This window comes from Lactuca saligna, chromosome 7, assembly GCF_052625555.1.
Source record: "Lactuca saligna cultivar CGN05327 chromosome 7, ASM5262555v1, whole genome shotgun sequence".
NCBI lineage: Eukaryota > Viridiplantae > Streptophyta > Magnoliopsida > Asterales > Asteraceae > Lactuca > Lactuca saligna.
Window position 1 is genome coordinate 141,067,968 of NC_136423.1, and position 72,089 is coordinate 141,140,056.

Consider the following 72,089-nt stretch of genomic DNA (forward strand, 5'->3'; position numbering starts at 1 on the left):
TATCGCCTTACCCTTATCTCGAGTATCCATAACATAAGCGACATCACCTGCGCAACCCTGCTAAAGGTAACACCTAGCTATTGCTGTTGAATACAAGTTCGGTCCATACTGCAGCCTCTCACCCTGAGTCACTAACCCTCCCCCACTAGGAGTCCAAACTCTCACTAGATGCTGCTTGTAGTAGATCACTGCCCCATTGGGGATTATCCAGTCCATATCAACTATAACCTTATTCCCTCGCAGGGGAATAGGGACTAGATCCACATAAAACTACTCACCAATCAACTGCAGTTTACATCCTAGGTAAACCCTCGCAACTCGAACAGTCATATCATCTACTATCTCTACATCAAGTGGGCAATCCAGCTCCCATGGAGCCCTTATGAATCAATTCTTAAGCACGAGCGACACAAAAGATCAGGTGTCCCCTGAATCAAAAAATACCCGAGCAGATATATAGTTTACAAGGAACGATCCTATAATGAAACACATAAACATAAGCAATAATCAATATAAGTAAAGAGATAAAGAGACGATAGATACCCATCACGACGTCGGGAGTTACACATGCCTCCTCTGCTATAAAATGAAAGGCCCTAATGTTCACCACAGGCGCCTCTACCCAGCCCTAACGGCCATCTGTAATCCTCAACGTAGCAGGAGTGGGTGCTGCCACCTATCCTGCTGCTGCTAAACTCGGTCACTAGGACCGCTTGTGTCCCCTTTGGTTGTAATGAAAGCAAATCAAATATGATATTGTTGTGGTGGTAATGGTAGTTGTACAGTCTCTGCTCAGATGACCAGTTCGGCAGCACTTACAGAAGCCTGAACTCCCTACCTTGCACGTCCCCTTGTGCAACTTGCCGCATTTGCCACAACGGCTACGACCCTGATAGGTCCTAGATCTGTGAGTTGATACCTTGGGCTTCTTGTCTACACTTCCTGACTTAACTCCCTTTGGTTTCCTATTTCTCTCTCTCTCTCTCTCTCTCTCTCTCTCTCTCTCTCCCCCCCTTAGCAATCATATCTTCTAGCGTCTTGCAGCTGGATCGCCTCACAAACTAGCAGATGTCACTTTGCAGTAACTCATGGTATCGGGCCTTTTTCATCTCATTTTCTGCCACATACTGCAGAATAAGAAGGGCCCTCTCCCTGAATATAGCGGTGATCTCAGTCACCGTCTCAATCGTCTACTGGAGATCTTGGAACTCCCTAGAAAGTTGTTGCACCTAAATCACAGGTGCAAACTCGACCCTGAGCCTGGCTGAAAAATCACTACAAGTCATCACTTCTAGAGATGAATCATCTCCAATGGCATGTCTGACCTCCTCCCACCACTCACATGCTCTGTCCTTCAGAAGAGAGGAAGCAAGTCGGACCTTGTACCCCTTGGTACATTGGCTCATAGGGAAGGCATTGGCTACATCAGCCAACCATCTCCTGTTAGAAATAGTATCCCGAGCCCCATAATAGTCTTGAGCTCCACAAGCTCGGAACTCCCTAAAGGTCATCGTACGCACCCAAGCATGGCTGCCATCTCAGTGGAGAAAACACTCAACCACTTGTCAAGAATCTCCAAGATACCCTCCTTAACCGTGCTAAAGATCACAGGAGTCTGGTCCTAAATACTACGCGTGATCTCAAATGAGATGAACTCCCTCATCTGGTCATCTAGGTGCCCAGCTCCAGAACCCGAGCTTGATCCCCCACCGGTGCCTGAACTGACGACCGGTCTAGTGTGTAGTGTCACCATACTGAAAAACACACCATAACAAACATCAGTATACTCATCATACTCGAGGGATCTCACATACTACAAGATTCCTGGATTTATCTCATCCGTCCTTGATCCGAGTACGAATCCTCTGCTTTCAGTAGTACGTGCCCATACTACCTTCCACATCTATCCGTACTTTCCTCAAGAACTGCCTTGACTTTACCATGTCCCTTCTACTGCTACAACTGTTCTCATGCTAATTTCATCCTAGGCTTTCCTTAGGGTAATCACCAACCCATTCTTCGCCATCAGTTGCACTAAAATACCTTTCTATCTCCCCCTAACTAGCTTGCGAATACCATTACATATCACTAAGACTAGATAATTCTTCGAATGAAAGGTCCTACCCTACAACGGTTGGACTCAAACAAGAGCTGCGAAATAGAGTTAAACCTAACATTTTGAAAATATTTAGTCGTCACAATATATATATAACTTAACATATTTGTTTCTATTTAGTTAGAGATAACTAGAAATCCTAAAATACAAAGTAAGTAGCATTCGAGCATTAAGTAAACATAATCAACCATATCCTAATCGGACCATCATATCACTGTCTAATCAGTACTAGCATGAAGTTCATAAGCTCATACATATATAACAAGCACATAAGGCATCCTTCCTAGATCCTTATCCCTAATATAGCATGCAGTTCTCATAAGTATATCATAACATAAACTTGAATGGGTAATTTGGGAGTACTTACTTGAGCTCGGCTGATTGCATGCACCACACCCTTTTTCACTTTTCAAAATCCTTTTTTATAAAAATGGTTTTCTTTTTGAAAAGAGTTTTCTTTTTGAAAAGATTAATCCAAGTCCTCAGTTTGAGTCCATACACACCGTAGAATGTACCCGAATCCCTTAAACCATGGCTATGATACCAACTTGAAACATCTCAAAATTACAGTTTAAAATTTTCATTTTAAATTTATTAATAAAACCATAGTAAACCAAATCATCTCACAAAAACACAAGTGATAGTATTTCAAAATGTCGTATCAAAACACTGTATAAAAATCACATGTCCAACATCAGATCAAATTATCCCATGCTAAACACTGTGGTGTGTGCAATACAATCATCCCGAGCTCTTCCCCTTACTAGCGAAAGTACCTAAACCAAAACTGAAAATTGTAAGCATGAAGCTTAGTGAGTCTCCCCAAACTACCACATACCATACACATTATCACATAAACACATAACACATAACTTAGGCCTAGCCAACTACATTGGGCCCTGCCCGACATCGAACCTAAATTGGATATCAGGCCCCCTCCCGACATCGGACTGAAATCCGGCATCGGACCCCACCCGACATCAAGTAAAGCTCGGTATACATAATCATATCAACAAATACATATAAACATAAACACATAACATAAACATATAAACATTCCACGGGCCCCAACCAACATCGGACCGAAATCCGGAAGCATATAAACATTCCTCAGGCTTGCCCCGACATTGGACTAAAGTCCGGAAATATACTAACATACACATGCAAGAATCATGAAGGCATTAAGCATACAAACATTCCTTGAGATTGCTTCAGCATCGGGACAAACTTCAGAAACATATAGACCTACACCGGGCACAATCCAACATCGGACCTTAGTACGGCATATACTAACATACATAAATGGGCCGATATTGGTGCCTTTGACCCATTCCTACTACAGTAACACTCACCCCACAAAGCTGGCTACTGAATCTCTCGTTAAGGAATCTCCATCGGCTGTTCCCATGACTCCCCAGCTATCATTATCACAATGACACTTAGTCAAAATCAAATAATCCTTCTTAGGGTAAAATGACGATTTTACCCCTGGTCTAAATTAAACCATAACCTAGGCCCAATTCCATCTGATCATTCCAACCTCACTAATGGCCCACCAAAGGCCAACTTTTCTAAATTGGGCCCAACTCCTCAAACGGGCCTTCCCTTATGCCCAAACATGTCCTTGGTCCATTATCTGACTTCGGATGGCCCATTAAGGTCCAATAACTGTTAAGTACAAAGAACGACCCAAATCGAGGCCCAAACGTCACAAAGCCCAAAACATGAGAGTACGTTAGGCGTACTCCTTTATAAGCTAAGCGTACTGCTGCATGTCTTGTACAATTCGCGTACTGGCTTGTACACCCAACATACTACCCTATTAAGCCATAAAATTCAAAATTTCTTATTCTATTAAGACCTTAAGCTCGTATTACATACCTGAGTCCCTTACCATGTCTTAACTCATAAAGTCGATTACTTGGTGGCTTGCAACCCACCAAATGGACCCAAACATGGAATATAGAAACTAACTTCCATGGAAATGGCTAGGTCTCATGCATGTTCACAAAAGGACCTTAAAGATTGAAACCTTACTGATATTCAGACACATTTAGCACTAAGGGTCGCAACCCTAAGCCAAGAAACAAAGTTGAACCATAAAAATCCATTCTTAGGACCTAAAGAGCTCTAAAACTCCATAATAAAGATCTAAGTATTCATGAGACAAGATGGAAGCTTTTTATCTAAAATGAGTGCCAAAAGGTTGTATGATCTCGGATCCTTGAGCTCAAGATTCTTATGTTCTTCTTCTCTAACTCCATCTTTCTCCTTCCAATCTTCTAAACACCACCAAGGACTTCACAAAGCCAAAAACACACAAGGATGAAGAGTCAGAGGCTATCCCGGGTTTCTGAGGTTAACAGGCTGGTAAGGAGGCTACTCATAATGTTGTATTTATATGGCTTAAACCCTAAAATTTAGGGTTTGGAGTCTGATCACGTACGTTGTGCGTACTCCTTGATATGTTGTGCGTACGTACATGCGCCCTCAGAATTCAATGCTCCTCTACGCCTAGCGTATGTCTTCTGGGCAGCCTAACTACATGGCCCACTTACTAATTGTCCGCTCAATAGTCCATCTATTAAATTCTTAGCCCAAAAATATTAAAAGATTATTACCTCAATTGACGGATGTTACGAAGCCCAAGACCTCTGATACACACAGCAGACGCTAGTAGGGCCGGGGCCGATATGCCAAGTATGGAAAGCCACATAGTGGAGCCTATCGATCTACAGGATCTAGATGTTTGAGTTGTTTCCAAGCGGGTCACGTGAGAAGTGATTGCCACAAAAGGGCTCTGATTTGTCTCCACTGCGACCAGAACGGCCATAAAAAGGCTGATTGTTTGAGATTAATGTGGGGATCAGTGGTGGTGTCTACACCCGCCACCTTGAGGATTACCGACAGCCGCCTGGGCAAGGCAGAGGCCCCTGCGGTGAATAGCAGAGCTTTTCAGTTGACCATCGATAAGGCCCGTGTAGTGTCGGATGTAGTTATTGGATTGTAACTTAACTCTATCTTTTATTGCTTCTTATTATGCTTATTTTTTCTATGATATTATATAGGGACCTTTTTGGTCAATGTGTTGTTTTCTCATGTTTTGTTCGATTAGGATTTACCCGATCCTTTGTATCTCTTGCACTCATCAAAAGGTTTCGGACGCTCTGTGGAATTTAGACTCCCCTTTGGAGGTGGAGATCGCGGATGATCATATTGTGAGTGTTAAGAGTGTTTCTAAGGGTATGTTCTGAACATTTTCAATGACAGGTTTCCTATTGATTTGGTACCAATTCCTTTGAGGGGATCCAGGTGATCATTGGGATGGACTAGTTGGGGCCGAAATACGATCGTGATTGATTGTGAGAGGCAATTGGTGAGAGTTTGAACCCAAATTGGGGATGAACTGGTCACTTTTGGTGAGACCAACTTGTTGGATCAAATTTCTAAGCCCATAACTATTATTGGTATGTATTCGACCCGAGAGTAGCATGGTCCATTTGGGTTGCTTGGCATTGGAAACAATTAGATAGACAAATGAGAAAAGGTTATTTATGATTTATAATAATATGTCATAAGTTCTAATATACTAATATGAAATCGCATATAGGTTTCCTATTGATTTGGTACCAATTCCTTTGAGGGATTCAGGTGATCATTGGGATGGACTGGTTGGGGCCGAAATACGGTCGTGATTGATTGTGAGAGGCAATTGGTGAGAGTTTGAACCCAAATTGGGGATGCACTGGTCACTTTTGGTGAGACCAACTTGTTGGATCAAATGTCTAAGCCCATAACTATTATTGCTATGTATTCGACCCGAGAGTAGCATGGTCCATTTGGGTTGCATGGCATTGGAAACAATTAGATAGACAAATGAGAAAAGGTTATTTATGATTTATAATAATATATCATAAGTTCTAATATACTAATATGAAATCGCATTATTTAATTAGTATTGATCAAGAATTAATTTGGAATTAATTTTGTGATCAAAAGAGACTAATTAAATATATAGGTACTGATTATGTAAATCATTCATTCTTATATATGTGGGATTTTGATCCATTGTCCTTCATGTTGGGCTTAACCCATGAATACTCCATGGAGGTTAAAACCCATGGATCATGAAGTAAATGGAAAATCATGGGTTTACATGGTGTAACCCTACTAAGTCACACTATACAAAGGACCCCATAGTTCATGAAATGGTGACTAGGTTATACACAAAAGAGGGCAGCCGAATTTCATAAAGGGTGAAACAAATAACCTTCTCTTAAGTTATTCCAATTGTTGGTGGTGTTGTGTGAACCATTTGAGGTGCAACACTTGGGGCACTAAGCTCTTAAAGGTTCAATATTTCAAGCTACATCAAAAGGTATGTCATCTAACTAGACTTTTGTATAGTTGCTTCATAATATGCTAGTTAGGATAATGCTTTGTAATTTGAATGTATACATGTATAATAGAGAAAACATAGATCCAAAGCACACAGGGTTGCATGTACACCATAGGAGTGTTAGAATGCTCAAAACCCAACACAACTCTCTGTTGAGCTACAAGGGCTAGGAGGTTTCTGCAACAAGGTTGTGCTGGGTTTTTTGCTTATATTTGAGATGCACGGGTTGAGGCCATGTCAGAGTTGAGCAGGGTACCCATTGTGCATGATTTTCTTGATGTTTTTCCCGAGGACTTATCGGGAGTGCCTCCCGAGAGGCAGGTTGAGTTTCGGATTAATTTGATTTCTGGTTCGGCTCCTATAGGAAAGGCTCCATATCGCCTAGCACTACCTGAGATGCAAGAGTTGTCTATGAAGCTACAGGTGCTGCTAGACAAGTGTTTTATCCATTGGAAAAGTTCCCCATGGGGAGTACCGATCAGGTTTGTGAAAAAGAATGACAGGTCGTACAGATTCTGTATCGATTATTTGGAACTGAACAAGCTAACCGTTAAGAACCGTTACCCACTACCAAGGATCGATGATCTATCTGATCAACTTTAGGATGCATCTTGGCTTTCCAATATTGATCTTCGGTTAGGATACCATCAGATGAGGATTTACAGAAGACAACCTTTTGAAATCATTATAGTCATTACGAGTTTGTGGTGATGCCTTTCAGGCTCACCAATGACCCAACAGTATTCATGGACCTCATGAATTGAGTCTGCAGGTCGATGTCGAATTGATTGGTGATTGCTTTTATTGATGATATCTTGGTCAGTTGGTCTACTCTAAGAATAAGGAGCAGCATGAGAAACATTCTTTAGAGGTGTTGGAGACCTTAAGAAGGGAGAGGTTGTATGCCAAATTCTCCAAATGTGAGTTTTGGTTATGTGAGGTGTAGTTTTCGGGGCACATCATTAACCAGGATGAAATCTTGGTGGACCCAGCCAAGATTGAGGTTATGATGCATTGGGAGGTTCCGAAAAATTCATCCAAGATTTGAAGTTTCTTGGGTCTTGCGGGGTATTATCGAAGATTTATTCATGACTTCTCCAAGATTAGAGTGCGTCTGACCCATCTGACCATGAAGAATGTAACCTTTTAGTAGGGTCCAGATCAGTAGTTGGCCTTCGAGACTCTGAGGCAGAGGTTGTGCGACGCCCTGATTCTCACATTGCCTGAGCTATTGGATGATTTCGTGGTTTACCGTGACGCTTCTATTTTCGGATTGGGGACTGTTCTTATGTATAGAGGGTATGTGGTTCCTTGCACATCGAGGCTGTTAAAGGATCATGAGGCGAATTACCACACGTATGATTTGGAATTGGAGGCGGTGGTGTTTGCCCTCAAGATCTGGAGGCACCATTTATATGGAGTCCGGTGTACTATCTACATCGATCATAAAAGCTTGAAATATTTAATGGCTTAGCTAAATTTGGATATACGGCAGTAGAGGTGGTTGGATGTGGTAAAATTATGACTGCGAGATTTTGTACCACCCCAGGAAGACTAATGTGGTGGCCGATGCTTTGATTTGTAAGGCGGTATCTCATCGATTCTAGATATTTCTTTAAGGATGATTGTCACTTCACCTTTGATGGATTCGATCAAGGAGGCTTAGCTGGAAGGATTGAAAAAGGAAAATTGGAAGACTGAGCGGATTAGTGGACATATTCCTTTGTTTGTTAGAGACAGTTGGGGGTTGTTGACACACTGTGGTAGGGTTTGGGTTCCATCATCAGGTGGGGCGAGACAGACGATTTTGGAGGAGGTGTATAAATCTAAATTTTCTATCCACCCTGGGGCCACAAAGATGTACCAATATTTGAGGTTGAGTAATTGGCGGACCTGTATGAAGAGGGAAGTCGTGTGGTTCGTTGAGCAGTGTTTGACTTGTAGAAAGGTCAAAGCAGAACATCAAAGAACATAAGGCAGAATGCATCCATTTCCCATCCCTATGTGGAATAGGAGGAGATCACTATGTATTTCATCACAAAATTATGTCGGACGACACGAGGTATTGATTCTACTTAGGTCATTCTGGACAGCTTAACCAAGAGTGCACATTTCATCTCGATTACCGAGAGTATATCCGCAGAGAAGCTTGCTAATATTTATGTTCGAGAGGTGGTAATTAGGCATGGGGTGCCTGTGTCAATGGTCTAGGATAGAGATGTTCATTTCACCTCCCGATTTTGGAGGAAGTTCCATGAGGAGTTGGGAACTCAACTACATTTCAGTACAATTTACCACCCCAAACCGACAGACAGAGTGAGCGGACGATCCAGACGGTTGATAATATGCTTCAGGCTTGCGTGCTGGTATTAAAGGGAGTTTGGATACTTACCTACCACGGGCAGAGTTCTCCTAAAACAACAATAATCATGCTAATATTGATTGATCACCATTCGAGATGTTGTATGGAAGGAGGTGTAGGACCCCGATTTGTTGGGGGGGGGGGTCGGACATTGGGTTATGGGAAGCACTTAGTTGGTGCTTAAGACCATTGAGTTAATTTAAAAGGTGTGTGTCAGGCTGTGGGTCACATAGAGTCATCAAAAGAGTTATGCTCACTAACGCCGTTCAGACCTTGAGTTTCAAGTGGGAGATTTGGTTCTATTGAAGGTGTCACCTTGGAAGGGTATCATTAGTCCCTTCAGGATTACTGCCCATGTAGCGTACTAACTGGACCTTCCTGGGGGGCTCAATCGGATACATAACATCTTCCATGTGACTCAGTTATGGAAGTGTGTATCCGATGAGTCAGCCGTGATATTGTTGGATGATATTCAGGTGGATGAGCACCTTAATTATTTGGAGAAGCCCATTGAAATTATCGACAGAAAGACTAAATTCTACATAACAAGATGGTGAATCCGGTAAAGGTGCAATGACAGCACCCAAAAGGACTCTGAATCGACATGGGAGCCGAACGACGAGATATGGGAGCACTACTCGTATTTTTTTACAGCAACAAACTTCGAGGTCGAAATCTGATTTATTTGGGGGAGAGTTGTAACACTCGGTTCCAGGTATGAAATTATTTTGATTGTATGTGATGTTCTTTAAGGGCCACCACGTGGTGAATCTCTACCACCATGTGGTGAAGAGTTTTGGGGCTGTGCTGGTTTAATTAACCACCACGATGTTGTGATTTTGCCATGACACGGTGGTGGCTATTAGGGAAAAACCTACATTTAATGGTTGAGCCCTATTTAAAGATCCTTAACCCCTCCTAGCCTCCCTCCCATCAGCCTCCATCTCTCCAAATCGTCCCTTGCACACCCTAGATCGCTTGTGTGAGTTTTAGCCTTAAATAGTGTGTTTTTGGTGCTTATGAAGGAAGAATGATGTGGAAGATCACTTGGTGAGTTCAAAGGAAAGAAGATCCAGGAGTTTTCCTTCCTCTAGCATCTCAAGGAGGTATAAAGTCTTCACCTTGTTGAGCTAATGGATAGATCTATGGATTTTGCCCACTTTTTTTATGTTTTGTTTCCATGGATGGTTGAACTTCATAAAGTGTGCAACTTTATGAATCTCCTTGTCACTTGGAGCATTTGACTCTTGGGATCTAGCTTAAAATCGAGTTTTGATTCCATGCATGGAATCTTGGTATTTTTGGCCTATTTTGACCTAATAAGAGTTTAAGACATGCATTGGACATGCAGAACTAAAAAAGCACCAATTTTTATGGTGTGTTTAATGTTAGAGTCTCGTTTGGAGCTTTTGGTTAAGTAACATCTTGGATTGGATGATTATTTCTTAAGTCATGAAGTGTTTGGGATCTTAAAGTTGAGATCTAAATGTTTTGGAGGGTACTATTGGATAAAGTTGGAAACTTTATCCATCTAGACCCCATTTTGGACCAGATCCGAGTTGGAGACCCTTTGGAATCAAAGAAAGTGGTTGAATGCATTAAGTTTCTGCAAATCACGTTACCACGACGTGGCAAGGTCACTACGACGTGTCGGTAGGGAGGATCGCGACTGCTTTGTTGTATTCAGAACCATGACGTGCTACATGGGTACCACGACTTGGCGGTCAGCTGAGTTGACTTTTCTTGTCCTTTTGACCACCTGACTTAGTTTGACCCATAAGAGGTATTTTGGGTATTCTGGATTATATTTGAGAATTTATCTTTGATGTTTAGGAGTTGGTTAGAGTTGAGTTTCGGAGTCGGGACCTCATCAGCTATTATTCAGATTGGTAGGTGAGCTTCTCACTATATCAATGGTTCAGAGTCACCAAAGCTTGCCCATCCTTGTGTTACAGTATGTAAATTATTTATGTGAAATGTGTATGAAAGACCAGGATGTGGCCTCTAGCAATTGTATGGAAGACTAGGATTTGGCCCTTGACAATTGTATGAAAGACCAGGATCGGCCCCTGGCACTGTATGTAAGACCGGGATTCGAACCTCGACAATAATTGTAAGACTACGATTTGGACCATAACGTTAATTGTTTATTGGTATGTTGTAATTTGGGAAAACTTAGTAAGTGTCACACCCCCGAACCAAGACGACGGAATTGTCCGGTGGCGAATGACTTCCTTTTGTAATATCATAGCAATTAATTATGAGTGAAACATAGCAACCAGACATCATACATTAAAGATACCAACATACATTGTTTACAATTTGCATTTTTCCATGAAATTACGCCCCGGAATAACATAATGTATGATATTTCAAAACTACAACAAATATCCAAGATCTATAGCCGAATACTTTTTCATTGTGTCCGTGAGAATACAAGTTGTTTTGAAAAACATCAACTTAGAATGTTGGTGAGTTCATAAACCTATTTGAAAGAAAACTTTGTAATATCTTTTTTTGGTAATAATCTGTAAAACTCCAGAAAATCCAATCTTTTCTATAAAAAGTAGTTTGTGAGTCACGTTCCGAATCGTGTATAATTGCATGCATGTGCTTTATTTTCCTTGTTTTTTAATGTAAAGAGAGTGTCTCCAGAAAATCCTATACTTTATGTTATACGAATAGTTGTAGTCTTAAAACCCTAAGACTGGAGTGGTGAAGTTAGTGTACAAAATAGATGCAGCATAGTTGGTATTTTTATGAAAACTAGTAGAATGTATATTCTTTGTAAATTAAAAATAAGGTTGTTTTCCCTATGTGAGTCGTTACAACCATACTTGATGTGACTGAATGTCTGTCATGACATTCTTCAGGCGTTAGTTTCGATAAGATATTTGTCACCCTAGATTGGACCGTTTAGCTGTAGTAAACAACTCGGGTGTGGGAGTGTCAACCTCGTATAGATCTATACACAATTACCCCACTCTCCCTCCTGGAGACTCTTGTTATAACTACAGGACTTACGGTGTATGCTAGGTAGGTACGGTGAAGGGGAGTCTCACAAGAGACTTACCATAAATTACGCGAATTTATCAAATAATGCACATGATGTTTCTAGTGTAAATTTATGATTGCAGTTTTATGACATGCGTTTTACAGCTTGATGACATAGAGCTTAACACTTGTATTTTTAAATGCTTTATGATGGGTAGATTATGACACGCAATATGTGTTGTAAAAAATAACATAATACTTTAGGTTTTAAACCCTTAAAATGGTAACAACATATTACGATTATTTTACTAATAAAAATTATTTTTAGTAAAATATTCAAGATTTATGGTGGGTATTTAACACACCAAAATTTGTTTGAGTGTTTAGTAACACAAAAATATTCTATTTTTGTTGTGACTAGAACATATCACAATTTCCACAAGATTACATAAAATCCTTGAAATTTATAATATTTCAACATTTGCACAAGAATTAGTGGTTAAAATATATATGTCCAAAAATTAACCATTTGGAGTAGGACGCTCATATTTGCACCATCTCTCAAGTGTTTACAACCAAATACATTATAACATGTTATTTTATATTATTTTCTTTCTTTGTAAATAGACACTAAAACCCATTTTTCACCTAGTAACTTATTTCGTCTTCAACATATAACCATGATATATGAAGTTATACAAAACAACTTTATTCTAATCGTATGAGATTTGTAAAATCTCGAGTTTCATGGGGTGTTAGCATGAAGTAATCAACATTTCAACACACATAGACATATAAACATACACGTGGATGCATTTATCCAAAGATTTAAACACAACTTGACTTGTATCCCCCCCCACCCCCGCGTGCGTGCGCGCTCTAAAAATGATGAAAACTCGAAAATAGTGCGGTATGAAGCTCACATTGTGGATTTTCAAGATGTCGAAGAAGAAGAAGCAGAAGAAACTTCAAGCCTAGCCTGGGTTCTTGGTCAGATTCTCGAAATGTGGATGTTCTAAGGGCTATATACATGAAAATGGGGGTGTAAGAGGAATGATCTTAGTAGAAATATGAAACAAAACACTTGAGTTTAACCTAGAACTTAACAAGTTTATGAACCTTGAAGGAGACTTCTTAACACACACACCCATTAATTTTTAGAGGAAAGGAATAAGAGACTATGAGTTTTTGAGAGTTAAGTGATTGAAATTGAAATGTGAAGTGTATGTGTGTATACTTGGACAATTAAAAGAGAGAGAGGGAAAGAGATGGGTCTTGAAACATGTTGGACAATTGCTCATCACTTAGTTAATTGTGGGTTGATCATATTGTTATTTGATGTGTAATTATGAGGTGTCATGCTTATTATCCAAGCTTATTTCTTTTTTCTTTTTTTATAAACTAACAGAGCTAAGTGGCTTCGCGGGCCAAGGGTGGCCCAAAATAGTAGGATTTTATTTGGCTTGGCCCAATAAAATGTTCGGCCTAATAGGAGTTTTCGGTCCAAAGTTAGCCCAAGAAAATGACTTTTCGGCCTAACATGTCCCAATAAGATTTCAAGCAAAAGTTTTTGGCCCACTATGGCCCAAGTAGAGGTTTTCGGCCCAATGGAAAGTCCAATAGAAGTTTTTTGGCCAATTAGGGCCCAAAGAGTGGTTTTTGGACCAATGAGACCAAGTGAAGAAGTTTTCGGCCCAATGAAGGAGTCTTAGTCCAGTAAAGGTTTTTGGGCAGAGAATTCTTGGGCTAAGGCCCAATATTAATGGGTCTTGGCTAATTGGATTGAGTTTATGACTTGCATGAGGTTGTTTCGGCTTGAATCACAATGTGTGAATGTAGGAACATAATAGCATCGAAATTTGAATTTCACTAAATGTAATGTTGCATAGGTTACATAGAGAAATTTTTGTACATGAATCCCTAAATTCACTAGTGGGAATTTCACTAAATGTAATGTTGCGTTGCTTACAGTTTGTGTTTATGGTTTTAGGTATTTCCGGTACTAAAGGGAATGGCTCGACATGATGGCACAACATTCTTTCCTGTTATTTCCACGTTTTTGATATTGTACTCTGATGACATAACAATTATACATTACGATGGTTTTGGATAAATTTTATATCCGTGGTACTTTTTATTTTAGAAAAAAATTTATTCTGGTTTTTCGGTTGTTACAACATTTGTAGAATTTTGTCTTCATCAAATGACCTTAGTGATATTGGCATGTATAACTAAATTTAATATCTTTATCCTGTTAAACTATTTTCTTTTTGTAGTTCCTCCCGGTTCAAAACCTTTATATATTTGGGGGAGAAACTTGTCCTTTGCATGTCTTTCATTTTAGTAAGGTTGACATCCACAATGCATTGTCATTGTAACGTTATAGGGTCACACTAAAACTATTTTCACCTCAAGGTTACATCATTACCACTAACTAAGGGGTACTCACCATTTCATATCCCCATGTCACTCCAATTTTTTATCTTAGATTAAATAGATATAAAGTGTGTTCTTTATTATTAAAATAAACATTACATAATAAAATTTGAAAAAACAAAACCCTTCTCTTCATTGTTGTTGTGATTGAGATTTTGCAAGTGGTATATATGGTCCGTCAAATCTTGGTGAAGATTGTTATGCATTCATTTTCTATGTATTTTTATAACTCTAGAGGAGTATTGTAGGTTACCTATTACAAATGTTCATGAGAATGAAATGCATCACACGAATTATACATACAAATAGCCAGTCTATTTTTCTTTTATTATCACTATGGAATACTATACAACCATACATTACCTTGCTTATTTTGTATGGATCACATACTCGTGTTGGGTGCTTCATTATGTACCGTTTTTTCTTTAGGACTCCAAAATCTCGTTCCACATCATTCATTGTCGAGTCTTGCACTACCTTGAATAGTTTTTGTTTTTCATCTAGCGGATATGCATGCAATTTCTCTAATCGGGTATATCTCATTAAAAAGGTAAAACCCACACTTGTATTGATTTACATTCACTACAAGCAAAAAGTTGTAAGTTTTTCCTAATAGAATATCATTGAATGTCAATCACTAATTAAGAATGTTTATGTCATTGTTTAATCCAACACCATCAAAGTATGCATGCCACAACTTAACAGATTGTGATGCCACTGTTTATAGTATTATCGTTGGGATTCCATGATTACCTTGTACGAATTGACCTTGAGATGCATTTCAACCATTATATCATATCCAAATGTGTACTATCAATGCTTCAATTATTGTTGCAACTGTATATTTATTTATGTGTCGGAAACAAATCAACATCACTTCTTGTTGGTTTATGAAAATAAAATTTTCCATAAAGCTTGATAATATATTCACAAAGAAAATACATACATTCATGTGTTGTTCTCTCAAACATTTTCAAATATTCATTTGTTGTGTCGATGATCATGTCGTCTGCTAAAAGCCAAATTCGACGAGATGTAAGACCGGGATTCAACCCTCGACAATAATTGTAAGACAATGATTTGGCACATAACATTAATTCTTTATTGGTATGTTGTACTTTGGGAAAACGTACTAAGTGTCACACCCCCAAACCAAGACGGCGGAAATGTCCGGGGGCGAATGACTTCCTTTTGTAATATCATAACAGTTAATTATGAATGAAACATAGCAACCAGACATCATACGTTAAAGATACCAACATACATTGTTTACAATTTGAATTTTTCCATGAAATTACACCCCAAAATAACATAATGTATGTTATTTCAAAAATACAACAAATATCCAAGATCCATAGCCGAATACTTTCTCATTGTGTCTCTGAGAATACAAGTTGTTATGAAAAGCATCAACTTAGAATGTTGATGAGTTCATAAACTTATTTGAAAGAAAACTTTGTATATCTTTGTTGGTATTAATCTGTAAAACTCCAGAAAATCCAATCTTTTCTATAAAAAGTAGTTTGTGAGCCATATTCCAAATCATGTATAATTGCATGCATGTGCTTTATTTTCCTTGTTTGTAATTGTAAAGAGAGTGTCTCCAGAAAATCCTATATATTCTGTTATACGAATAGTTGTAGTCTTAAAACCCTAAGACTGGAGTGGTTAAGTTAGTGTACAAAATAGATGAAGCATAGTTGGTATTTTTATGAAAACTAGTAGAATGTATATTCTTTGTAAATTAAAAATAATGTTGTTTTCCCTATGTGAGTCGTTACAACTATACTTGATGTGACTGAATGTCTATCATGACATTCTTTAGGCATCAGTTTCGATAAGATATTTGTCACCCTAGACTGGACCGTTTAGCTGTAGCGAACAACTCGGGTGTGGGAGTGTTAACCTCGTATAGATCAATACACAATTACCCCACTCTCCCTCCAGGAGACTCTTGTTATAACTACAGGACTTACGGTGTACGCTAGGTAGGTACGGTGAAGGAGAGTCTCACAAGAGCCTTACCATAAATTATGTGAATTTATCGAATAATGCACATGACGTTTGTAGTGTAAATTTATGACTGCAGTTTAATGACATGTGTTTTACAGCTTTATGACATAGAGTTTAACACTTGTATTTTTAAATGCATTATGATGGATAGATTATGACACGTAGATATTTCTGTCTTAAAACTCTGTTTTGCATTCCGGTTTTATTAAATTATTTATAACGATATTTATAAATAACTAAAAATGGGCTTGTCAACTCGTAATATGTTTTGTAAAAAATAACATAATACTTTAGGTTTTAAACCCTTAAAATGGTAACAACATATTACGATTATTTTACTAATAAAAATTATTTTTTGTAAAATATTCATAATTTATGGTGGGTATTTAACACACCAAAATTTGTTTGAGTGTTTAGTAACACAAAAATATTCTATTTTTTTTGTGACTAGAACATATCACAATTTCCAAAAGATTACATAAAATCCTTGAAATTTATAATATTTCAACATTTGCACAAGAATTAGTTGTTAAAATATATATGTCCAAAAATTAACCATTTAGAGTGGGACGCTCATATTTTCACCATCTCTCAAGTGTTTACAACCAAATACATTATAACATGTTATTTTATATTATTTTCTTTCTTTGTAAATACACACTAAAACCCATTTTTCACCTAGTAACTTATTTCGTCTTCAACATATAACCATGATATATGAAGTTATACAAAACAACATTATTCTAACCGGATGAGATTTTTAAAATCTCGATTTTCATGGGGTGTTAGCTTGAAGTAATCAACATTTCAACACACATAGACATATAAACATACAAGTGTATGCATTTATCCAAAGATTTAAACAAAACCTGACTTGTATCCCCCCCCCCCTGCGTGCGCGCGTGCTCTAAAAAGGATGAAAGCTCGAAAATAGTGAGGTATGAAGCTCACCTTGTGGATTTTTAAGATGTCGAAGAAGAAGGAGAAGAAGAAACTTAGAGCCTAGCTTGTGTTCTTGGTGAGATTCTCGAAATGTGGGTGTTCTAAGGGCCATATACACGAAAATGAGGGTGTAAAAGGAATGATCTTAGTAGAAATATGAAACAAAACACTTGAGTTTAACCTATAACTTACCAAGTTTATGATCCTTAAAGGAGACTTCTTAACACACACACCCACAAATTTTTAGAGGAAGGGAATGGGAGAATATGAGTTTTTGAGAGTTAAGTGAGTGAAATTGAAATGTGAAGTGTATGTGTGTATACTCGGCCAATTAAAAGAGAGAGAGAGGGAAAGAGATTGGTCTTGAAACACGTTGGACAATTGCTCATCGCTTAGGTATTTGTGGGTTAATCATATTGTTATTTGATGTGTAATTATGAGGTGTCATGCTTATTATCCAAGCTTATTTCTTTGTTCTTTTTTTTTTTATAAACTAACAGAGCTAAGTGGCTTCTCGGCCCAACGGTGGCCCAAAATAGTGGGATTTTATTTGGCTTGGCCCAATAAAATGTTCGGCCTAATAGGAGTTTTCGGTCCAAAGTTAGCCCAAGAAAATGACTTTTCGGCCTAACATTACCCAATAAGATTTCAAGGAAAAGTTTCTGGCCCACTATGGCCCAAGTAGAGGCTTTCGGCTCAATGGAAAGCCTAATAGAAGTTTTTTGGCCAATTAGGGCCCAAAGAGTGGTTTTTTCGGCCCAATGAGACCAAGTTAAGAAATTATCGGCCCAATAGAGTCCAATGAAGGAGTCTTGGTCCAATAAGGGTTTTGGGCAGAGAATTCTTGGGCTAAGGCCCAATATTAATGGGTCTTGGTTAATTGGATCGAGTTTATGACTTGCATGAGGTTGTTTCGGCTTAAATCACAATGTGTGAATGTAGGAACTTAATAGCATCGAAATTTGAATTTCACTAAATGTAATGTTGTATAGGTTACATAGAGAAAGTTTTGTACATGAATCCCTAAATTCACTAGTTGTGACATTAAGTTGATTGCTTACAGTTTGTGTTTATGGTTTCAGGTATTTCCGGTACTAAAAGGAATGGTTCGGCATGATGGCACAACATTCTTTCCTGTTATTTCCACATTTTTTATATTGTACTCTGATGACATAACAATTATACATTATGATGGTTTTGGATAACTTTTATGTCCGTGATACTTTTTTATTTTAGAAAAAAAATTATTCTGGTTTTTCGGTTGTTACAACATTTGTAGAATTTTGTCTTTCATCAAATGACCTTAGTGATATTGGCATGTATAACTAAATTTTATATCTTTATCCCATTAAACTATTTTCTTTTTGTAGTTCCTCCCGGTTCAAAACCTTTATATATTTGGGGTAGAAACTTGTCCTTTGCATGTCTTTCATTCTAGTAAGGTTGACATCCGCAATGCATTGTCATTGTAACGTTATAGGGTCACACCAAAACTGTTTTCACCTCAAGGTTACATCATCACCACTTACTAAGGGGTACTCACCATATTGAAAATAAAATATATAAGATTAAATAGATATAAAGAGTGTTCTTTATTTATTAAAATAAACATTACATAATAAAATTTGAAAAAAAAAACCCTTCTCTTCATTGTTGTTGTGATTGAGATTTTACAAGTGGTATATATGGTCCGTCAAATCTTGGTGAAGATTGTTATGCATTTATTCTCTATGTATTTTTATAACTCTAGAGGAGTATTGTAGGTTACTGGTTACAAATGTTCATAAGAATGAAATGCATCGCACGAATTATACATACAAATAGCCAGTCTATTTTTCTTTTATTATCACTATGGAATACTATACAACCATACATTACCTTGCTTATTTTGTATGGATCACATACTTGTGTTGGGTGCTTCATTGTGTACCATTTTTTCTTAGGACTCCAAAATCTCGTTCCACATCATTCATTGTCGATTCTTGCACTACCTTGAATGGTTTTTGTTTTTCATCTAGCGGATATGCATGCAATTTGCCTAATCGGGATATATCTCATTAAAAATGTAAAACCCACCCTTGTATTGATTTACATTGACTACAAACCAAAAGTTGGAAGTTTTTCCTAATAGAATATCATTGAATGTCAATCACTAATTAAGAATGTTTATGTCATTGTTTAATCCAACACCATCAAAGTACGCATGCCACAACTTAACATATTGTGATGCCACTATTTATAGTATTATCTTTGGGATTCCATGATTACCTCGTATGAATTGACCTTGTGATGCATTTCAACCATTATATCATATCCAAATGTGCACTATCAATGCTTCAATTATTCCTGCAACTGTATATTTATTTATGTGTCGAAAAAAAAATCAATATCACTTCTTGTTGGTTTATGAAAATAAAATTTTCCATAAAGATTGATAATATATTCACAAAGCAAATACATACATTCATGTGTTGTTCTCTCAAACATTTTCAAATATTCATTTGTTGTGTCGACGATCATGTCGTCTGCTAAAAGCCAAATTGCAGTCGTCCACGTTTGTATTCGAATAAAATTGTGTCTTCTCCTAATTCTCTTCAAAAGTGTTACCTATATGCATGAATAGTTGTCTACTCAAATAAAACTTCCTTTTGAATGACGGTCGTACAAGCAGTCATTGACAAATTATCATGTATCATAAGCCCATGTGTAGATGCACAATTTCTATTTAATAGAACTTTGATCATTCTAGCATCTAAACTTTCCGCTTCTTGATCGAAAATGGTGCCTATCACTTGAATGAATGTGGATAAAAAACATATAAAAGTCTGATGAAGAAAATTCTATTTTTTTTTAGTAGAATGTTTATACGGATAGAAAAGTCAAATGTTTGTGTAAACAATTTATAAAACATATGGGTAGTTACAAGGTCAATATTATAAAAATTAAAATAATGAAAAATAAATACATTTGGCCAAATCGAGGAAATCAGGACGGACCTATAGAATATGTGAGGATAGGGATGAGCAAAAGGGTCGAACCGGTCGGAACCGGCCCGAACCGGACCGGAACCGGGAACCTGCTTCGGCCAAAATCAAGAACCGAACCGGCCCGACGATTCTACCGGTTCCGGTTCTTGTCGTGTCTTCAAATGTTGGAACCGATCCTTGAAAAATAGCATCATACGGTTCCGGTTCTTGTCGGTTCTACCAGTTTTTGCCGGTTCTACCGGTTCCCGGTTCCAAAAATCCACAAAAATAACGTCCCGGTCCCGGCCCGACCGGTTCCATCGGGTTCCGGTTCCGGTGCCGGTTCTGGTTCCGGTACCGGTTCCGGCCAGTTCCTTGGTCCATATGCTCATCCCTATGTGAGGATGAGGATACGATGCAACTATTTTTTTATATTAATACAAATTTTTGTTTTATAAGTGCGCATCTAAAAAAACGATTATATTGTTGTTATAATTCTTCTCCTCACTCCTGTACTTGATTAAGGTTCTTGTTTGGAATGAGCGTGGGTTCAAAACTCTGAACAAGGTTTTTTTTTTTTTTTTTTTTTTTTTTTTCGGATAGCCAATACCACATTCCCGTTTGGGCTTTTCACTACTAATGTTTATTATGGGCCCACCTTTCTTATTCTTTTATTTTTTATGAAACATTTGTTTATAAGAAAAACTAAATATAAAATTCTAAATATTTGAGAAGTTGAATTTATAAGAAAAGTGAGAAAGTTTTTAATTATAAAAGTTAAAGTCTTTTTTTTTCTTTTAAATTTAAACAAATAATTTAGATAAATAAATAAAGAAAATTAATGAATCTTTAATTTAGTAATTTGAAATTAAAAAGAAAGTTAATTAATGAAATTGATATGCATTTAAATACTATCTTGAATTTAATAAAACGAAAAAAACCATAAAATGACACGTGAAATAAAAATTAATTTAAAATAACTATAAAATTACATGTGACAAAATAAATAAGAATGTGACATATGATAAAAAAATCTTCATTTATTAGGGAAGATTTTACATAAAGTGTTTAAGAGTTTTTTTCTTTTAGTGTTAGACAAAAGGTTCGTTTTATTTCGAATTATAATTTCATTTATTCCCCATAAAATTATTTTCCTTGATTTTAAAATTTGGGCGCTTAGCGACTTAAAAATATAACCAATGATATGTAAAAGCAAAACAAAAGTTTACATGCAATACCTCGGCCAGTTGGGGGTCAACTCGACGAGCTGAGCTGGACCTTCACGCGACTTCTGAGGAAATGAGTGGATTCAACGAGTCACATGGTGCACATAGCGAGTCGGGTCAAATATGGACTGTTGACTCGAGTTTGACGTCTGTTGACTTATGGTTGGGTCAATCATGAGTAATGGAGACCATAGAGGGGTAAAATGGTCTTTTATTCACTTCAAGAGTAAGAGAGACAGAGAAAGAATAGCCTTCGTTTATTAGAGTCGTGAAAAGAGTATTAATTAGAGATATCCATCCTTTGTGTTAGGTGGAGGCTAGTTCGAGATTCGAGTACGAGGTTATTTGCTTGCTTGCTTGCAAGGTGAGTCTTCTCACTATATTTACCATGAGCGGTATCTTTGCGTGACTGAGATGTCTTATGTGCATACATTGTGTGTTGTGATATCCTACATTATTTCTTTGTGATTTATGTTGTATATTATTCAGAGCATACAGAGTTAGGACTGGAGGGTCCATCAGAGTTGTGAGATCGGAGGTTCCCACTGAGACAAATTCACCGGAGGGTCTTATTGTGTTATAGCCTCGAGTGGCTACAGAGTTGTGTGTGGTATTTTGGGGAACTCACTAAGCTTCGTGCTTACCGTGTTGTGAGTTATGTGTTTCAGTTTTTTCTCAGGATCACGGGAAGGCATCGGTTTGATTGTACACACTAGTGGAAGAGTTATGTTTGAGGATCCTGGATTTTAATCAAACAATTATGGAGTTGCGATTTGTAAATTAGATAAATGAGATTTTGTGAAATGTGTTATGAAAATTATATGATTTTAAATGAAAATTTTGTTTGAAAATTTATGGCGTTACAAGTTCGTATCAGAGCCTTGGTTTGAAGGATTGTCTGGACTCAAACTGGGGATTTGAGAAAAAATTTCAGGAGAAATGATTTTTCTAAAACGAGCAAGAGTTTCTAAGAGAAAATGAGAAGGAGCAGTGTGTGCAATCAGCCAGAGCTCAAATGGTAATTTCCCAAAATACCCTTACTTATTTATGTTACGAGTTATTATTGAGATATTAGTGATTAATGCTAAATGATAGCCTAGGTAATTGATAAGTTAGGGCTAGAGTTGCCTGATTTGTGATGCCTTAGCCTAGGAATTATTGTTGTATGTGATATGTTTTAAGTATCTGCAAAGTAACAGTATCCAGCAGGAATCTTTTAGAGAGATCTTTTGAGTAGATGAGTAATCTAGGATAGATACCTGGATAAGCATTGGAGGAGCCTACTGAGGGAGTAGTTAGATACCTACGAGAGGTAGGGTTGCTTGAGTTCGATGATACCTTTTGAGTGTGAGTAGAGCAATTAGAGTTGTAACCTAGAGTGGTTTTACGTGTTGGTGGAGATTATTCGATGCTCGAATGCTGCTTGCTTCGTGCTTTGTTGAACCCTTGATGATGGGAGCCAGCTACTAAGTGAATATGACGATATTCAGGAGGTAGATGGCTGGCATCATAAGGACTTCTTCAGTAGCTGATGGCAAAGAAGTGTGAGAACCTAGGAAGAGCCTAGGGAGTGACCTTAATCAGATGAGTACACTGATAGAGGAGAGTATTCGCCAGGGAGAGACCGGGTTTAATAGGATTGGTGATCAAGAAGTTTGAGTAGCTACTTAGGAAATCTGGGACGATCCATGCGGAAAGTATGAGTAGATGTGACAGGTAGTATGGGTCCATACTACTGAAAGTAAAGGACCCGTAATCGAAACAGGGAGAATTCCCGAGATTCTAAGTAGCAGATTGAGAGGAAACAACATGGTTCGGGTACCATGATTTGTAGCAGATTGAGATGAGATAACATGGTTCAAGTACCATGATTCATGGCGGTTAGTGCTTCTGGTTTTACTAGATATCCAGTGCTGATTGTTTAGACTGGGATCAGATGTGATAGAGTGTAGGGCCTGAGGGCCATCTTGAACGAGTCTCAACAGAACATACCTTGAGGGGGGGGGGGGGTAAATTGAGTTAGTGTCTGAGAGATTTTTGGTGAGATGCCAGTTGGAGTCACAATACTTAGGGATGAGTAGCGATGATGCTTATTGAAGGATCACGGTCTGAGTTGAGCAATCGACTAAAAGATGAGGTGTCATCTTCTGTGGAAAGAGTTGTGCTATCTCCGTTTCCTGGGAGAAACAAAAGAAATGGAGATCTTCCGGTTTTCAGAGTATGAGGGTAAACCCCATGGGGTAGCATAGGGTTGCAAACTTTTCACCAGAGTATTTTGGGCAGTATGTTTGCTGCAAGGTATTTCTTATACCATGAGAAAGTCATTGTGGGTCTATGATGGAAGAGAACAGGGAGGTGCCTTTTTGGGGAGGCATACATTTAGCGGCGGTTTCAAGTGGTTAAGAGGAGTATTTCAGGGCGGTAGCCCTCATTGTCTTCGTTGTATATCGACTGTGAGAGCGGGGTCTCATTCTTTATGATGATTCCTGCGTTGGTAGGCTGGTCGAGGAGTCAGAGACGAAGTGTGTGATAAGTGCATTATTTCCAAACCGAGAGTTAGGACTAATTCTAACAGTTACGGTATTCGGCGGTATATCATAATAAGGCTTTGGGATGACTAGAGGCAGTCACGTTGGGAGGATTCTGAGATTCTTGTCTGAGTTACGGGATATTTGGAGTTGCTTGGTTCCATCGGGAAGATCATTTATGGTATGTTCCAAGACTCATGTGTGATATACCTAGTGAAACAGTCTATGGAGTAGATTGTTGGTATGCTAATTGGTGATAGTTCGAACCCAGAGGGGGGGGGGGGGAACTGAGTATTCTATTGGGAGGATCAATGATCTGTTTAGAGTGTGGTTAGAGAACTGGTTATGAAGATTCATGGTGCGGACACATGAGACCTGGGTTATTGGTGGGTGAGGCGAGGTGCAAGGCGGGGTGATGTATGGGTATGTGCTTAAGGAAGGATGAGTGAATCCACGGCATGTGGCCATTGGCCAGAGAGTTTATTATGGCTAGGTATTTTTGTTCTAGTTTGCAATTGTTGAGTTCGAGGCGGTTGGGTCACCGAGTTCAGGATGCAATAGCTGATATTTGTAGGTATAGGTATAGATTTTGATATATACTCTAGGAGGGGCAACAGTTGATTTCTCAACCAATTTTAGAGTCGGTGGGAGTAGTTCGTGCGGGCGATGATCAGTAGAGGGTGAAGCTTCGGATTTCGTCAACGTGTTTTTAGTCATTGACGATTCCTCTGTGTTTCAATTTGTAAGATGGGACTATTCTGAAGTTACAAGTTGCACGAGAAGAAGATCGGCTGTGAGATTCTGAGAGGTTACATTGCGGTTGTTGGGTTATGAGCATTCTAACACTCCTAAGTGTACATGCAACCCTAAATACCTTGGATCTATGTTTTCTCTATTATACATGCAAATATGAACATCCAAGGTATTATCCTAATCTAGCATACACAACTATCAATATAACAAGATAGAATACATACCTCTTTGATGGTGCTTGTCTTCATGAAGCTTGAGTGCCTAGTGCCCCAAGTGTGACACCTCAAATGGTTCACACAACACCACAAACACTTGGAATAACTTAGAGAGAATTCTACACTTCATGAAATCGTCTAGCCCTTCATACATACATAGTCACGATTTCTTGAGCCATGGGTTTCTTTTATATGGTGGCTATTAGGGTTACACCATGTAACTCATGAATTTACCCATTCCTTATGCTCCATGGATTTTAACCTCCATGGAGTATCCATGGGTCACCCCATGGACTTAGTCCAACATAAGGAATCTTGGATCACAAGCCCACATACATAAGAATGAATGATTTACACAATCAACCCATATATTTAAGTAGTCTCCTTTTGATCACTTAATTAATTCCAAATTAATTCTTGATCAATACTAATTAAATAACCTTATTAATATATTAGAACTTATAATATATTAACAAACCTTAAGTGTTATTTCTCTCATTTTAGTCTATCCAAGTGCATGATGCCATGCAACCCAAATGGACCATGCCGGGTCGGGTCAAGTCTTACCAATTATAGTTATGGACTTAGACATTAATCCAATAGTCTCCCACTTGGATAAGTCTAAAACTATTATTGCGTATGACTTCAGGAACCAACTGGCAATCGTAGCTCTCAAAAGCTTCTGTCGAACTCTGACCTTGTAGATGAACTCTGATCTTTGTCAATGACTTGTCCATTAGATAAGGGATCATATATTCCTCCATTCTAGATATCATATGGACTGAGACATGGATTATAATCATTCTCTCTGTCCATTTGTTGTTTCCCGATTTCCGATTTATGACGACTGACTAATTGAACAAATCAAATTAGTCCTGGCCCGGCCGAGCACTTCCATTTGTCATCATCAAATCATCGAGGGGCCCACAGATATCGCTTTTATCCCGAAGGTAAAAGGAATGGATAAACTTCGACTCATATGGCTTGTTCTACTACTTGTTGAATCATACACAAAGACACGTTTTATAACATCGAGTTACCAATGCGTTTCGTGTAATCAATGTACTATCAACTCATAGTAACAACTCATATCTCTAGGTTTGAAGAATATAAGATATTATCGTCTCATGATCACTCGTGATAAAATCCATGAAGTGATTCCAATGAGCGCGGGTTGAATCCAATACTCAGAACTTATGAGCACTCATGAGTGTTGTAGCCCTTTGTCCAACAACTTAGACCTCTACAAGCCAACCCATGACAGTCTTAATTAATATCTACTTCCAACATATGATCGACTGTGGATGGTTTGAATAACGTAGTCATTCCGGAAGAATAACCTAGTTTATTCGGGAAGTCAAAACATGCAAAGTGAAACACAATAATAATTGAATCCAATATGGTCTCAAAACTTATGAATATAAATAAAACACTTTTTATTTATCACCATATGATTACACATTATTTATTGTATATTGTTTCAGCTATCAACATTATTCTTGAATTTAAAACAATAGTTGTCCCATGCTCCAAGCATGCACACTATGTTTTCTAAACACTAGTCATGCCATACACCAAGTATGCATAATATGTTTGTCTATGATCTTTATTTTGTGAACTAGATCAAATGAACATAACTTCAATGATTCTCTTTTCACACTCCCAAATCCTTACTGTAAATACAAGAATTCCAAATTCATGTCATTTACTGAAATCTGTTAGATTCTAAACTTATATGCATCAATCCTCTTGTAATGATTATGCACAAAGTCAGAAAGACTTAACAACAATCATTACAGAGCATTCCAAAGGAGATCAAGTCCTTGGAACCATCCTTCTTGCATTAAGTTTCCTTAATCTTACACAGATTGAGAATTCTAACTTTGAAACATTTCCAGATTCCATTTCGACTATCACTTCTGAACAAGAGTTGCCTCCTTACAGATTATGTCAATATTGTCCTTCCAGAATTATGACTATACTTCCAATTGTCCTTGAGAAACCAGTCTTTGGTAAACCTTAGATTGTCCTCGACAATTGTTTAATCCTTTTAGTCATATCCAGTTCTAAACCTTTTCCCTTCTTAATGCCCTAGGCATTTGGAAAATTTTAGAAAGGATGAATATAGCACATGTAATCGGTCCTATATCCGAAGCATATGGGACATGATTCATGATGTCTCACATAAAGACTAAACCAGTCTTTTGCTATAACATTTCCATTTCAATTTGCCAAGTTCTAATAATTCAGATTATGAAAAGGGATGCCGTAATCATAATCGAATTTTAGAACGCAAATAATGGACCCATATACAGAATTTCCTTATGTTGAGCCATTCCAACATGAAATTCATATATATTCTTGACTAAATGATTAAAACCTCACGATCTAAGCTTATAGATTTGAGATGAAGTATAATTTCCTCTCCCTTAATTATAGCAAAACAACTTTTTCCCAATTGAAACCTTTTGTTTTCTATAATTAACATTGCTAGCTTGCAATACTTATCGTAATTATCATGCTCCCACTAACATGATGATTATTAGCATAACACTTATGCTCCCACTAGCTTTGACATGTACTCAGAAATCAGCTGGACTTCTAGAAATCAATACTTTATTGACCAAAGTTCAGATTTCTGATACTGGATTGTTTTTGATAGAACTTTATCAAAATCATACACCTTCTCTTAGATAGCTCATGGGTGTGTCAAAACAATTTTAAGAACTATGAAAAGGGATGCCGTAATCATAGTCTTGATTGTTTTGACCTTTGCCATTTCTCACAAGTCCAGGTTAGTGTGCCGGTAAACCACACACGCTCCACTAACGACTTTGAGAATGCAAATATCACAATTGCTATCTATCTAAAATCTACTTAGTGGAAGTGTTTCCTCACCATCATTTTCATGAATCAGAGAGAAACCTTATGACACTTAGATTTATTGGTGTATGAGTTCCTACCCATATGAATTTGTCAAAACCATAATCACAAGACAAGGATAATGACAAATCCAAAACCATATGGATTGAACTCAATCTTAATTTCTTGCCACCTGGCAGCTCAAGGGCCTACCATTGCTTCCAAGTTGTTGTGCAACACATTGAGAACTCTAAGAACTCATATGCAAAGCCAACTTTCACTAGAATGGGCACAGAATATGTCAACACGATAGGTTATAAACCTTAAGTCGTGTGCTAGTGAAGAACTTTAGGTTTCATTCTTGATTAGTTCTTGAGAATTTCAAGACCTTTAAGACTCCCACTGTCCTCTTGACCTATAAGACTCCCTTGTCAAACATCCAAGAGATAGTGTGGATTCTAATCAAGACAAACACTTCACACAATTGGCCGAAGTTGGTCTTTGTTTTATCCAAAACATCACAACTTACCAATTTCAAATGTACAAGAGTAGAAGACTTTTACTCTTACATTTGTCAAGTGTTTTAAACCTTCTTTAAGACATGTCACTCAAATTACAATCTTGGAGTATGACTCTAAGACTTGTATTGGAACGAAGTATGACTCATCTTCTTGATTTAACCATTTCAACAATTCAAGATCCCTTCTTCTTAGTCATAAGAATGCACTAAGACTTCCTTAGAGAACTAATTTTGATATGGTTTCTTAATCATTAAGATGATCACAAAACTGATACTAAAGTACTCTCCCATCTTTTCAGATTTGAGAAACTTTTATCCTTCTGCCTAATTTGATTCTTCTTATCCGCTCTGTCATGCATTGGAACCTTTTCCAATGTCTCAGAGTTACACTTAAGCTTGTAAGTATAATCATATTTACTGAGCTTTAGTAAACTATGACGAATAGCCTTACATCTTTTGTGGTGGACTTAATCAGTGCACATGACTATGTACTCGATCCCTTAGTCCATTACTTGACTCACACATCCATGTGAACAAGTAATTAGTCTTAATTTTTCCAATACTTGAAAGTTCTCATTCATCATACTATACAACTTGCATGATTCCAAGTTCCGGTCCAATTGAGACTTGGGTGATGAGAATCTTTCCTTTATTTGATAAATTTAGACATTACCACAAATGAAAGAATCAATTTCATACTTCCACTCTTGCTATTAATGGAATCATATAAGCAACAATTTTTCCTCAAATGCCATTGTAAGGATATTTTAAAATAAATAAAATAAAAAATTTTCTTTTATTTTAAAACTATGCGGAAAACTTATCCTTACAATCCATATGAAAACTTGTTGCTATCTATTCCTAAGCAATACCTCATAACTCCTAAGAAGTAGCTCAAGAATCCGATCTTCAAACTACGCGATAGAAATCCATCTATGCGATCAGATTCAGCATATTCTTTCTTTAAGTTCCTTTACTTTTCTTTGATTCTTAAAACATCACCATGTGACCCAGTCACATCATGTATAAGGAATCTCAGAATAGAAACTTAACAGAGTTAGAGTAGTGGATTTTACCTGAAGTAGAGTCAACCTTATTGACTTTAACATCCTTAGATAAATTTGGCAGCTTCGCAAATAATGACCCTTTCTTTGGCAAATTAAACATATGGACCCTTTGATAATGGTACACGGGACTATCACAGACTTAGCTTTTTCTCTTTACCATTTGTTCAACCGAGTTGACTATGGCCGATCCCTTTCCATTGGGAAGAGAATGCTTTCCTGGATTTCCTGTGTCACTATTGTCAATGTCCATAAGGTTTCAGGAAGTTGATCTTAGCAAATAGATAAGATCATTAAGGGTCTTGTCATAGTCTGTTTCATAGGTGTTCCAAAAGAACTCACTATGTGACTTAGAAAGTGATTGAACCATCAACTTTCTCAAGACTTTGACACCCAACTCTCCCGGCTTGTCAATATGTGACTACATCTCCAAGATGTGATCACACCAAGACCTTGCCTTGCCAATAGGGCTTGAGTGACCTTGAACTTTTCAAGAACTTGTGGGTTAGGGAGAATAATTGGAGGAGGAGAGAGAAGTATGATATCCATGGGACATCATCTTCATTTAGGAAAGCTTGTTTCAAGAGATTTGGGAAGATCATAAATGTCTAAACCAGACATCTTTTTGGGAGATATTCGAGATAGTTGATTTAAAGTCCTTAATATGACACCCAATATGAAATATTAAGGCTAGGACCCAACAAACTATTTTATAACTTAGAAGAGGTATGCCGTAATCCAAGCTATAAAACAATTTGAAGGTAGGTGAATGACGATTCACCAATTTCCACCAAGATAAACGAAATGTATTATTAGGTTTTAATTGGTTTTGAAACTCCTAGATCTTTTGAGATTCATTGAACTGTTCAATGGCATGTTTCAATCTCGAGTGTGCCCTTCAGGTTTTGTGACTGGGATGCCGAGGATCACAAAACAAGGTGTGAAGTAACCATGCAAATTACTTGGTACCCTTAAGTGTTTACCCCTCAATCGATGTGCCGGTTAACCACACACGCTCCATCGATACTATGATAAACATTAAGTTACCCTTTGCCTACCTTGTTAAATACGAGTTAGTGTGCCGGTTAACCACACACGCTCCACTAACCGACTTAAACAAAGTGCAAAGTGTAATTTCATGGATTAGCATCTTATTCACATTTTTCCTAAGTAACTAAGATTGGGTATTATTTAGAGTTTAGTTACTTAGTATTTATCATTAATACTTTTAATGAAGGGAGAATTATAGTCCTGTCAAACCCGTTCGGCTAACGACCCTCCACCAGTCAAGCAAGCGGTGGGTGAGAGTGAACACCCATTAAGTTGCCATTTTATAGGCAACAACCTTATACCCACCTTATAGACCGGCTTCATGAATGAGGCGTACTAGCGGTAAGACCGACTTTACTTTTATACATATATATATTATTAACTTGTAATATTACAAAGTATAAGGGTTGAATTTTAACTTTTAAAATTCTAAGGGCTAACTTGGAATTAAAATATTCATAAGAGAAAACTTTACAAATTCCAAAACTTGAGGGCAAGTTTTGAAACTATTCAAAACTAATTAATTCCATAACTTATGTGTTTAAAGTAGTTTTAATCCAAAAACTCTTCAAGTTCCATAACTTATGGAAGACTTTAAACTAATAAAAGAATTAACTTTTCTTTATTTTTTTATAACTTATGGAATTAATTAAGGTTACATTATTTTATATATATATATATATATATATATATATATATATATATATATATATATATATATATATATATTTAATGAAGAGACTCTTGGTCCTCCATAACTTGAGGACAAATTATGGAGTCATAACTCCAATTAATTAGAACTAGACTCTTCATTTTTGTAACCTTTGCCACTTTTATGAGTTTTATGAAACTTAAATGTGACTTTTCATATAACTTGAGGACAAGTTACAAAAACACATTTTAGAATCAACTCTTAGATTAATTTGGATTGAAAATAACTATTTCATTCAACTTTTCTATTAATCTAAGCAACTCATAAGAACAAGATAATTCAAATCAAACTTTTTCATGTAATTAGTCTAACCTTTAAACTAATACAAAACACGAATCTATTGACAATTATCTTTGAAAATGGATTAGCATGAACATTACCACATTAAAAACAAGTTTATAAGTTCAAAACAACTTAGGGTAATGTTCCTAGTCCATTTCTAGCCAAAAACCTCGACGATATGCTGTCTGGGGTCCAACTCGTCGAGTGCATGAACACAACTCGGCGAGTTGGATGCATTTTGCCTTGGACTCGTCGAGTCCCTTCATGGACTCGGCGAGTCAGCTGGGCTGACAGCATCAAAACTCGATTTTTCAGCTTCTATTGCAGGTATAACAAGAAAACAAGCCTAGGCTCTGATACCACTGTTGGGTTATGAGCATTCTAACACTCCTAAGTGTACATGAAACCCTAAATACCTTGGATCTTTGTTTTCTCTATTATACATGCAAATATGAACATCCAAGGTATTATCCTAATCTAGCATACACAACTATCAATATAACAAGATAGAATACATACCTCTTTGATGGTGCTTGTCTTCATGAAGCTTGAGTGCCTAGTGCCCCAAGTGTGACACCTCAAATGGTTCACACAACACCATAAACACTTGGAATAACTTAGAGAGAATTCTACACTTCATGAAATCGTCTAGCCCTTCATACATACATAGTCACGATTTCTTGAGCCATGGGTTTCTTTTATATGGTGGCTATTAGGGTTACACCATGTAACTCATGACTTTACCCATTCCTTATGCTCCATGGATTTTAACCTCCATGGAGTATCCATGGGTCACCCCATGGACTTAGTCCAACATAAGGAATCTTGGATCACAAGCCCACATATATAAGAATGAATGATTTACACAATCAACCCATATATTTAATTAGTCTCCTTTTGATCACTTAATTAATTCCAAATTAATTCTTGATCAATACTAAGTAAATAACCTTATTAATATATTAGAACTTATAATATATTAACAAACCTTAAGTGTTATTTCTCTCATTTTAGTCTATCCAAGTGCATGATGCCATGCAACCCAAATGGACCATGCCGGGTCGGGTCAAGTCTTACCAATTATAGTTATGGACTTAGACATTAATCCAACAGCGGTATCTGAGTATGATGTTGTGATTATGAGATTAGTGATTGAGTCAAGATATCGTGAGGTTCTATGATGGTGTACCAAGGTATTTGAGTATGATGTCCTAAATTTCAGAGTATTATGAGTCTTGAGTTTGAGATGGCAAGTGGTGTATCAAGTATCTATGATTCCTGTGGGATCCCTTCAGCTATTTGACATCAAGCAAGATTATCTAAAAATGTGAATTTTAGCTAGAAAATGAGTTTTGTGATGGCGGTTGCCATTAGGAGTAGTGATGCTTATTTTGGATGGGTGTGTGCACCTATCTATGCTGGGCCACAGAGCATGAGTTAGTGAACGCAGTGTGGCGTCGACTTGAGGATAAGATCGTGGGGTGGTAAGAGAATGTGTTGTAAGACTACGTGGAGTTGTATCATCTATGAGTTAGTGCAAGCAAGTGTTGTGATACTGCAGGAAGCCATAGTATTCACCAGTCAGCGAGAACGGTGTGGTGATACTTCGGGGAGCCGTAGTATTCACCAAAAAAACCAGCGAGCATTGTGGAACTGCGGGGAGCTGTAGCTTTCACTAATCATAGGGAGAGCGTTGTGAAACTGCGGGGAGCCGTAGCTTTCACTATTCAGAGGGAGAGCATTATGAAACTACGAGGAACTGTATTTTTCACTGGTTAGCAGAAGAGGATTATGGAACTGCAGGGGAACTGTAGCTTTCACCAGCCAGCGAGCAAGAGAGAAGCGTTGTGAATCTACGAGGAGTTGTAGTATTCGCTGGTCACAATATGATGCAAAAGAGTTCTTAGGCTTGGTTAGCCTTACCACTTGAGTCTTATGGAACCTGGTTGTCGGAACAAGGGCGAGACTGGGGTCTCTGTATCGGTCAAGGATTAATGTATCCCGGGTTGGGGAGGGATTATCGTAAGCGGAAGGAATTAGAGAGATGGTGTGGGCATGAATTCGCGAATCGCGGGTATGGGTCGAGTATCAGAATTGAAATGAGTGGTTCCAATTCTGCATCGGGCCAGACTCTCGAGTTTGACTTGGCTCTAGTGGTATTTTGAGAAGGCAAAATGAGATTCCAGACTCAGCGGTGGTTTCTATTTTGAGGGGTATTGTGTGTTATTTGATGTCTTAGACCAGTGTGGTCAGTTCGTTTGTATGGAAAGGACCGTGAGACGTATGGAGCTAATGATCTGTGGACGATAGAAGTTTAGGGTGAGACGATTTCAGTTGGGGTTGTAGTATTTGCTTGGGGTAAAGCGAACTTCGTGAGATATGTCACATTGGGTCGGGATAGTTATTATGAGAAAGAAGTCATTGATACGTTTTGGGGTATGTAATGGGTAACCTTTGGAGGTTCAACTATTGGGTCGGGAGTTGACTTGGTGCTCAGTGTTGAAAAGGATATTCGAGAAGGGAGTTGGGGTTATGATTGTTAGATGTCAGAGGATACTTCTGAGCAAGCATGATCAGTTTTATTGTATCTGAGCACAAGGTGTTAAGAGTTCATTGTTCATATGGGTTTTGATTACAATACAGTAGATGAGTCCCTGGTGTGATGTGATCCTTTCGTTCCTCAGAGTAAGATTTGGATCATTTAGTATGTGTGGTAAGAGTGATCGGTAGCCTATTATTTTTCATTGAATTGTTTCTATCAATTGCAAACAGAGAAACATAGGGGTAGTGAGTTATCGGGGTCTGTTATTCGAGGAACGAATAACATGGTGATATCTTGAGAGGGCGGTTAGGCAGTGAGACATGCCACTAGAGTTTCCAGACTCTAGAGAGTTAGAAGGGGTCTCGTAGCAGAAGAGTGTAACACCCCGTTCTTAAAATGTTTAATTGTGAGTCCCTGAGATTTAAGAGGAAGGGTAATTCTGGTCCTTTTTCGGGAAATGGGTTTCATCCGAGAAGGTTTCGGGCTGGTGTATGTTGTTAGAACCATTGGGCTTCTCGTCACCCTCGTATAAATGTAAAGTTATTTGGGAGCGGGTTTAGATTAGAGGAGTTGCGGCATTTTGAAGATGATCATTGTTATAGCTCTTTGTGAAATAAGTGGGAAAGGTCCCATGCATGCATGAGTTTTGGGTTTTGGCTGGGTACGCCCAGCGTAAGCTCGACGTATGCCCCTCGTAATGGCGAGAAGTGTGCGGGGTGGCCGGGTGAGTACGCCCAACGTACTAGAGGTACGCCCAGCGTACTCTCAGAAACCCCAAACCCTAATTTAGGGTCAGCCACTCTATAAGGAACATTTTCGTTCATACCCTAGCCTCCATAAGCTCATCCTTAACCTCAGAAGCCCTAGAAACTCGTATTCCCTCCATTGTTGGGTGTGTTTGGCCTTTGGAAGCTCATTTTGGCAAAAGAGAAGCTAGAAGAAGAAAGGAGAAGTTGTCAAAGAAGGAAAGCAACGATTGGAGCTTGTAGATCTGAAGAGATATCATCCTTTGAAGCTTATTTGAGGTATAAAGCTTCTTGCTTGCCATTTATTTTGCCTACATCTAAGTGTTGTGAAGTTTTTAGCATCTTTCTTGTCCCAAAGTTCTCATCTTGATTCATGCTTTGTGTTGGCTGAGATTATCTGTCCTTTTTAACCTTTGAAGAGGTCTTGAGTGAGAAAAATGAGGTCCCAAGGGCCGTAGTTGTTCCATGTGTGAGAAACATAGGTCTTAATGGACTAAGACCTTGGATTAAGAGCTTTATGGACGTCCTAAGTGATAAAGTTTGAGACTTTATGAATTCTAATCATATTTGGCCTAGGGATCTGAAGTTTGGGCTTAATAGCTTAAGCCATTAAGGAGTTATCATGACTTAATGAGTAGCGCAGCTACGCCCCGCGTAACCTTTGATTACGCCTCGCGTAGCGGGCCAGAGCCTTGACCCCAGTTGCATTTCAGTGTGTACGCCCCGCGTACCAAGGAGGGTATGCCCAGCGTACTCCCCCCTGTTGGACTTTTATTTTGGGACTTTGAGTTTGGGCCGTTTGTGGGTAGTTGGTTATTGGGCCATGACTGGGAATTTATGGATAGAGTATTTGGGTCCAATTATTGTTATGGACATTGGATCTAGGCCCATTTGGTGAGGTGGGCCCAATTTGGTAAATTGGGCCAATATTGGACCTTGTATGAGATTTAGACTTTGGTCTTGGCCCGATAAGTGGATGTATGCTTGGCCTAATGTTTATTTTGTTACGATGGTTAGTTCGGGATTTGCGGTGAGTTAGTGGTTTGAGAATCTGCTTCTTCAGTTCAAAGTATCGGTAATCACAAGGTGAGTTATCCTCACTATATCGACAGGGTCTAAGGCACCAAGGCCGACCCTTTATCGGATTGAATTCAGGTATTTGTTGTTATGTTATTACTTTGATATGTCTGCATTCTGGTAGCTAGGGTGGTATATGTTAGAGACCTGGTTAAGGTCGGTTTCCTGATATGTAGGGTGATGCTATGCTAGTGACTAGTTAGGTCGGTATCCTAGTTAGGATGATGATATGTTATGTGATCTGCTTGATTGGCTTGCTGACTATGAACTGTTATATGATTGTATGTTATGTGCACATGGTTGTTTGGACTGGAGTTGGGTTGAGGCGGTCCTGATTTGTGTTGTAGGCCAAGATACCCAGGGCGGACCAGTTGTTCCGAAGGCCCGATGCGGGCGGACGAGTCATACTGTAGACTCAGAGAGTGGACCAGGTGGGTTGAAGGCTCGGTGCGGCGGACCAACCACACTGCAGACTCGAAGGACATGACTAGACTCGGGGGGGGGGGGGGTGGACCCGTTTGACTGAAGGCCCGATACGGCAGACCAGTCACATAGTAGACCCGATATGCATGACTGTTCTATGTTCTGTTATGTTATCTATGCTATTATGTTATGGGTCGGAAGTCACTATGTTATGGGCTGGAAGGCATTATGATTTGGACCGGAAGGTCGTAGCCTGGAAGGGCGTATATGTGGTTGGTATTTTGGGGGTATCTCACTAAGCTTTCGGGCTTACAGTTGTGGTTTAATGTTTTTCAGGTTCTTTAGAAGACCGTGACAAGGCGAAGGCGTGATCGTACCACTGCTCGTGTTTATGGTTTATGTTATGGTTCTGGGAATAGTCTGATAATAAATGTATTGAAAACCTTTTTGTAATAACATTATTAAAATGGGTTGTTTTTGAAAAGTTTATATTTTGTAGAAATTTTTGGTCGTTACAAGGTTGTATCAGAGCCTTGGTTTGAGTGAATTGGAGGAACATTCGTGTGAATCCAGTCTCAAATCAAGGAGAGTTTTAAAAAGAGAATTTAAAATGGTTTTCAAATTAAGTAAAAAGAGGATGCGGAGGTATGATCAGCCGGAGCCAGTAAGTAACCCAAAATACCATACATGATATTTGTTTTCGAGCTTTGATAGAACATCATGCTAGTACTAGGCTAGGGATCTTCAGTATTTCATGATACTGTTGCTTGTTTTATGATGCCTGCTAGCCTAGGGTTTCCCTCTGTATGAGATTTCCAGTGTTCCTCAAGAAGTGAGGATTGAGCGCTTGCTATGTATATTTGTCACTAGGGTGTTGTGGTAGTACTTCATACATATATGGGTAGGTGTGGAAGGTAGTATGGGCCCGTACTACTGAAAGCACAGGACCCAGACGCGTATCAGGGAAACCATGACCTCTAGGGTGGGGTTGAGAGTTGGTCCCCGGGGTAGTGGGAAGTGTCTGAGATTTTTTGGTTTATTTTCAGTATGGAGATTTCGAGGCATGCTGGGAGTGGATCCGGGTCAGGATCAGGAGCAGGAGAGGGAGTTCCGGGTGGGTCAGTACCGCCCGTGGTTATCGTTCAGATGAGCACGTGCGAGTTGGATGCGAGGATTCGTGAGATTCTGCATGATGAGGTTGCTGCGTTGTTCTGGGCTGAGCTGCCGGAACTGTTTGGGTCGATCAAGACCGGCATGGTAGAGTTTTTTGATGAGCGCTATGCGGCTCTCACTGAGACGGCTGCCGTGGCGGCTACAACAGCTGTAGTAGCGGCAGGGGGAGGAGTTGGTAGAGGTTTTCAGTATCGAGACTTCGATAATACGAAGCCTCCCACCTTTGATGGAGTTCAGGACCCGATCGTTGCTATGAGATGGTTATCGGACGTGGAGGGGTGTTTCTTCACGTGTTCATGCCCTGCTGATCAGAGGGTGAGGTGTGCTCTGAACCTGTTAAGGCTCGGGGCAAAGGATTGGTGGAGATTGACCATGGGGTCATACTCGGATGCGCAGAGGGCTGCGGTTTCATGGGATCAATTCAGAGAGATGTTCAACTCTCGTTATGTTCTGCAGGTCGAGAGGGAGAGGTTGGCTCAGGAGTTCCTTGAGCTGAAGAAGGATTCAGAGTTGCTGATGGAGATCACCAGGATGTTTACTGAGAGGGCGATGTGTTGCCCTAAGTTCGCTTTGGAGCAGGCTCAAATGTCCCGATATTTGAGTATGCTAAAGAGAGATATCAGACAGTTTGTGTTCGCGCAGAGGTGCGAGACTTTGTTAGAGTTGCAGAAGGCCGCCAAGCGGTGGGAGTTGGAGATTGAGTTGCAGTTGCGTGAGCTGCGGCAAGCTCCGGTGCAGTCGCAGCCGGCATCGAAATGGTCCAAGACCGTTGATTCTAGGGTGGGAGATCAGGGCAGCCATGTTTGTGGGAAGTGTGGGAGGGGTCACACCGGAGTTTGTAGGTCCGGTGGTGCATGCTGCAAGTGTGGAAAGGAGGGGCGCTATGCGAGGGATTGTCGGCAGGCAGTCCCGGGTCGGGATTTGAGGATCTGTTATCATTGTCATCAGGTTGGGCATTTGAGGGTCAACTGTCCACAGCTTACTGCAGGACCGGTGCAGGCTCCAGCACCGGCCACTTTAAGGATCACAGGTGGAGGTCAGGGTGGAGCGGAGCCCCCAAGGGCTCAGGGTCGTGCTTTTCAGCTTTCAGCAGAGGAGGTCAGAGCAATGCCGGATGCAGCTGCGGGTATGTTCCTTTCTTGATATCTTGTTATCTTGTGATTATTGTAGAAGTATTATTATCTGCTAGTCTCGTTGTGTGGTTTTCGTTTTGGTATCCGTTGTTCCTTGAGGGTTTGGTATGATTATGGGTTAGTGTTTCGGGTTTTCGTTGGTTATCATTCGCGAGGGTTATTAGTGGAAATATGGCGTTGGTTTGAATGTCGGATAGCATCTACAGTCTGAGGAGTGGTTAGCTGAAGATTGAGTTTCTTTCGAGCGGGATGATCAGTGTGGAAATGTGATTTTGTGAAGGTTGCTAGTGCTAGTGGGAATCAGTCTGCGTGTAAGTGTTGGGTTTTGTGTAAGGTTGTTTTGGGAGGTCGGTGATAGCGACTGGTGGTTGATAGTCAGTGCCCTAAGTGGGGGAGAATTGGAAATTTTCTGGATGGTCGATAGGTTTGAGAGATTGTTTAGCTGCTTGGGATTCAGCGGTATTTCTGTCAGCCGAGAGCAGGCTGGTATGGGTGAGTAGCAGGCGTGCGGGGCGGGATACAAACCTATGGCAGTGATTGTGGAGGGCCTAGGATCCGGCCGGGATCGAGTAGGTATGATGGAGATAGAGTTCGGAACCCCTAGAGGGCTAGAACAGTATGCATGGGAGGATTTCCCGGAGAGATAACTCGGAGTGATGAACGCTAGTCGAGCGGTCTGGATAGACTGAAGGCCGGTAGGCGTACCAATCAGGCTGAAGGCTCGGGGGACGGTCTAGCCAGACTGAAGGCCCTGGAGGGCGGTTCAGATTGGTTGAAGGTTTTGAGAGTGGTCCAGATGGCTGAAGGTCTGGTTAGGTGGTCCAGTCATGCTGAAGACTCTGCAGGTATTATTGGACCGGTTCGAGGAAATGGGTTGAGTATGTCGTGATGTGTTAGCATTAGAAGGTTGAGCCCCGGGTATTGATCTTGATTGGTGGAGGTAGTGCATGGACTCAAGAGTCCTTGCGAGCAGATTCAGGACATGTGTGTTGCATGGATAATGGTTATGCTATAAGGGAGTGTAAATTTGCAGAAGTGGAAGTAGCAGCGCAGGGTTATGATTGGAGTGGTCCAATTATGGTCATTGAGCAGCGTGATTGCGATAGTGGTATGGGATCACATCCGGTTTGGATGGTTGCTGAGGCTCGGCACGAATGCATGGGTGGAATCTCAGATTTCCAGTTAGACTTTTTTTATGTGGTGGAAATTTATCCAGAAGGATGTATGGATGTGTCACCAGTGTATCGGGTTTTTCCTAATCAGAGGACACTAGAGCCAGTTCAGTGTGGTTACGATATTGCGGTGGAGAACTCGTGGGAGTTGCTCTGAGGCTGAAGCATGTGTCATCCTGTCAGCAAGAAAGGTAAAGTTGGGTTTCAGATTTCGATGGTCGAGTCTTGAGGAACCTAATCCGGTGAATGCCAGGCGGTGCATTGCGGGGGTAGTTCTGGAGTAGAGTTGTCGCAAGCTTCGAGGATGAAGCCTAATTTAAGTGGGGGAGAATTGTAACACCCCGTTCTTAAAATGTTTAATTGTGAGTCCCTGAGATTTAAGAGGGAGGGTAATTCTGGTCGTTTTTCAGGAAATGGGTTTCATCCGAGAAGGTTTCGGGCTGGTGTATGTTGTTAGAAGCATTGGGCCTCTCGTCACCCTCGTATGAATGTAAAGTTATTTGGGAGCGGGTTTAGAGTAGAGGAGTTACGGCGGTTTGAAGATGATCATTGTTATAGCTCTTTGTGAAATAAGTGGGAAAGGTCCCATGCATGCATGAGTTTTGGGTTTTGGCGGGGTGGCCGGGTGAGTACGCCCAACGTACTAGAGGTACGCCCAGCGTACTCTAAGAAACCCCAAACCCTAATTTAGGGTCAGCCACTATATAAGGAACATGTTGGTTCATACCCTAGCCTCCATAAGCTCATCCTTAACCTCAGAAACCCTAGAAACTCGTATTCCCTCCATTGTTGGGTGTGTTTGGCCTTTGGAAGCTCATTTTGGCAAAAGAGACGCTAGAAGAAGAAAGGAGAAGTTGTCAAAGAAGGAAAGCAACGATTGGAGCTTGTAGATCTGAAGAGATATCATCCAATGAAGCTTATTTGAGGTATAAAGCTTCTTGCTTGCCATTTATTTTGCCTAGATCTAAGTGTTGTGAAGTTTTTAGCATCTTTCTTGTCCCAAAGTTCTCATCTTGATTCATGCTTTGTGTTGGCCGAGATTATCTGTCCTTTTTAACCTTTGAAGAGGTCTTGAGAGAGAAAAATGAGGTCCCAATGGCTGTAGTTGTTCCATGTGTGAGAAACATAGGTCTTAATGGATTAAGACCTTGGATTAAGAGCTTTATGGATGTCCCAAGTGATCAAGTTTGAGACTTTATGAATTCTAATCATATTTGGCCTAGGGATCTGAAGTTTGGGCTTAATAGCTTAAGTCATTAAGGAGTTACCATGACTTAATGAGTAGCACAGTTACGCCCCGCGTAGCGGGCCAGAGCCCTAACCCCCGGTTGCGTTTCAGTGTGTACGCCCCGCGTACCAAGGAGGGTATGCCCAACGTACCCCCCCTGTTGGACTTTAATTTTGGGCCTTTGAGTTTGGGCCGTTTGTGGGTAGTTGGTTATTGGGCCATGATTGGGAATTTATGGATAGAGTATTTTGGGTCCAATTATTGTTATGGATATTGGATCTAGGCCCAATTGGTGAGGTGGGCCCAATTTGGTAAATTGGGCCAATATTGGACCTTGTATAAGATTTGGACTTTGGTCTTGGCCCGATAAGTGGATGTATGCTTGGCCTAATGTTTATTTTGTTATGATGGTTAGTTCGGGATTTGCGGTGAGTTGGTGGTTTGAGAATCTGCTTCTTCAGTTCAAAGTATCGGCAATCGCAAGGTGAGTTATCCTCACTATATCGACAGGGTCTAAGGCACCAAGGCCGACCCTTTATCGGATTGAGATTCAGGTATTTGTTGTTATGTTATTGCGCTGATATGTCTGCATCCTGGTAGCTAGGGTGGTATATGTTAGAGACCTGGTTAAGTTCAGTTTCTTGATATGTAGGGTGATGCTATGCTAGTGACCAGTTAGGTCGGTATCCTGGTTAGGATGATGATATGTTATGTGATCTGCTTGATCGGCTTGCTGACTATGAACTATTATATGATTGTATGTTATGTGCACATGGTTGTTTGGACTGGAGTTGGGTTGAGGCGGTCCTGCTTTGTGCTGTAGGCCAAGATACCCAGACGTGCCGAGGCTCGGAGAGTGGAGTTGGGTTGAGGCGGTCCGGATAGGCTGTAGGCCCCACGAGGGCGGACCAGACGTGCCGAGGCTCGGAGAGTGGACCAGGCCGACTGAAGGCCCGACGCGGGCGGACCAGTCATACTGTAGACGCAGAGAGTGGACCAGGTGAGTTAAAGGCCCGGTGTGGCGAACCAACCACACTGCAGACTCGAAGGACATGACTAGACTCGGGGGGTGGACTCAGTGGACTGAAGGCCCGATACGGCGGACCAGTCACATAGTAGACCCGATATGCATGACTGTTCTATGTTCTGTTATGTTATGTATGCTATTTATGTTATGGGCCGGAAGGCATTATGATTTGGACTGGAAGGTTGTAGCCTGGAAGGGCGTATACGTGGTTGGTATTTTGGGAGTATCTCACTAAGCTTTCGGGCTTACAGTTGTGGTTTAATGTTTTTCAGGTTCTTCAGGAGATGGTGGCAAGGCGAAGGCGTGATCGTACTGCTCCTCGTGTTTATGGTTTATGTTATGGTTCTGGGAATACTCTGATAATAAATCTATTGAAAACCTTTTTGTAATAACATTATTAAAATGGGTTGTTTTTGAAAAGTTTAAATTTTGTTGAAATTTTTGGTCGTTACAAAGACGGGTCTGTCCTTTTCCAGGTTTGGGAATTCCTGTTTGGATTCAGGTGTCTATGGAGGAGGATAGCTGTGTGGTATGAGATCCTTTCAGTGGATCTTTTCGGGTTATTGGGCTCGATCTATGTGTTGCTGTGGAGCGATTTCGAGGGCAAAATCTAATTCAAGTGTGGGAGAAATGTAACATCCGGGTTCCTAGGTATATTATTTCATGTGTTTAATGTTGAGGTTTATTGAGTGACTAGACGAGTTGTAAATTCAACTCGTTGAGTAGCGTCGAGTTGACCGCGTGGGATTAATGAATGGACTCGACAAGTCGAAGAGTCGACTCGCCGAGCTGGTGCTATGTTGTGAAACCCTAATTCCCCGGGGTTGGGCCTATATAAGGGAACTTATGCCCCCATTTCTACCTCACCGGCTGCCTAACCTTTCTGTGTGAAACCTTAATCGAGTGTAGTGAGTTAAGAAAGTCACCAAGCTAACCTTGAAGGATTTTAGTGCTTCTTTTAGGAGGAATAGGAGTTTGTTCAACAAGGAACAAGATGAAGCTTTTGGGGTTCAGGCTATTTCGTCCAAAGCTCAAGAGGAAGGTAAATTGCTTGAATCTTTCCCCTTTATTTGGTTAGATCTCATGAGTTGAGAAGTTAGGGTTTTCATCACATTTTATTTGGGACTTCGAGCATACTAAATTATCAAGAGGTTTAAACCTCAGATCTGGACCTTGTGAGGTCCCTAGAGCCCTAAAGTTCCAACTTTATTCATCCATATGAGGAGTGTTATGTTTGACACCTTATGAGAACATGTATTGGTATATTGGAGCAAAACGACCATGTGTGAGCGTAAAGATCGAAGCTTTATGTGACAACTGAGTCTTGAAATGCTAGATCTAATGTGTGGAGTGGTAGATCTGCTTAGAATCGTCTGAATGAGAATTGAGTTTGAATGGATTCACCGATTCGATGAGCTGAATCGACGAGTCGGTGAGGGTTTGTCCCGATGAGCTTGATCATGCGATAACTCGGGGAGTTGGGGGTCAACTCAACGAGTTGAGCTCGACCTTCACGCGACTTTTGAGGAAATGAGTGGAGTTGACGAGTCACATGGGTGCACTCAACGAGTCGGGTCAAACATAGACTATTGACTCGAGTTTGACTTTTGTTGACTTTAGGGTTGGGTCAATCATGAGTAATTGAGTCCATGGAGGGGTAAAATGGTCTTTTATCCACTTTAAGAGTGAGAGAGAGAAAGAATACCCTTCAGTTATTAGAGTCGTGAAAAGAGTATTAATTAGAGATATTCATCCTTTGTGTTAGGCGGAGGCTAGTTCGAGATTCGAGTACGAGGTTATTTGTTTGCTTGGTTGCAAGGTGAGTCTTCTCATTGTACTTACCATGAGTGGTATCTTTGCATGACTGGGATATCTTATGTGCTTACATTGTGTATTGTGATATCTTGCATTATTTATGTGTGATTTATGTTGTATATTATTCAGAGCTTACAGAGTTAGGACCGGAGGGTCCATCAGAGTTGTGGGACCGGAGGGTCGCACTGAGACACATTGACCGGAAGGTCTTACTGTGTTATAGCCTCGAGTGGCTAGAGAGTTGTGTGTGGTATTTTGGGGTGGTCACTAAGTTTCGTGCTTACCGTGTTGTGTGTTATGTGTTTCAAGTTTTTCTCAGGCTCACGGGAAGGCACGGGCTTGATTGTACACACTAGTGGAAGAGTTATGTTTGAATCCTGGATTTTAATCAAACAATTATGGACTTGCGATTTGTAAAGTAAATAAATGAGATTTTTGTAAAATGTGCTATGAGAATATATGATTTTAAATGAAAATTTTGTTTCAAAATTTATGGCGTTACATTTTTCCTTTGTGAAATTTGTTTACACAAGTTTGTTACTCGTAATTTTAAACTTTTTTATGTTATCATTTTTTATCGAGAAAAAAATTTCTATGTGCACCTACTGCTACACATTCCGACGTCTGCCCTCGGATGAAACGTCCCTCCACACCAACAAGACATCATGCCAATCGTCAAAGTGGCATTCATGGCGTGAAAAGGTGTCCAACTCATCATCACACACATGTGGTAGTGTGTACACCCAATAGTCTCAAAAAATTTCAACATGTAGGAGTTACCCATACATCATGGATGTTAGTGACTAAATGGTAGTAGCAACTTAATTTGTCGATATCGCTATGATTGAGATGTAGTTGGATCTCGTTTCTTTTCAACTATAGTTGACATTTGTCCATTCGTGAGAGGAGTTTTCTTCTTCCATAATCAAACAACTTTTATCTCCTCTCTTTGCTCACCCTCTTGCAACTTATCGTTAAGGATTATTTTCCCTTAAGTCGAATTATGATTTAGTATTAATCATTTTCATAAGAAAGATGCTGTAAACCAAAATTGCTATAAAATTTAAGTAATTAATTTATGTGAGATTCAGCTTATAGTAAGTTTAATATATTAGTAATGGTGTTTTATGAATTTAATGATTTATTAGTAGAAAAAGTATCATCAAATTTTCATAGGTCAATTAGTTTAATATATATATATATATATATATATATATATATATATATATATATATATATATATATATATATATATATATATATATATATATATATATATATATTACTACCTAAAAAAAGAAGAAAAAAAGCGTCACCAAACACAACCATATATATACAAATTTATTCAAATGTTTGTTGGAAAGTAGAAGTATATAATAATCTTGTCACAAGATATTCTAGCAAACCTAAAGAGACAGATGGAGGAAGAGTGTTTTTAAGACGTGTCCATATCTACTTGAATTTTGGTGGGAATGAATTTCATACACATTAATATAGGAACTGTTGTGCATAATTTCACTATATATTTTTTTTGGACAAATGCTTCACATATAGTCTTTACTACTTTAAGACAGGTCGATCTTGGATGAAAGGAAAATAACCTATAAAGGTTAACGAATATTATATATATATATATATATATATATATATATATATATATATATATATATATATATATATATATATATATATATATATATATAGGGTTACGTTCATATAAGACGGCCTAATTGTGTGAGACCGTGAGAAGCATTTTTTTATTTTTTTATTTTTTTTATTTTTTTATAATTTTTTTTAGTTCATTCAAGTTCCGAAAATAATATTAATTTTTTTTTGATTTTTCCATTTATTTTGCATTTTAAAATTATTTTTAGAATATGTACAGTGTAATATTCTATTTAGAATATTTCACATATTTTTCAAAAAAAAACTAGGATTTATTTATTTTTTTTTTATTTTTTTAGTTAATTCAAGTGCTGAAAATAATATTTAAAAAAAGAATTTTTAGATTTTTTCATTTATTTGCATTTTAAAATTATTTTTTTAGAATATGTCAGTGTAATATTATATTTAGAATATTTCACGTATTTTTCAAAAAAAAAAAAGGATTTTTTTTTTTTTTTTTTTTTTTTTACTTAATTCAATTTCCGAAAATAATATTTAAAAAGAATTTTTGGATTTTTCCATTTATTTTGTATTTTAAAATTATTTTTAGATTTGGTTTCACGGTCTCACAAAATTAGAATGATCTCAAATGAACCTGAACATATATATATATATATATATATATATATATATATATATATATATATATATATATATATATATATATATAATCCGTGAGAACTAGAGTTAAAAAGTTAATTAAATTTTAATAGTAAAAATTGAAAATTATTAATTAATTATTTTAACTAAATTATTAATTAAGAGATTTTTTTAGTTATATAAAATTATAATCGTTGATTTAAATAAATACATGGCCCTATAATCTTTATTAAATTTATTTTAATATTATTATAATATTATTTAATTTAATGTAATTATAATGGAAAATTTAAAAATTGAAATTTGAAATGAAGAATTAATATGTTGACATTAACTAAAAAGTCTAATAAGAACACACATGACACAATAAAAATCAACCTATTCTTTTATTAGTTGATATATATATATATATATATATATATATATATATATATATATATATATATATATATATATATATATATATATATATATATATATACATACATGCTAATAAATGAAGTTTTTTTATTTACTACATGTCACACTCTAATTGAATTTGTCAAATGTCAATTTAGGGTTATTTTGAATTAACTTTTTTACACATGTTATTTTATGAATTTTTCTATTTTAATAAATACCACATAATACTTTAATGTAATAATTATAATAATGTAGTAATAAATGAATATCAATTTCATTAATGAACTCACCTTCTTAATTTAAAATTTCAAAATTAAAGCTCATTAATTTATTTTGTTTATTTATTTTAAATTTAAAAGATAAAAAAAATAATCAATTTTAATAATTCATTATTTTTTTTTCATATAAATCCGAAGTTCTTAAATATTTAGACCTTTGTATATTTTTTAATTAACATATGTAATATTTTGGTCTTACACCTAATACTCTAATAAATGAAGGTTTTTACACCACTTGTCACACCCTCATTCAATTTGTCAAATATCATTTTATGATTATTTTTAATTAATTTTTATTCCACATGTCATTTTATAGAAATTCATAACTTTTATCTTATTTCCATTGATATCAAATTTGGTAATTTTTTTTATTTGTTCAGAATCACATTGTGAATTTGCACTATAAATTATTAATTTTTTTTTTGTATAAATTCACTGTATAAATATGCACAGATTCACAATGTGAATGTACACAGATTCACAGTGTGAATCTATACAAATTCATATGTGAATTTGAACAAATTCACCGAGTGAATCTGAACAGATCAATTTTTTTTTTATCAAATTTGATATCAATGGATGGAGAATAAAAAGTTATGAATGTCTATATTTTTAGTTTTTTTTTTTTTCATGAAAATTTTGCTCTAAAATTTAATAAAATATTGTTTCATTGGTTCTAAGGATTAAAATGGTCATTGTTGAACCCAACCCTATATATATATATATATATATATATATATATATATATATATATATATATATATATATATATATATATATATATATATATATATATATATTGCTATGTTAAGTATTTTTTCCATGATTGATCTCTCATTAAACATCCGTATAAATACAAAGAGTACAAATGCCAAATGGGCCAATACACGAAAGGCTACACACAATGGGCTAATCTAAACATTTAGATAGATAATAATACATATCTACTAACACTCCCTGCAATTTTATCGGGAGGACAATTCCGAATGTTTAAGCTGGACTTGAAATCAGTGAAGAGTTGCATCGAAAGTCCGTTGGTGAATCCATGGAGCATACTATGGGTTTGACCCAACTTGATAATCCATGGAGCCTCTTAGCCCACTATACAAGTTATGGATGATTTACAAAATCAACCCATATATTTAATTAGTTATCTTTTGATCACTTAATTAATTCTAAATTAATTCTTGATCAAACTAATCAAATAATACTATTAATATATTAGAACTTATAATATATTAAAAAACCACAAGTATTATTTCTCTCATTTAGTCTATCCAATTGCATGGTGCCATGCAAACCAAATGGACCATGTCGGGTCGGGTCAAGTACATACCAGAAATAGTTATGGACTTAGACACCTTATCCAACAGTCTCCCACTTGGATAAGTCTAATAACTATAACTGCAAGTATGACTTCAGGAACCGATCAGCAATCGTAGCTCTTTCAAGGTTTCTCAGAACTGAGAAGATGATGATATGCCATTTAAGATAAGTGATCATATAGTCATCTATTCTAGATATCAACCGGACAAATACATGGAACAATGTCTTACTTATTATCCAGCAGTTTGTTTCCTAATTTCCGATTTGTTTGACAAAGAACTTAATTGAACACATCAACTTAGTTCTAACCGGGCCCGATACATAGGTCAAAACAAAATCATTGATGGTCCCAGATATCAGCTTCTAATCCAAGAAGGAACAAATTAACTTCGAATCATATGTTTGTTCTACTACTCATTGAATTATACATAAAGGCACATTTTATAACATCGAGTTACCAATGCATTTTCGTATAATCAATGCATAACCAACTCATAAGTAACAAACCATATCTCTAGGTTTGAAAACTTATATGATATTACCGTCTCACGATCAATCGAGATAAATTCCATGAAGTGATTCCAGTGAGCGTGGATTAATTCCAATGCTCAGAACTTATGAGCACTCATGATTGTTGTAGCCATGTCCAACAACTTAGACCTCTGCAACCAATCATGATAGTCTTCATTCATACCTACTTCCGATATATGACCGACTGTGGAGGTTCGAATAATATGATATACCAAAAAGAATTATTCTGGAAGTCAAAACATGCAAAAGAAATATAGTAAACGATCGATGAGAGATAGCAACACTTTACTCATAAATAAAACACATTTTATTCATCATCTAATAATTACACTTTAAAAATTTCAAGGTTATCTAACAACTAAATCTAATATCATCCTTCAGCCCTATGCTCCGTGCATGTTGGAGATTCTTAACCCGAGCTAGTCCCTTCGTGAGGGGATCTGCTGGATTCTCATCCGATGATACCCTCTCTGCTACGAGGAGTCCTTCTTCTATTCGATGTCTGATGAAATGGTATTTTCTGTCGATGTGTCTGGATCTTCCGTGATCCCTTGGTTCCTTGGCTAAGGCAACTGCACTTTCACTATCATAGAAAATTTCCATTGGCTCCTTAATAACTGGTACAACTCCAAGGTCTCCAATGAAGTTCTTCAGCCATATCGCCTCCTTTTCTACCTCTCTCACTACTATATACTCTGATTCGCAGGTTGAATCAGCCACTGTTTCTTGCTTGGAACTCTTCCAAGAGATTGCTCCTCCATTTAAGGTAAAGACCCAGCCTGACTGAGAGTGGAAATTATCTCTATCAGTCTGAAAGCTAGCATCACTATACCCTACAACTCTCAAGTCATCACTCCCACCGAGGGTAAGGACCCAGTCCTTAGTCCTCCGTAGGTACTTGAGGATATTCTTTACCGTAGTCCAGTGTGCCTTTACAGGGTTCCCATAATACCTACTAACCATGCTCAAGGCAAAGGCTACAACAGGTCGAGTACACGTCATAGCATACAAGATCGATCCTACAACCGACGCATAAGGTATTCGACTCATTTCTACTATCTCAGCCTCAGTACTAGGGCTTTGTGTCTTACTCAATCCGGCGTTACTCTAGATGGGTAACTCTCCTTTCTTGGAGTCCTACATGTCGAATCTCTTCAGCACCTTATCCATGTAGGTACTCTGACTAAGTCCAATTAGTATTTTACTTCGGTCTCTCAAGATCCATATCCCTAGAATATAGGTAGCTTCTCCTAGGTCCTTCATAGAGAAACACTTCCCAAGCCATGACTTAGCATCCTGCAAAGTTGGGATGTCATTTCCTATGAGTAGTATGTCATCCACATACAATACCAAAAAGCTAACTATACTCCTACTAGCTTTGACATACACACAAGATTCATCTTCACTCCTAGAAAAACTAAACTCTTTGACTTTCTCATCAAAGCAAAGATTCCATCTGCGAGGTGCTTGCTTTAATCCATAAATGGATTTCTCAAGCTTACACACTCTATTAGGGTACTCTGTATTGACAAAACCCTCTGGCTGACTCATGTAAACATCCTCAGCCAATTTTCCATTAAGGAAAGCGGTTTTGACATCCATTTGCCATATTTCATAGTCATGAAATGCGGCTATGGCTAACAAAACCCTAATAGACTTAATCATGGCCACTGGAGAAAAGGTCTCATCATAATCAACCCCTGGAGTTTGTGAGAAACCCTTTGCAACTAGTCGTGCCTTATAAGTATGTACATTACCATCCATGTTAGTATTCTTCTTGAAGATCCATTTGCACCCTATAGTCTTACGACCTGGTACATTGTCAACCAAGTTCGAAACTTGATTGTCATACATGGACTGTATCTCGCTGTCCATTGCCTCTTTCTATTTGGCTGACTCAGGGCCTACCATGGCTTCCCCGTAACTGTTAGGTTCATCGAGACCTATCAGTGTCTCATCACTGATAAGTGTATCACCTTCCGCAGTAATATGGAATCCATGGTAATGCTCAGGTGTATTCCTAACCCTTGTGGAACGTCTCACAGGTACATACTTGTCAATTGGCTCAACATGAGTTTCCTCCTCAAGTTGAGTGCCAGGGTTTGAAGTTCCTTCACCACTTGATTCTTGAATTTCTTCAAGGTCAACTTGCCTCCCACTATTTCCTTGGCTTATGAACTCTCTCTCTCTCTCTCTCTCTCTCTCTCTCTCTCTCTCTAAAGACAGCCCTCCTTACTACAAAGACCCCATTTTCACTAGGTTTGTAGAAGTGGTAACCAAAGGATTGCTATGGGTAGCCGATGAAAATACACCTCTCGCTTCAAGGTTCGAGCTTATCATGAGTCCCGCATCTTACGAAAGCCTCGCAACCCCAAATCTTGATGTGGCCTAGTTTGGGTACTTTACCAGTCCACATCTCATGAGGACTTTTGTCAACTTTCTTTGTAGGGACCAGATTAAGGATATGGGCGGTAGTCTCTAAGGCATACCCCCAAAATGAGATTAGTAGCGAAGCTCGACTCATCATGGAACGAACCATATCCAACAAGGTTCGATTACGCCTCTCAGCCACACCATTCAACTGCGGTGTCTTGGGAGGTGTCAATTGTGAGACAATCCCACATTCCCTAAGATAGTCAAGGAACTCTAAACTAAGATACTCACCATCTCGATCGGATTGAAGCATCTTAATTTTCATGCCCAATTGATTCTCGACTTCCTGTTTAAACTCGTTAAACCTTTCAAAAGTCTCTGACTTATGGTTGATTAAGTAGACATATCCATATCTACTGTAATCATCAGTAAAAGTCAAATAATAACGATTAGCATCCCTTGTGTCATGTTTGAAGGGTCCACACACATCCATGTGTACGAGATCCAACAAACCTTCACCCCTCTCACAAGAACATGTGAAGGGTGACTTTGTCATTTTTCCAAGTAAGCATGATTCACAACTATCATCTGACCTTAGGTTAAATGACTCCAAGACTCCATCCTTTTGGAGTTGGCCTATGCATTTCTTACTTATATGTCCAAGACGACAATGCCATAATGATGCTTTATCCAAGTTATTATCATTAACAGTATCAATACACAATACATTATTTCCTAAGTTATCAACCATAGATAAAGTTTCATACACACCATCACTAGGTAATGCTTTAAAATAAATAACATTATTAAAGAAAGCATTAATCGAACCAACTTCATTATCAAATAAAAAGGTAAAACCTTGTTTTTACAATGCATGAAAGGAAATAATATTTCTTGCCATCTCTGGCGAATAACAACATTTATTCAAATCTAAATTAAACCTACTACTTAGCGATAAAGTATAAACTCCAATCTTGGTGACAGGTAAAGCTTTCCTATTCCCCATGATTAAGTTTATTCTTCCATGCTCCACATTCTTACTTCTTCTTAGTCCTTGCAAATCAGAACAGATATGAATACCACAACCGATATCAAGTAGGGATGAGCATATGGACCGAGGAACCGGCCGGAACCGGCACCGGAACCGGAACCCGATGGAACCGGTTGGGCCAGGACCGGGACGTTATTTTTGTGGATTTTTGGAACCGGGAACCGGTAGAACCAACAAGAACCGAAACCATATGATGCTATTTTTCAAGGATCGGTTCCAACATTTGAAGACACGACAAGAACCGGTAGGAACCGGAACCGGTAGAACTGCCGGGCCAGTTCGGTTCTTGATTTTGGCCGAAGCCGGTTCCCGGTTCTAGTCCGGTTCGGGCCAGTTCCGACCGGTTCGGTCCTTTTGCTCATCCCTAATATCAAGGACCCAAGAGTTAGAATGGGGTGAGTTATTATATAAGATAGTGTAAATACATGCATGGTTGGGTTTAACTTTCCCATCCTTCACATCTTGCTGGTACTTTGGGCAGTTCCGCTTCCAATGAGACTTTTCATGACAATAGAAGCATTCAACTTCTTTTGGGTCAGAATAAGGAGTGATAAAACCTTTCTTGGTTCCACTTGAAGAAGAGCCATCAAGGGTCCTAGCCTTGGTACCCTTTGAAGAGATCTTTCTCTTCTTCCCTCAACCTTTCCCGATTGCCAAGATAGAGGCGGAATTTGGAGTAGGAGTGTTAACAACCAACTTACCTTTAAGACCTGTTTCTGCGGTCTTGAGGAGTACCTGAAGTTTGATGAGTGTGACCTCTTCCTTATTCATTTGATATGTCATGCAGAATTGATCATATCATGATGGTAAGGAGTGCAAAACGGTATCTATTGCAAGCTCCTCAGGGAAGTTCACATTAAGATTCAGCAACCAATCCACATACCTTTGCATTTTCTATATGTGGTTCGTGATGGATTCCCCGTCCTTCATCATGGTTGTTATGATGGAGCAGATGATTTCATACCTCTCTTGTCGTGCACTTTGATTGTATCTTTCCATAAGATCTTGGTGCATTTCAAAAGGGTAGAAGTCCTCATAGGACTTTTAGAGTTCTGGTCTCATGGTGGCCAACATGATGCATGCTACTTTTGTAGCATCCCTTTCATGTGCCCGGAAGTCAGCGATCTCCTGGAAAGTTGCAGTGGTCTCATCAATCTCCGTAAGCTCCTTATCGAGGACATATTCTTTTTCCTCGTATCGGGTAATCATCCTGATGTTTCTGATCCATTCATTGAAGTTGGATCCATCAAAAGTGACTTTTCCACACAAGTTCATAAGGGTAAAGGAGCCATTAGGATTAGAGCCAGAAGCAGCATTGTTTGAAGACATCTGAAAAAAGAGAACAAGATTAGTTTAGATATTAAGAGAGTCCTTAATAAAACACCCAAATGCAATATTAAGGATAGGATCTAATCACAATATATTATAACTTAGAAGAGGTATGCCGTAATCCAAGCTATAACATATTTGCAAGGTAGGTGAATGACGATTCACCAATTTCCACCATGAAAAACCAAAATATTGATATTAGGTTTTTAATTGGTTCTTAGAAATTCCTAGATTAGTTTGAGATTCAATGAAGTTTTCAAAGGCATGTTTCAATATCGAGTGTGCCCTCTAAGTTTTGTGACTAGGATACCGAGGATCAAAAAACGAGGTGTGAAGTAACCATGCAAATCACTTGGTACCCTTAAAGTTTATCACTTAATCGATGTGCCGGTAAACCACACACATTCCACCGATACTATGATAAAGTGTAAAGTGTAATTTCATGGATTAGCACCTTATTCACATTTTTCCTAAAGTAACTAAGATTGGGAATTTAATGAAAGCATTTAGTTAATTTATAATGTTCATCATACTTTTAATGAGAATTTATAAGTCCTTGTCCTACCCGTTCAGCTAACGACCCTCCACCGATCAAGGAAGCAGTGGGTGAGAGTGGACACCCATTAAGTTTCCATTTTATAGGCAACAAACTTATACCCCCCCCCCCCCCCCTAATAGACCAACATTGTGAATGAGGCGTACTAGCGGTAAGATGACTTGATCTTATATATATATATATATATATATATATATATATATATATATATATATATATATATATATATATATATATATATATATATATATATATATATAACGTATAATATTATAAAGTATAAGGGTTTAATTTTAATTTTTAAAATTCTAAGGGTTGGAACTAAAGTTTTAATCAAGACTTTACATGTTCCAAAACTTGAGGGCAAGTTTTGTAAACTTTCAAAACTTTTCATTTATGATAACTTATGAATTGATTGTGTAGTAAAAATGAAGACTCTTTAATTTTTATAACTCTTGTGTTCTTTGAATGGCTTTAATAAAAGTGCGACTTTTGGTTTTCCATAACTTAAGGACAAGTTATGGACTCCATTAAAACACATTATGATCATGAATTAAACTACCAAGTAGATTACAAATAATTCCTATGATCATCTAATATTCATAAGTTCAAGAACATGAATATGAACATCTCAAGAATAAAAAATTACTCTTAAGCTTGTAATTTTTTGATAAATGCCATTGTAAATGGATTAGCATAAACATTACACCATCTAAAATAGGTTTTCAAGTACCAAAACAGTTTAGGGTAATGTTTCTAGTCCATTTCTAGTAACAAAAATTTGAAAATCTGTTGTGTAACACCCCCCTCTGGCACGTATCACAATATTGTCCGCTTTGGGCCACTCGGCACGAGGACTTCCCAGGGGGTCACCCATCCCGGTACTACTCTCGCCCGAGCACGCTTAACTGCAGAGTTCTTATGGGATCTGCTGCCCTCACGGCTTTAAAACGCGTTGTGACAAGGAAGGTATCCACATCCTTATAAGTAGATGTTTCGTTCTCATTCCAAGCCGATGTAGGATCAGGTGCAACCCACCTTCACCCCCCATTATAGGGTTCGACGTCCCTGTCGAACACATCGACCCGTGCCCTGGCTCTGATACCATTTGTAACATCCCCCTCTGACACGTATCACAATATTGTCCGCTTTAGGCCACTCGGCACGAGGACTTCCCAGGGGGTCACCCATCCCGGTACTACTCCCGCCCGAGCACGCTTAACTGCAGAGTTCTTATGGGATCTGCTGCCCTCACGGCTTTAAAACACGTTGTGTTAGGGAAGGTATCCACACCCCTTATAAGGAATGCTTACTTCTCCTTCCCAGCCGATGTGGGATCAGATCTAACCCACTTTCACCCCCCATTATAGGGTTCGGCGTCCCTATCGAACACATCGACCCGTGCCCTAGCTCTGATACCAACTTGTAACGACCCAAAATTTAAGACCAAAAATTTCTTTAATAAGTCATTACTTAAAGTAACATCATCATTCCAAAACATAATATGAGTATAAGTTTTCAAAACATATGTTCGTTATCAGAGTAAACATCCCCAGGCTGTCTAATCTATGGTGTGTGCCATGCGATCACCCCGAGCTCTTTCCTCCGCTACCGGAAGTACCTGAAACCAAAACTGAAAACCGTAAGCACGAAGCTTAGTGAGTTCCCCACCCTACCACATACCATGCATAACCACATACTGCACATACTGGGCCACACCCCCTATCTTGGGCCTCGCCCCCTACCTCGGGCCTCGCCCGCTACAACGGCCCCGCCGCTCCAGGCCCCGCCTGGCTTCGAGCCCCGCTCTGATACAGATTTGTTTTACTTAGGCCTCGCCTGTCACAGGGCCTCGCCCGTCAACAAATAATAACACATAAACATTTCATAACACATAACTAACACATGCAACTGGTTCTGTCCTAAGGCCTCGCCTTTCCTGGGCCTCGCCCATGTCCTGCTACTGAGGAGTCATGAAACCCCATCCATGCTCCTAATGGTAGTGAGGTACGGGCCTAGCCCACTCTCACTCCTGTTCTAATTCGGGCCTTGCCCTTAATCTGCTACTAGTGAGATATGGAACCCCTTCCACACTCTGCTATTGGTGAGATTCGGGACCTCGCCCACACTCACCTCCCTAACAGGTACATACATGTATCACACAGACAACAAGTATAAACTATCATATATAAACAATTCCTTGGGCGCCCGCCCGCTATTACTGGACCTCGTACTACAAACAATGCTAGCATACTATGCCTAGGGCTAACCCCCAGGTCTTCTACTCATAACTACATGGGGCCGCATTGTGGCCTTAGACCCATTCACACAAAGGGAAACTCACTTGAACTGGCTGAACTTGCTGATGATCTCACTAGCTGCTTCCCGACAACTCACGGAACTCCTGCTCCCCTAGCTCCCCGAACTACCAATATCAATGCAACACTGAGTCTAACTGACCCCCGAAAGACAATCAAGTCCACCCTGGTCCAAAGTCAAAGTCCTGGTCAAAGTCAACCTTCCAGGTCAACCCTACTCGCCGAGTCACCCTACTAACTCGCCGAGTTCAAAATGATCAGATTCCTTTCATTCGCGACTCGACTCGCCGAGTCAGTCCATGACTCGCCGAGTCTACCGATTTCGGAGTCCAGACCTGTTCAACTCACTGAGTCTCCACACGACTCACTGATTCGAGTCACAACTCGAAGGGTTTGGGGTTTTGCGACCTGACTCGCCGAGTCCAAGGCAATCTTCATACGACTCGACGAGTTGTTCATCCCACTCGTCGAGTTTCTCCAAAACTTCATGCTACTCGCCGAGTCCACTCAAAGGACTCGTCGAGTCCCTTCAGATCTCCTTACATGCAGATGATTTTTGAGTCATGCATGGACTCCAAACTATAGATCCACCCTTCCCAAGCCTATTCCACACGAAAAGTTGCAAACTTTACGTGTAGAGAAGGAGATCTAGGCAAGATACGCCATTAACAAGGGTGTAAGGCCAAGGGACTTCAAAATCGACTCAATGGCTGATACTTTATGCTTCTCCAGGCCCTAAAACACTTGAATCTGAAGTAGCAACTCCAGATCCGGCTTCTAACCCAAAATAATAACATTATGGCAAAAGAGCCCCAACAACCACACATAGATCTAGGTGCAAAAAGGGTCCCGAAACTAGTTTATTACCTCCAAGAGCTCAGAATGAACTCACAATCCCAGATCTATAGCTCCTTCTTGCTCCTCCAAGTTCCTTCTTCCTTTTCCAAGCTTTAATGCACCTTCCAAGGCTCAACTAGGAGATATGACGGCTAGGGTTTGATATCCAGGGCTAAAGAGGCAGTAAGGAACCCTAGGAAGAAGATTAAGACATTTATATAGGCCCCAAGTCCCGAATTTAGGGTTTTCCACGCACAGACCAGACTCGCCGAGTCACCTTGACCGACTCGCCGAGTCGGTCACTTACACCTCGACCCGGATCCCGCTCGGACTCGCCGAGTCCCTCCTTGGACTCACCGAGTCGGCCCTTAAATTAGGGCTTTTCTTTCCCTTCTTGGCCTTTGAAACTTTGGGTGTTACAACTCTCCCCCACTTTCACCCCCCATTATCTAATAAGTGAAATATTAAATAATAATCATTGGCAGAAATTAATCTAAGCAATAATGGACTTAAGGGATTAAGTCCTTAACGGATTAAGTCCCTAGTGGGTTAAGTAAGAAACACTTAACCATAGTTATCATTTGATGTGAAACCCTAATTTCACTTGGGCTTTGTATTGGGCCATCCGAGAATAATCAAATGGACTAGAGTAATTAGTTGGGCTTTAGGGTAAGGCCCATATGAAGGATTGGGCCCAATTTGGAAAATTGGGCCATAGATGGGCCATAGTTGGGGCCTAGATGGTTGTATGATATTGGGCCCTAGAATGATACATGTTGGACTGGACTAATCAATTGGGCCATATGTTGGACTTTAATCCCTAGTTGACTTTGGGCCTATGGATTGGGCCTTAGGCTTGGGTAAGCCAAGCTAGGGGTAATGTAGTAATTACCCAAAGCATGTATTTTTAGTTGTGTGTTAGAACCCAATTATTAATTGGGTGTTATTTGGTGTTGACAGTTCGGGAATCTGTCAGCCAGCAGCTGGGGTGGAGTCTGCGGGATTTCAGCAGTGTGGGATTGTGTCAACGGGACTTTAGCAGTGTGAGGTGAGTTTCCTTCCAGTAGGGACGGGTCTAAGGCCACAATGCTGGCCCGTTCAGTTAGCAGTAGTTTCCGGACTTCGGTTCGATGCAGTAGCTAGTATGTTTGATGCCTTCGTGGCTCAGACAGGATTTGTGCGCTAGGTTTTATGTGTTATGTGTTATGTGTTCCGGGCTACGGCCCAATGTAGTATGCAGTATATGTGTTCATGCTAGTTGCTATGTGCCAGAGGGGGGGGTGTTACAAATGGTATCAGAGCTAGGGCACGGGTCGATGTGTTCGACGGGGACGTCGAACCCTATAATGGGGGGTAAAAGTGGGTTAGATCTGAGCCCACATCGGCTGGAAAGGAGAACTAAGCATTCCTTATAAGGGGTGTGGATACCTTCCCTATCACAACGCGTTTTAAAGCCGTGAGGGCAGCAGATCCCATAAGAACTCTGCAGTTAAGCGTGCTCGGGCGGGAGTAGTACCAGGATGGGTGACCCCCTGGGAAGTCCTCGTGCCGAGTGGCCCAAAGCGGACAATATTGTGATACGTGCCAGAGGGGGGGTGTTACATGTTGTATGGGCCTCCTACTCGTCGAGTGCAAGAACCTACTCAACAAGTAGGATGAATATTCACTTGGACTCGTCGAGTCCCTCCATGGACTCGGCGAGTTCACTGATCAGACAACAAGCTGTTTCGATTTTTAACACAATTTTGCACAAATAACAAACAAACAAGCCTAGGCTCTGATACCACAGATGGGTTTTGGGCATTCTAACACTTCCTAATGTAAATGCAACCCTAATAACCTTGGATCTATGTTTGTCTAATTATCATGCAAAGTTGAATTCCAAGGTTATATTCCTATCTAGCATACATGGGGAACATTTTTAACTTGAATGAAAGATAGAATAACTTACCTTGTTGTTGATTATGATCCTTGAAACCTTGTGAGCCTAGCACCCCAAGTGTGATGCCTCAAATTCTTCACACAACACCAAATTCAAAGGAGTAAACTTTAAGAGAATCTTACACTTGCAAAATCGGCTCTAGCCCTCTTGTTTCTTAGTGTAACCGATTTTGGTGGAGAATGAGTTCCTTAGATAGTGTTGACACATCTAGGGTTACACCATGTAAACCCTAATGTGTCATGACTCTTCATTTCCATAACCCATGGGTTTGTAACTCCCATGGAGCATACTATGGGTTTGACCGAACTTGATAATCCATGGAGCCTCTTAGCCGACTTTACAAGTTATGGATGATTTACAAAATCAACCCATATATTTAATTAGTTATCTTTTGATCACTTAATTAATTCTAAATTAATTCTTGATCAAACTATTTAAATAATACTATTAATATATTAGAACTTATAATATATTAATAAACCACAAGTGTTATTTCTCTCATTTAGTCTATCCAATTGCATGGTGTCATGCAACCCAAATGGACCATGCCTGGTCGGGTCAAGTACATACCATAAATAATTATGGACTTAGACACCTTATCCAACAATTACCACTAAGTTTAGGGAGAAGGCCTTACTAGTGCCTCAGTAAGCGGGTGATGAGGAGATGAAGAAAACCCGGTACCATGGCATATTGAGAGTGAACATTCGGAAATATGCCAGCTACTCAACATGCCCGACTTTGGATGATATGATAGCGAACGCGAGGGAGAGGGAGATTGATATAAAGCACATCAGGAAGAGGAAGGCGGAGACTGGGCAAACGTCTGGGGTTTCGGGGAAGAAACCCAAGGGATTCGACTCTAAGTCGAAGGGCCAACACTGTCGAAGTCACTGTGGGAAATACGGTAAGGCGTAGGAGGGAGTATGCATATTAGGGGGATTGGGCTGTTATAAGTGCGACACTCTTCGGAACTTTGGCAGGGACTGTACTGCTCCTACCCCCACCATCAAGACATAAGACCTGATTTGCTTCCATGGCAATCAGAAGGGCGATAAAAAGGCTAACTGCCCGAGATTGGTATCAGCAGAGCCAGTAACGGCACCGGCTCCAGCAACCATGCGGATTACGGATGGCCAACAGGGCAAGACAGATGCTCCAGTGGTGAGGAGTCGATCCTTCCAGCTGACCACTGAGGATGCGCGTGTCGTACCAGATGTGGTGACGGGTATGCTTCTTTTCCCTAACCTTTATTACATGACAATTTTGATATATATAGTCTATGTGTTTTTTAGGATCATTCCATGTGAACGTCATCCCAGTACAAGTGTTATTTGACTCGGGAGCTACCCGATCATTCGTATCTCTTGTGCCCAACAAGAAGTTTGCTGAGCCTCCAGGCATGTTGGATTGTCCCTTAGAGGTCGAGATTGCGGACGACCGTTCGCTCCGAGCATTAGAGGTTTACGAAGATTATGTCCTGAGGATGAATGACGTGCGTTACCTCATGGATTTGGTTCCCATTCCTTTGTGTGAGAAGAAGGTCATCATAGGCATAGATTGGTTGAGCCCTAATAGGGCGGTTATCGCCTGTGAGCAGTTGGTTCGTGTCAGGACCCCAAGTGGGGGAGTGTTGGTGATCCAAGGCAAGAGGCCGCATCATGGGCTAACTTTGTGTTTAGCAGCAAGGTCTAGGCACTACCTTCATCAGGGTTGCACAAGTTATGTTGCAGCTCCCGTAGATTTGGGCTAGTCAATTTAGAGACGATAAGCGTCAAAAATGACTTTTTTAATCAATGATTATTTAGAATAAATGATCTTAACTAAGTTGTAGTATATGTCACAAGGTTTTCGTACATATAAATAATGTCGAAACCCGAGTTATAAAAAAGAATTTATGACCTGTTGAAGTTTCGTGACAAAACTGGCACGACACCAGGAATCGTAAAAAGTGAGTTTACGATAGATTACTTTTTAGCCTTAGTGGTCTAAATAAAAGTTGTAGAGTATGTCTCTACCTACACGTGGATATAAAAGACGTAAAAAACGGAGCTTGTATGCAAATGTTACAACCTTCCAAAGATACAACTGTCTGAGAGCATGACACGTGTCAGAAACCTTAATCTAACCAGACTCACGATGTGAGCATTAATTCTCATGACTTGTGGAGTCAAATGGACACTAATCGATCCTAGAAAACACATGGTAAGTCTATGGGATGACTCTTCGAAGCTCACGACGTGAGCATATCATTTTCACGACGTGAGAGGTCATCCGAACACCTTTCAGAGCAATAAATGCAAATGACAAATCTATGAGGTGAGCAGGATCGAGCTCACGATGTGAGTATGTATGGATCACGACGTGAGAGGCCAAAAATCATCCTATAAATAGCCATTTTGACCCTAAGTGTGACAACCCGAACATTTTTCAGTCAACAAAAGTCAAATCCCGTTAAATAAGATTTTGAATTTTATTTGTTCCGTTAAGTTCTTGTGGGTGAGAAAGTCATTTAAAACACGTGAAAACCGGGTTTTCCTTCAAAAATCAGCAAAAATCCCGTCAACCCTACGTTTACGGCCGAAAACGCCTGGCCGTAAGCCTATGGCCATAAACTATGGGCAGTAAACCCGTTTACAGTCGAGAACTCGATTCCGACCGCTAGCCCAACCGGTATAAAGATTTTTACCGGAGAGACTCTTCATTTTTCATTTATTTCACCCAAAAACTCTCTCAAATCTCTCCTAAGAACATTCATATCATCAAGATCAAACCTTCAAATCTTCAAAATTTTCACCAAGAACAACAAGAACACTAAGAACAACCTTCAAATCTTCAAAGGCTGCAAACAATTCACGGCCGCAAACAATTCCTAGCCGAAAACTCGTTCACGTCTGTAAACCCTGTTCTCGGTTGTAAACCCAAGGATCCAACTGAAAACAACCTTGGACCGTGACCCTTGGCTGAAAACCCACTTTTCCCATTTCAAACAAGTCTCGTTAATATGCCTAAACCAAAAGCAAGTTTTTTCCAACACAATAATTAATGGTTTCACTAATTAAAATACAATTATGTGCTTATTTATAATTAGGAAACCATTAATACTATGTACTTCAACTCGAGGGTCATCCTTCTGGTTTTGTCGTTGACCACATGCACATAATCAAATGTGAGTTCGTACCCCTATGGTTTTACTGTTTTTAACGTTTTTAAGGAAGGGAGGGGGGGGGGGGGGGGGAATACAAGCCAAATACAAAAAAAATTTGTATTCTTATGCAAAGGATTTTAACAGAATTAAAACTTATACAATTGATACAACTAAGAGATCACTAAATTTTATAAAAACTTTAGATATTTTATCCCTTTTATAACATGCTCAACATGAGGGAAGTTTTCAAAATACAACCATAATTGCAAGGTTTTTAGTACAATACATGGATCGAATACATAACATACATGCAAAATATAACAGGTATAGTTTGGCATTTCAATACACAGTTTTACCAATTTAGAGCTTATACAATAAAAATATATATAAATATAGTTTATGGTACGCATTACTACTTCATGAACACAAGAGTACAACACTAAATAATTATTAAGTATAATTTTGTTTACTCTACAAGTATACATACGGTATCAAGTACAAGAGAAAAATACAGCACTACACGTAACCTAGTTAATACAGGGTTGTGAATAGAGCGGGCTTAATCCTACCACAGTATAACCAAAGTCTCCTATAGGGAGAGCGTGAGATTTGTGAATATATCTATTCGGGGCTGACAATCCTACACCTAAATTGCTAGCTACAGTTAGGCAGGAATGCCTGGGGTGACAAATATCACACTGTTCCGACACCTGACGAACGTCGTAGAGGTCACTAGTCATATCAAGCATGGTTATACCAAACTCATAATAGTATAACTAACCTTTGTTTACGGGATTTAATTCTTCATTGGTTTTATTTTAATTAATAGAACTAGTATACATACTGGTGGCAGGTTTTCATATAGAACATTTCGTATACATACTGGTGTCAGCCAGGGTTTTCATACAAGGGTTTTTCATACAAAATAACGTTATACAATACAACAAGTGGTAACCAATCATACACACTAACAATTATCATACACTACCACAGAACATACTAACACACATACATTTTGATCTTAGTGTTTAAGACTACTTTTCATTACTAAAGAAAATATTGGATTTTCTTGAGAAACATAAAAACGTTTTACAGATTCAATGATAGGTTGTCATTACCAAAACATTCTTATGAACTCGCCAACTTAAATGTTGATACACTTTCAAAATCGCTTGTATTCTCAGGAAAGCTATAGACAGGTACTCCTACGTGCTTTTGAGAAGATGGAGCACATAGAGTCACGTCTTTTACTCTTTTTTATACTTTTGCTGTATGCAAACTATGTATCAAACATATGTAAATACCTTATATATATATATATATATATTCAATGTAATGGTTATGTTTACTTTGATTATTTTGATGCAATTGTTGTGATACTATACATAACATCCTCCACCCCCGCACGTTTCTGCCATTTCGGTTTGGGGGTGTCACACTAAGCTTCTTTACACCAAAACATCTTTCCTCTCTCTCGTTTGCTAAAGCCGTTTACCTTCCCGAGCCTGACAACGACGAACCGATGACCATTTCTAGTTAGATTCTGTCCAATCATGCTACTAATTTGAGTGCATAGGTACTTTCATCTTACACATAAATATGAAGTATTTAACATAGATTACGTGCTATGTGTACATATTATCTGTATACTTGCTATCTATGATGGATGAACATTTTTATACATGTTTAATTGATTTAAACTGTATATGTATTTTATATCTACAAATATGTTGGGTAAAACATGGGTAGATGAATTAGATGATGTGTGATGAAATAAAAATTAATGACAAGTCTCGATTTTAAGATGATCTAGTCATTTAGCAGAGTATAGACAATGAGCACAGACTATTCTAGATAGTCCAATGGAACGTTAGCATGCTCATAACATGTAGGTGTTTTTGAACTAGGTGTTTATTAGGTGTTTTTGAACTAAGTGTTCACTAGGTATTTTTGAACTAAGTGTTCACTAGTTGTTTTTGAACTAGGTGTTCATTAGGTATTTTTGAACTAAGTGTTCACTACATGTTTTTGAACTAGGGGTTCATTAGGTATTTTTGAACTAAGTGTTCACTAGGTGTTCATTAAGTATTTTTGAACTAAGTGTTCACCTATTTTTGAACTAAGTATTCACCAGGTATTTTTGAACTATGTGTTTACTAGATGTACTCTAAATACTCTGGCAGTTGCACCTAAAGGATAATATTGGTAGATGTGCCTAATAGAGAACATCATAATCCTGGCAGCTGCACCTAAAGGATAGTATTGGTTGTTGTGCCTAATAGAGAATGTCATAATCCTGACAGCTATGCCTAAATGATAATCTTGGCAGTTGTGCCTAATAGATAACATTGGCAATTGTGTCATAGACAACGATGGACTTCTTGCCTATTCCACAGGAAAATCCTTAGGAATGAAAAAGTGAATGATAAATGATTCTTAGGATAGATCCTTAAGGAATAAAGAAGATAATTGGGATGGGTAAGTGGGTTGATTGATTGATGATTATACTTAGTAATTATATTATTGAGGGTTGAAAACCGTGTGTACTCACCAGGTTTCCCAACCTGACCCACTCAGCTTATTTGTATCACAATTGTCGATACAAAGCTACATTACACTGAAAGATTAAAAGAGATGTGGATCATTAGTATAAATAAATGTAAGGTCTGTTTAAGCTTATGTTTCTGTATTGACAAGGACATCCCAAAGTTTAATATAAACCAAATACATTTCTTCAGAATGCTTTGATAATATGTTTATCATGTTTTTGTGGGAACAAATTTTGCAACACTTTTAGTTGAAAGACTACCCTTATTTTATTATAAAAGCATGAATGAAATCGGTTTTTTCTGGCCATTGAATTGGGGATGTCACATATGTCGCCTACGTTTGTGACATCCCCAAATTTCAAGGCCAGAAAAAACCGATTTAGTTTATGCTTTTAAAATAAAATCAGAGTAATTTTCGAAAAGATGTTGGGGAATTTGTTACCAATACAAAATATAATAAAAATTTATCAAAACATTTCTTAAGGAAATATATTTTCATTATATAACAAGAACCTTGGGATGTCATGTTTCGATACAGACCAAAAGCATAAACAGTAAATTATAAGCCTTACAACAGATATTTACAACTACTGCCTTATAATTCAAAAATTCCTCTTCAACCTCTAAACTATGCTCAGGGTCCACTACCTGTAATACAGAAAACTGATTGGGTCAGGCTTGGGAGCCTAGTGAGCATATAGGGTTTTCAACCCACAAATAATAAATTTATTAATCTTCATCAACCAAAAATAAATTTATTAATTTCATCACCCAACAATAAATTTATCATTCCAAAATAAATTTATTAATTTTATCAACCAATAATAACCCTAATTACCCATTCCCATTATCCTCACTTTACGTCCCTAAACACCTATCACAAGGGACCTAGTCTAAGGATTTTCATCAGGGTGACAACACTGCTCTAGGGGTTCCTCAACAATTTATGTCAAATAGGGCAACCATCGGAGTGACAACACTGCTTTGGAAATTTCTCAACAATTTATGTCAAATAAGGTAAACAATGGGGTGAAAATACTGCTTTCCTCAACAATTTATGTCAAATGATGCAAACATCGGGGTGACAACACTGCTTTTCCTCAGCATTTTATGTCAAATAGGCACGAAGTCACATTGTCGCCAGGGTTTATACAACAGACACTAAGTCCATAGCTTCTAGGATTTATACAACATGTGCTAAGTCCATAGCTCTCATTTATTAAGAATCATCTTTCACTCATTCCTAAGGATTCCTCTTAAGGAATAGGCACGAAGTCACATCGTCGCCAGGGTTTATACTGTTGGATAAGGTGTCTAAGTCCATAACTATTTCTGGTATGTACTTGACCCGACCCGGCATGATCCATTTGGGTTGCATGGCATCATGCAATTGGATAGACTAAATGAGAGAAATAACACTTGGAGATTATTAATATATTATAAGTTCTAATATATTAATAATATTATTTGATTAGTTTGACCAAGAATTAATTTAGAATTAATTATGTGATCAAAAGATAACTAATTAAATATATGGGTTGATTATGTAAATCATCCATATCTTGTATAGTGGGCTAAAAGGCTCCATGGACTATCAAGTTGGGTTCCACCCATAGGATGCTCCATGGGAGTTACAAACCCATGGGTCATGGAAATGAAGAGTCATGACACATTAGGGTTTAACCCTAGATGTGTCAACACTATATAAGTAACATGTTCTCCACCTAAAATCGGCTACACTAAGAAACAAGAGGGCTTGGCCGATTTTGAGAAGTGTGTGTTCTCTCATAAGTTCTTCCAAGAGCATCTGGTGTTGTGTGAAGCATTTGAGGCATCACACTTGGGGTGCTAGGCTCACAAGGTTTCAAGGAACACAAACAACAACAAGGTAAGTTATTCTATCTATACTTTAAGTTAAAATTGTTCCCGATGTATGCTAGATAGGAATATAACCTTGGAATTCAACTTTGCATGATAATTAGACAAAATAGATCCAAGGTTATTAGGGTTGCATGTACACTTACGAAGTGTTAGAATGCTCAAAACCCATCAGTGGTATCAGAGCCTAGGCTTGTTTGCTCTTATTTGTGCTATTAAAAGTTGAAAAAGAGTCGAAAATCTTGCTGTCTGCGAATGGACTCGTCGAGTCTATAGGGGGGACTCGTCGAGTTCATGAGTATCTTCAACCAACTCGGCGAGTCAGTTCATGCACTCGGCGAGTAGGGTCGACTGATTGCAGAATTTCGATTCAGTTGCTGGAAATGAATTAGAAACATTACCCTAAACTTTTTTGGTAATTGAAAACTTGTTTTTGGTGGTGTAATGTCTTTGCTAATTCATTTACAACAACTAGTTATCAAAATTACAAAGTTTTAAATGTAATTTTTGATTGTGTTCATATTCATGTTCTTGTTCTTATGATGTTTTAGATGATCATAGGAATTATTTGTAACCTATGTGGTAGATTAATTCTTGATCATAATGTGTTTTAATGGAGTCCATAACTTGTCCTCAAGTTATGGAAAACCAAGAGTCACACTTGAGTTAAAACCATTAAAACAAATACAAGAGTTAGAAAAATGAAGAGTCTTCATTTTATTACTCTATTAAACTCATAAGTTACAAGACATGAAAAGTTTTGAAAGTTACAAAACTTGCCCTCAAGTTTTGGAACAAGTAAAGTTAAGTTAAAACTTTAAGTTCCAACCCCTAGAATTTTAAAAGTTAAAATTCAACCCTTATACTTATATTATGATGATTTAATAATTATATATATATATATATATATATATATATATATATATATATATATATATATATATATATATATATATATATATATGTATAAGAATAAAGTCGTCTTACCGCTAGTACGCCTCATTCACGAAGCCGGTCTATAAGGTGGGTATAAGCTTGTTGCCTATAAAATGGTGACTTAATGGGTGTCTACTTTCACCCACCGCTTTCTTGACTGGTGGAGGGTCGTTAGCCGAACGGGTAAGACAAGGACTTATAAATTCTCATTCAAAGTGTGATGAATATAGTAAAGTAACTAAATGTTTTATTAAATTCCCAATCTTAGTTACTTTAGGAAAATGTGAATAAGGTGCTAATCCATGAAATTACACTTTACACTTTGTCTAAGTCGTTGGTGGAGCGTGTGTGGTTAACCGGCACACTAACTTGGACTTAACAAGGTAGGTAAAGGGTGACTTAAGGTTTATTATAGTATCGGTGGAGCGTGTGTGGTTTACCGGCACATCGATTGAGTGATAAACTTTAAGGGTACCAAGTGATTTGCATGGTTACTTCACACCTCATTTTGTGATCCTCGGTATCCCAGTCACAAAACTTGGAGGGCACTCTCGAGATTGAAACATGCCTTTGAAAAGTTCATTGAATCTCAAAGAATCTAGGAATTTCTAAAAATCCAATAAAACCTAATATCTAATATTTCGGTTTTCGTGGTGGAAATTGGTGAATCGTCATTCACCTACCTTTCAAATATAGTATAGCTTAGATTACGGCATACCTCTTCTAAGTTATGTTATATTGTGATTGGATCCTAGACTTGATATTACATTTGGGTGTTTTATTAAGGACTCTCTTAAATCTATACTAAACTTGTTCTTCTCTTTTAGATGTCTTCAAATAATGCTTCTGGCTCGAATCCTAATGGCTCCTTTACTCTTATGAGTTTGTGTGGGAAAGTCACCTTTGATGGATCCAACTTCAATAAATGGATCAGAAACATCAGGATGATTACCCGCTACGAGGACAAAGAATATGTCCTTGACAAGGAGCTTAAGGAAATTGATGATTCCACTGCAACTCCCAAGGAGATCGCTGACTTTCATACTCATGAAAGAGATGCAACCAAGGTGGCTTGCATCATGTTGGCCACAATGACAGCTGAACTCCAAAAGTCTTATGAAGATTTCTACCCTTATGAAATGCACCAAGATTTGATGGAAAGATACCATCAAAGTGCATGACAAAAGAGGTACGAAGTCATCTGCTCCATGATAACAACCATGATGAAGGACGGAGCTTGCAATAGATATCATTTTGCACTCCTTACCATCGTGCTATGATCAATTCCGCATGACATATCACATGAACAAGGAAGAGGTCACCCTCAGCAAACTTCAGGGACTTCTCAAGACCGTAGAAACAGGTCTTAAGGGGAAGTCGGTTGCTATCACTCCTACTCCAAACTCAACTCCGGTTTTGGCAATCGGGAAAAGTCGAGGGAGGAAGAGAAAGAGATCTTCGAAGGGTACCAAGGCTCGGACCCTTGATGGCTCTTCTTCAAGTGGAACCAAGAAAGGTTTCATTACTCCTTCTTCTGACCCAAAAGAGGCTGAATGCTTCTATTGCCATGAAAAAGCTCATTGGAAGCGGAACTGCCCAAAGTACCAGCAGGATGTGAAGGATGGGAAAGTCAAACCCAACCATGTTGGTATTTACACTATCATTTCTAATAACTCACCCCATTCGAAATCTTGGGTCCTTGATACCGGTTGTGGTATTCATATTTGTTGTGACTTGCAGGGACTAAGAAGAAGTGAGAATGTGGAGCAAGGAAGAATAAACTTGATCATGGGGAACAGGAAAGCTTCACCTGTCACCAAGATTGGAGTTTATACTTTATCGCTAAGTAGTGGGTTTAGTTTAGATTTGAATAAGTGTTGTTACTCGCCAGGAATGGCAAGAAATATTATTTCCTTTCATGCTTTGTACAAACAAGGGTTTACCTTTTCGTTTAATAATGATGTTGGTTCTATTGATGCTTTCTTTAATAATGTTCTTTATTTTAAAGCATTACCTTGTGATGGTGTGTATGAAGCTGTGTCTGTTGTAGATAACTTAGGAAATAATGTTTTGTGTATTGATTCTACTACTAATAATAACTTGGATAAAGCATCATTATGGCATTGTCGTCTTGGACATATAAGCAAGAAACGCATAGCCCAACTCCAAAAGGATGGAGTCTTGGAGTTGTTTGACCCAAAGTCAAATGATAGTTGCGAATCATGCTTACTTGGAAAAATGACAAAGTCACCCTTCACAGGCTCGTGTGAAAAGGGTGAAGGTTTGTTGGACCTTATACGCACGGATGTGTGTGGACCATTCAAACATGCCACAAGGGATGCTAATCGTTATTATTTGACTTTTACTGATGATTACAGTAGATATGGATATGTCTACTTAATCAAGCATAAGTCAGAGACTTTCGAGAAGTTTAAGGAATTTAAACAGGAAGTCGAGAATCAATTGGGCAGGAACATTAAGATGCTTCGATCCGATCGGGGTGGTGAGTATCTTAGTTCAGAGTTCCTAGACTATCTAAGGGAATGTGGGATTGTCTCACAATTGACACCTCCCAGGACACCACAGTTGAATGGTGTGGCTGAGAGGCGTAATCGAACCTTGTTGGACATGGTTCGTTCCATGATGAGTCGAGCTTCGCTACCAATCTCATTCTGGGGGTATGCCTTAGAGACTGCCGCCCATATCCTTAATCTAGTCCCTACAAAGAAAGTTGCCAAAACTCCTTACGAGATGTGGACTGGTAAAGTACCTAAACTAGACCACATCAAGATTTGGGGTTGCGAGGATTTCATGAGACGCGAGACTCATGATAAGCTCGAACCCCGAAGCGAGAGGTGTATTTTCATCGGTTACCCACAGCAATCCTTTGGTTACCTCTTCTACAGACCTAGTGACAATGTGGTCTTTGTAGCAAGAAGAGGAGTCTTTCGAGAAAGAGAGTTTATAAGCCAAGGAGACAGTGGGAGGCAAATTGATCTTGAAGAAATTCAAGAGTCAAGTGGTGAAGGAACTTCAAACTCTAGCCCTCAACTTGAGGAGGAAACTCCTGTTGAGCCAATTGACGAATCTGTACCTCTGAGGCGTTCCACGAGAGTTAGGAGTGCACCTGAGCATTACTATGGATTCCATATTACTGCAGAAGGTGAGAAACTTATTAGTGATGGGACACTAGTAAGTCAAGATGACCCTAACAGCTATGAGGAAGCCATGGCAGGCCCCGAGTCTGCTAAATAGAAAGAGGCTATGGATAGCGAGATACAATCCATGTATGACAATCAAGTTTGGAACTTGGTTGAAAATGTACCAGGTCGAAAGACTGTAGGGTGCAAATGGGTCTTCAAGAAGAAGACCGACATGGATGGTAAAGTACACACTTATAAGGCTAGACTGGTTGCAAAGGGCTTCTCTCAAATTCCTGGAGTGGATTATGATGAGACCTTTTCTTCGGTAGCCAAGATTAAGTCTATTCGGGTTCTGTTAGCCATAACCGCATTTCATGACTATGAAATTTGGCAAATGGATGTCAAAACCGCTTTCCTTAATGGAAAGTTGGCTGAAGATGTTTACATGAGTCAGCCAGAGGGTTTTGTCAGCAACGAGTACCCTAATAGAGTATGTAAGCTTGAGAAATCCATTTATGGATTAAAGCAAGCACCTCGCAGATGGAATCTTTGCTTTGATGAAAAGGTCAAGGAATTTGGCTTTTCTAGGAGTGAAGATGAATCTTGTGTGTATGTCAAGGCTAGTGGGAGTATAGTTAGCTTTTTGGTATTGTATGTGGATGACATACTACTCATAGGAAACGACATTCCAACCCTGCAGGAAGTAAAGTCCTGGCTTGGAAAGTGTTTCGCTATGAAGGACCTTGGTGAAGCTGCCTATATTTTGGGGATAAGGATCTTGAGAGATCGGAGTAAAAGACTAATTGGACTTAGTCAAAGTACCTACTTGGATAAGGTGCTGAAGAGATTCAGAATGCAAGACTCCAAGAAAGGAGAGTTGCCCATCCAGAGTAACGCCAAACTGAGTAAGACACAAAGCCCTAGCACTGAGGCTGAGATAGAACAAATGAGTTGAGTACCTTATGCTTCGGCTGTAGGATCGATCATGTATGCTATGACGTGTACTCGACCTGATGTAGCTTTTGCCCTGAGCATGGTTAGCAGGTTTCAGGGGAACCCTGGCAAGGCACACTGGACTGCGGTAAAGAATATTCTCAAGTACCTACGAAGGACTAAGGACTGGGTCCTTACCCTCGGTGGGAGTGATGACTTGAGAGTTGTAAGGTATAGTGATGCTAGCTTCCAGACTGATAGGGATAACTTCCTCTCTCAGTCGGGCTGGGTCTTTACCCTAAATGGAGGAGCAATTTCTTGGAAGAGTTCCAAGCAAGAGACAGTGGCAGATTCTACTTGTGAATCAGAGTATATTGCAGCTAGCGAGGCGGCGAAGGAGGCGTTATGGCTGAGGAACTTCATTGGAGACCTTGGAGTTGTACCAGCTATTAAAGAGCCAATGGAAATTTTCTGTGATAGTGAAAGTGCTGTTGCCTTAGCCAAGGAACCAAGGGATC